This window comes from Miniopterus schreibersii (assembly GCF_964146895.1).
Source record: "Miniopterus schreibersii genome assembly, chromosome: 2".
Taxonomy (NCBI): domain Eukaryota; kingdom Metazoa; phylum Chordata; class Mammalia; order Chiroptera; family Miniopteridae; genus Miniopterus; species Miniopterus schreibersii.
The window spans coordinates 124,055,943-124,128,031 of NC_138102.1; the positions used below are offsets into that span (position 1 = coordinate 124,055,943).

The 72,089-nt window shown below is 40.0% G+C and overlaps 2 protein-coding genes across 2 annotated transcripts; one reads left to right on the forward strand and one right to left on the reverse strand.

The window, feature by feature from the left end:
* Window positions 1-23,526: 23,526 nt before the first annotated feature.
* Window positions 23,527-35,474, forward strand: KRR1 (KRR1 small subunit processome component homolog; the record flags this gene model as incomplete). The annotated part of the gene is made up of 8 exons (XM_081127766.1): window positions 23,527-23,612; window positions 23,660-23,853; window positions 26,759-26,886; window positions 28,710-28,844; window positions 31,358-31,458; window positions 31,693-31,863; window positions 33,813-33,889; window positions 34,737-35,474. 5 exons carry the CDS (start codon window positions 23,527-23,529, stop codon window positions 31,436-31,438), a joined length of 624 nt encoding a protein of 207 aa, XP_080983892.1. The 3' UTR covers window positions 31,439-31,458; window positions 31,693-31,863; window positions 33,813-33,889; window positions 34,737-35,474.
* A 359-nt stretch (window positions 35,475-35,833) lies between these two features.
* GLIPR1 (GLI pathogenesis related 1) lies at window positions 35,834-52,485 on the reverse strand. Its single transcript, XM_081128770.1, is given in 7 exon segments — window positions 35,834-35,943; window positions 35,946-36,071; window positions 36,174-36,200; window positions 40,390-40,475; window positions 43,935-44,044; window positions 50,598-50,843; window positions 52,240-52,485. Coding segments are annotated over 7 exon segments (795 nt in total). The 5' UTR covers window positions 52,414-52,485; the 3' UTR covers window positions 35,834-35,917.
* Window positions 52,486-72,089: the final 19,604 nt, after the last annotated feature.

Genomic DNA, 72,089 nt, shown 5'->3' on the forward strand with positions numbered 1-72,089 from the left:
TAAAGTGGCATTCCTGTCCCTACACAGCTCACAGGATTGTGACAATTAAGCAAACATGTGAATGAAGCACTTTAAATTCCCCACAAAGGAATGCTGTCAATGAAATAGAAGTACTAAAAATAATTCTGGTGACAACAATAATCCTCACACAGTGTCCTCAACCAAGGTCCCTCTGAGGTGGCTGTGACTGTGTACTCTAGAATGCTCAGACTCAAAATGCCTAGTACTTTTCTAAGAGATATGGAGAAGACAGTAAATAAATGGACATTCAATCTGGCTGGATATATGGTATTATGACATTGTTTATTTACACTGTGTCATAGTTTAAATTGCCTGCATTCATTTGTTCATTCTTCAAACATTTATTGAACATACTTTATTATGTACCAGGCATCATTCTAGGTGCTGGGAAAGAGGAATCAATAAGAATCTATTCTCAAGAAACTCATAGAATGTACACTGAAGATTGATATAGATATAAAAATAAAACAACTAGCCTGGCGGGGCGGGGCTCAGCGGTTGAGCATCAACCTAGGATCTGGGAGATCGCGGTTCGATTCCCAATCAGGGCACAGGCCCAGGTTGTGGGCTCCATCCCTAGTCGGGGGCATGCGGGAGGCAGCCGATCAATGATGTTTCTATCTCTCCCTCTTCCTTCCTCTCTCTGAAATCAATAAAGGCATTTTTAAAAAAAGCAAAAACCAAAAAACAACTAGAAGATCATGTGCCAATGTTAAAACAAAGTCATAAACCAAGTATTAGTGGAATACACAGAAAGAAACTATCTAAAGTGGGTGGAGGAGAGAATGAGGGCTTCTCTGAGGCAGTAACATTAGGTTGCCAGGGATTAATTTTGTGATGTTAAGAAAAGATAAAATCAATATAGAGTGAATTTTTAAGATTGGAAAATAAATCCAAAATTTGAAAATAATCTCATACTGATGATGCTATATACATATGGGCATTATTTTTTATTGTTTTTTTTTCAATTACAGTTTACATTTAATATTATTTTGTATTCGTTTCAGATGTATAGCATAGTGGTTAGACAATCATATACTTTACAAAATGTTTCCCCCAATATTTCCAGTACCCACCTGGCACCATATTATTACAATATTGACTATATTTCCTATGCTGTACTTTACATCCCCATCACTATTTCCTAACTGCCAATCTGTACTTCTCAATCTCTTCACCTTTTTCACCCAGCCTTCTAATTCCTTTCCCTTCTAGCAAATATCAGTCTGTTCTCTATATGTGAGTCTGTTTCCATTTTGCTTATTCAGTTATATTGTTCTTTAGATTACACATATAAGTGAAACCATATAGTATTTGTCTTTCTCTTAGTGACTTATTTCACTTAGTGTAATAAGTCTATATCCCCTAGGTCTATATCCATGCTGTTGCAAATGGTAAGATTTTATTCTCTTTATAATCAAGTAATATTCCATTGTATATATGTACCACAGCTCTCTTATCCACTCATCTATTGATGGGCACTTGGGTTGCTTCCATAGCTTGGCTATTGTAAATAACACTGCAATGAACATAGTGGTGCATATATTCTTTGGAATTAGTGTTTTGGGTTTCTTTGGATATATTCCCAGAAGTGGAACTGCTGGGTAATTAGGCAGTTCCATTTTTAATTTTTTGAGGTAACTCCATACTACTTTCCACAGTGGTTGCACCAATCTGATTCCCACCAACAGTACACAAGGGTTCCCTTTTCTCCACATCCTAGCCAACATTTGTTGTTTGTTGATTTATCAATAAGAGCCATTCTGACAGGTGTGAGGTGCTATATCGTTGTAATTTTAATTTGCATTTTTGTGATGATTAGTGACATTGAGCATCTTTTCATCTATCTATTGGCCATCTGTTTTTCCTGTTTGGAGAAGTGTGTATTCAGATATTTGCCTATTTTTAATTGGATTGATTGTTTCTTTTTTTGGTGTTGAATTGCATTAGTTCTTTATAAATTTTGGATATTAACCATTATCAGACATATCATGGAGAATATCTTCTCTCATGTAGTGGGGTGTCTTTTCATTTTGTTGATAGTTTCCTTTGATGTGCAAAAACTTTTTAGAGTGATATGGTTCCATTTGTTTAATTTTCCTTTATTTCCCTTGCCCAAGGAGATATACCAGAAAAAAACATTGCTATAAGAAGTGTCCAAGATTTGATGGCCTATGTTTTCTTCTAGGAGTTTTATGATTCTGGGTCTTATATTAAGTTTTTAATCCATTTTGAGTTTATTTTTTAAAATATGTTTTTATTGATTTCAGAGAGAGGATGGGAGAGGGAGAGAAAGACATCAATGATGAGAGAGAGTCATCAATCAGCTGCCTCCGGCAAACCCCACACTGGGGATCAACCCCGAAACATGGGCATGTACCCTGACTGGGAATGAAACTGTGACCCCCCTGTTTCATGGATCGATGCTCAACCACTGAGCAACACCAGGAGGCTTTGAGTTTATTCTTGCATATGGTGTAAGAAGGTAGTCTAGTTTCATTTTTTTGCATGTATCTGTCCAGTTTTGTTTTGTTTTTTGTTTGTTTGTTTTAAATATATCTTCATCGATTTCAGAGAGAGGAAAGGAGAGGGGGAGAGAGAGAGAGAAACATCAATGATGAGAGAGTCATTGATCGAGCCCACAACCGGGGCATGTGCCCTGACCGGGAATCGAACCCCGATCGCCTGGATCCTAGGTCGACACTCAACCGCTGAGCCATGCCCAGCTGGGCTGTATCTGTCCAATTTTGGATAGATAGTCTTTACCTCATTGTATGTTCTTGCCTCCTTTGTCAAATATTAATTGACTATATAAGCATGAGTTTATTTCTCCTGGGCTCAGGGTGAGTGGCTTCAAACAAGATTTTGTGTGTTGGCCCTTTAAGAGGGTGCCTGGATTTCTAGCGGACTCTCGTCTCTCCCTGATAGACAGAATCCAACTAATTTTCACTGTCAGAAGTTACGTGGGTTCCTCTTCCTGGCTCTGGTGCTATGGACTGGGGAGCCTGGCATGGGGTTGAGACCCCACATTCCTCATGAGGGACCTTTGCAGCTGAGGTATCCCTCCAGATTCTCAGCTGCTGTTTGTGGGTACTGGGCCAGTCCTTGTCATGTCTCTGCCCGTCTTACCAGTCTCAGTGTGGCTTCTTCTATAAATCCTTGATTATTAGACTTCTGTTCAGCTAGCTTTCAGTTGGTTGTTCTGGTTGATTGTTCTATATTTTAGTGGTAATTCCAGTTTGGTTTTGAGAGGAGGGGAGTTTAATTTCCACCTACTCTGCCGCCATCATTGATCCTTCAGCACTATTTTTTGTTATTACCAAATTGTTTTTGTTTTCTAAAAAGCCATTCTGGATTTATTGTGTGTTTCTTCATAATTTGATACTGAGTTGTTGTGTGACTTTGGCAATTCATCCAAATATCAATAAATATTTCGAGTTTCTTAAGCTTCTGAGCCTCAGATCCTTCTCAAAATGAGAAATTTAGCCCTGGCCAGTGTTGCTCAGTGGTTAGAGTGTCAGCCTGTGCACCTTAGGGTCGTGGGTTTGCTCCCCACCCCAGTCCGTGGAGTGCTGGGGGCAACCAGTAGATGTGTCTCTCTCACATTGACGTGAGCTGGAGACCCTATGCACTGTGGGCACAGGCACATTTCCCAGTTTTGGGGTGAATGATGTAGGCAAGCCAATTGAGCTTGCAGCTCCTCTCTTTGGGATTTTGGGCTTGACCTCTTTGGGCTTTATGAGGGCCTTGATAACCTCGGCACATGTACTCATGGCCTTGACGTTGTTGACCTAAGTCTTCTTCAGGCCCTTATTGTACTTCTTGGCAAAGCGCGTGTTCCACAGGAATTTTGGGTCCACACCCTTAAGACATTTGTATTTTTGTGCTTGGGGTTTCTGAATATCATTTCTGTGCCATTTTTGGGATTGGTTGTATGTAGTGTGATTCTTCAACTTGGCCATATCTGCACTGAAGCCCATGGCTCTGGAAATACCTGGGACCAGAACAGTGATTTTTTTTCAGCTTGTATATAGGTTCTGAAGGTAACTCAATGAGGTGACATTTTAGAAAGTACAATGGCTTCCTGGTTAGCCTGAAGATTTAGTATCTCAAGATGACTTCTTTCAGGCATTACCAATTTAAAAACAACCATACTACCAATACTTATAAAGTGTGCTTTATACATGATTTCTAAAAATGACCAATGATGAAGATAAGTATTGTAATTCATTTTTACAAAGGAGGGAGCTGGTCCAAAAAGAGCCAATGACCAATTTTATGGACTTTAGCCATTTTAAAAGTGCTTTGTGTAGCCCTGGCTGGTGTGGCTCCATTGGTCAATCATTGTCCCATGCACTGAATGGTTGTAGGTTCGATTCCTAGTGAGGGCACATGCCCACATTGAGGGTTCAATCCCTGGTGGTCAGGGTACGTGCAGGAGGCAGCCGATTGATGTTTCCTTTTCACATTGATTTTTTTTCTCTCTCCCTCCCCCTTTACCTCTCTAAAAAAAAAATTAATAAAAAATATTTTAAAAAATAAATAAAAGTGCTTTGCATAAATCATCTTATTTGAGCCTAATAACAACACTGTGAGGTATCTGTTAATTTTATTCTTAGTTTACAGATAAGGAAATTGAGGATTATCTGTAAAATGATACTGGGCCAGTTGTTAATCTTCTTGTGCCTTCAATTAGTCACAGGGAAGGGTTTCCAGTCCCCTAAATCCTGAATCTGAAGTCCTCCCATGCTCACACACATATTTAGAGTACTAGACATCTTCATTTCACTGATGAATTTATTAAAGCTATGTCAAGCTTGTCTGGGTGTCTGTGACTTTCTGAACAGCCGAGTCTTCTCGTCCCCTCTAAATGCCAGTGATCAGGATTCATGGCATGTTTTAATGCACTGGGAAGGGGCTGTTCCCCATTGTAAGTTTTCACCCGTTGGCCATGCGGCATGTTGACTGGTGGACCCTTTTTGAGAGTGTAGGGCATGGCTACAGACAGGCATTTAAGACTTGCTTGTTCCCAACCTCTTCCTTCAGTTGTGCTAAGCTCTGGTCTTGGAACAAGGCACCTGGAGTTAGTGCTCACACGCAGGCTAACCAAGTTGATGAGGCAGGGTTTCTAATGAACTCCTGCCTCTAACGGGCCCCTGCTGCAATTCAGCCCCCTCTGGTGTGCTAGCGTCACCAAAAACTCTCTTGTCTTCCTTTCTGCTCTCATTCACTTCCTCCTTTTGTCACACACTCTAAGTGTCCACAGATGTCAAGTGTAGAAAAAGACATGTGGTGTTAATGCTTTAGTGCTGGCACAAAGGCACTTCCTGAGGAAGATACGGCCCCTCCCAGAGTTGTTTTGTAGGCTGCCCATCTATATTTATCGCTGCCCAGTGCTGATTCTTGATTCAAATAGCCTGACAACTTTGGAGCTGGCATGATGCCACCCAGGATATCAGTCAACGGGCCATCTATCCATATCAAGTGTGGCTGTTAAGGACAGGAATCCTGGCCAGGAATTTCTTAACTGTTGTCTGTGAAGAGGTTCTATGCATTTTGGCTGGGGAAAACTTCCAAAAATAAAAACTAGATACCATGGCCATTTGTTTGGACTTTGTGGAAGAGTTATTAGTCATGAGGGGGGAAGGGACAGGATGGCAGAGAACACAGCATGAAATTGCATCTAATTAATCACTGTGACAGGCAGACAAGAGCTGAGCCCATTCTTCCCAGAACAATCATTGGGAATCTAGGAAATGGGGGGAAAAACACAAACATTTAGCTGTACCAAATTGTCTTATTTGCTGGGAAATTGGAAAGCACAGATGAAAATAAGTGCATGGAAAGTAAACAATGTAGCAATATGAGGAGTGTGCTCACCCTTTCTTAGAATTTAGATGGAAGGGGGTCAGAGTGAAGTTTGTTTCAGTCTTTGTAATTTACTTACTCCACATGATGTGTGCTAATTTAGACCTTCCAGATCTGGGAGCAAATTCACAGCTCTTTTAAATTGGAGCTGTGAGTGGCTTTGAGGGTTGTAACCCTTTGAAAGGTGTAAAGTCACTCACTAGGGTGTGAGGGGGGTGGTATATACTTTTTTGAGAGCAGGGGCATTTGAGTGAAACAAAACTGGAGTCAATTTCTGCATTCCTATGGGAAAAGTTGTTTCCTTTTTCTATGCCTGTTTTGCCATCTGTTTAAAAGTGATAATAGTAATACAATTTCATAAGACTGTTGTGAAGAATAAATAAGAAATTAGACATAAAGAGCTGCCTGGCAGCTTTGGCCAATGTGGCTCAGTTGGTTGAGTGTTGTCCCAGGCACCAAAAGGACACTGGTTCTATTCCCCGTCAGGGCACATGCCCAGGTTGCGGGCTCGATCCCCAGTAGGGGGCGTGCAGAAGCAACTGATCGGTGTTTCTCTCTCTTCCTTCCCCTCTCTCTAAAATCAATAGAAACTTTCTTTCCCCCCAAAAAAAGAGCTGCCTGGCAGTTAGTAAGTTCTCAGTAAGTATTAATGAATATCTAATGATCCCCTATACTGGTGATTTTCAAGCTTTTTCATCTCATGGCACACATAAACTAATTACTAAAATTCTGCAGCACACCAAAAATACATATTTTTGCTGATCTGACAAAAAAAATAGGTATAATTTTGATTCACTCACACTAGACAGTTATTGTTGTGTTGGCTGTTGTTGTTTTCTTATTTGACAATAAGGGAAAAGAGGTCAGTGCCCCGGACTAAATAGTCAGGTACTGCATGTTTTAAAAATTCTTGCAGCACAGTGGTTGAAAATCACTGCCCTATACACATGACTCACACAGGCTAGGCGTTTTTGTCTTTGTCTAGCTAAATATTCTTGTGGACTTTTATGCCTGTTTTCTTTTTTCCTGGTCTTGCAGTGGTGTACTGAAGCCAACTTATACCGGCTCACAAGAGCCAATTGCTAAAGTTTTAGGAATTTTGAGATCTGCCAATATTAAATAATAGATGGAAAGAAACATATGATTAAATAATTCATATTTAAAACAAAGTTGATAAATACTCAACACTCATCACTTGCTAATTATTTTACTGCACTTTACTATTATCTGTACACTTAAGACTATTTATGTCTATTTTATCTGTATGGTAAAAATCCTATGTAAAGGTGAGCTACTGTGTGTCTCTTCTTTGCTTGTGTTCAATGACATCCTCCAGTGGTTTGAAACTGGCCAAGCAGCTAGAAAACAGACATCCCTCTAGTGGCTTTTGTAAGCCATTGGCCTACAAAAATAGGCAAATACTACAGTTCAAAACTTTTTCCCCAAATAGCCAATTAGTAAACATTTAACAGTATATAACTGTCTGTGACTGTCTAACTATACAAACCAGTTTAAACAAAAAGAATTAACCATTGATTTCAATGGTTACTTTGAAATTTAGTTACTTTGAAAATGAGATATTTTTCTAGTACAACCTAAATTGAACCACCTCCTATTGTCTTATATCAAGTCTGTTTCATTTACTTATGTTACTTGTCTAAGGCCTATATTAATTTGAGGTTTTGATATTTTTGAGAGCTCTCTGTGAAACCATCTACAAATTCTTAAAACCTATTTTTTCCTCGGAGCTCAGCATCATAGCTATCTTTTACATATAGGCATTTCATAAATATTTGTTGAAAGAATAAAATATATTACCAGTGTAATTTTATCTTTATTAATTCTTTTTCTTATTGATTTTAGAGAGAGGGGATGGGAGAGAGATAGAGAGATAGAAACATCGATGAGAGAGGACCATCAATCAGCTGCCTCCTGCTTGCTCCTCACTGGGGATTGAACCTGAATCCCAGGCATGTGCCCCGACGGGAAATCGAACAGGTGACCTCTTGGTTCATGGGTCGATGCTTAACCACTGAGCCACACCAGCAGGGCTATTACTTCTTCACATTAAAAATTTGGATTAAATTTAAGTAAGGTCATATGAAAACTTATTCTGAAAAACTTTTTATGTTCTGTAGGATCCAACTCTTAAGAGTGAGTCAAGCATACAACATATCTCAGCATAATTTTTTCATGCAGCAAAAAATATAAGTATGCCAAGCAACAAAATTTTTACTTAAAAAATTTTTTTCTTTGATTGATTTCAAAGAGAGGAAGGGAGAGGGAAAAAGAGATAGAAAGATCAATGATGAGAGAGTCATTGATCAGCTGCCTCCTGCATACCCCCCCACTGGGGATCGATCTGGAAACCTGGGCAGGTGCCCTGACTGGGAATTGAACCCTGACCTCCTGGTTCATAGGTCAATAGTCAACCACTGAGCCATGACAGCTGGGCAAAATTTCCATTTTTAGTGAAAATGTATTTTCTATAAAATGTGACAATAAACTTTTAAATGGGTATTTATCAAACATTTGAGTTCTTTCTGGTTATTTTTTAAGTTCTGACACGTTTGTTTATTCTTGGTTTTGGTGAATAACTACAAATCCTAAAATTATTATTATGTTTCTCCAACTATGTGGAGATGAGTTTTTAAATAAAAATATTAATATGTAAGTGTGCATCAATGCTGATTTGTTTTTTAAATAAATATTCAACCTAGTGCCTGGCACAGACTGTGAATGGAATGAAATAAGGGAAAGAGAATAAGCTTAACCAGCGTGGCTCATTGGTTGACATTGGTTGAGTGCTGACCCTCGCACCAAGAGGTCACTGGTTTGACTTCCAGTCCGGACATGAAACTTGAATATTTAAACTTCTAAACAAAGAAGCATGCTCTCTCTCTCTCTCTCTTTCTCTCTCTCTCCCTCTCTCTCTCTCCTGCGCCCGCCTCCTGTGACTCCTGCAGCAGGGGCACATTCCCCTGCGCCCATGTGGCTCATGGCCCTGCGGGCCACCCACCCTAGGCCAGTGGACTTTCATTAGCTTGGAGGCTGAACTACACCCGGCTGCAACATGGAGCAGAAGCCCTGGACCCGGGCCTTCCCTCTGGCTTTGCTGAACTCCCAGGGCCCCTCCTTCAGGACCAGCTTGGGGAAGATGGGACACTGCAACCTAAGAAATATAACTTCACGCAAATAAAGCCTTTTCTTCACATCTCATTCTCCCGCATGACTCTTAGAAAATTCATTTTCGAAAGATTATCACAAGAACCTCGCTCCCATGAGCGACAGGAAAGTTTGATTCTCTGGTAACAAAAGTAAGTGAAGCAAGATATGTTCCCTACTAGTGAGTAAGAGCTACTTTTTACTTATCCAAATCTAAGGCCCAAATTGATAAGTCAATCTGTAATTTAATATCTATTGACTTTTTTTTATAAATAACTGGATATATATTTAATTTACTCAGAAAGTTTTTGAAAATGAGGCAAGACTCAAATTTGGATGAATAAATTTAAATCTAGTAAACAGAAAAATTTAAATTTCATATTTTTTCTACTTAGACTAAATTACAGAACACTAAGGTAGAATTGAGAGAGTTAATTGATGTTCATAAATTTATATTTGATTACATTTATTATCTTCCTTTTGACTTGACTTATTTTTCAGGCCCCATGGATTCTGTTTAATTTAGGCTACTGGAATTCTTTCCTCTTTCAGCCCATACCATCACCCCCAATTTAGAGAAAGCCAGAGAAACACAGATAATTTGCAAGCCATTAAGATAATCCTTACAGAAGTGTTATGAGTACCCTTTTTAAAATATGGTTTGTGTTTTCTAAAACGATGCACTTAAAATATAAATACAATAACTAAAGTAGGCACAAATTCATGCAGATCCAAGTTGGGTTAAAAAAAATAAACATGCAAAGAGACAGGAAAGAAAAGATCTTTAATGCAGTATCACACCAACGTAATAACAGGGTATATACATAGCCTTATGATTCAGCCACATCCCTCTTTGCTACATGTACTAAGGTTTGCTTAAAAATTCATGAATCAAAATGTGTCACATTTGTAAAACTTATCTAAGATTGAAAAACAGTTTGTGGGAGAGTGCAGGAAATGTGGAATTTGGTGTAATTAAAATTCAACTGGTTCCCAACAGGTAAATTTTGTATAGCAGATTGAAAAGGCATCTTTAATTGATAACCCCCCTGGTATTTATGGAATTAGAGCAAAGATAATCTTTGCAGATTTTAAGTATTTTGTCCTTATTTGATCAGAAAATCATGAGCATGTCCTTTTATAAACATGAGGATTACATAGCAGTCAGTAAGTAGTCTTAACGGGGATGTCCAATGAAATATAACAATGTGAAGAATTCTGTTGTCATTTCTGCCTGTTAAGTTGCCATCACAAAATCCCATATTCGTATTTTTTCCTTTGCACTAAAAATAAAGTCTAGTTGTTTCAAACAAGTCAGTGATTCTAAGCATGTAAATGAAATAACAAAGGCATCCCACTGTTACAAGTTCTCCCTCTGTCTCATTCCCCTTAATTTTGTTTTTCCACTTTCATCTTTAAAAAAAAAAAATCATATGCTTTTCTCTTTATAAATTGCTCTGGCTTCATTCTTATTTCCTGCCAAACTGCATCTATTTTAAAATGAAATTTCTGGCCTAGTTAGAAGTAAATCTGGCTTCCTATTTCTATGCCTGCCATGTAAATTTAGTACAGAAATTCAAATAGAGGCGCTCAACGTTTTAGAAGAAAATGAGAACAGGAAGAACTTCATCTAGAGCCCCTTCATTTGACTTGTAAATAGAAAATGAAGCAAATCCCTTTCCTCGTCTTTCAAATAAAGACTGGTAAAGAGACAGATCCTTGGCTACAAATTTAATCAGAGTTTTGCAACTGACCACCTCAAAACATGAGCTGGGTGTTTGTGCAGGTAAAAGAGCAGCCATAAGAAATCTGTGATTCAGACTCAGGTTTGGTTTCCAGTCTCCTGCTTCTGGCTTACTCCTTTAATCTTCTCTGTAATATCAGAGTCGGTTTCATTTTGTTTAAAAAGGGATTGTTCAACATGAGGCATTCTCAAAGATAGGCCACATGTTAGGACACAAAATAAGTCTCTACAAGTTCGAGAAGATTGAAATCCTATCAACCATCTTCTCAAACATTTACATCACGGAATACTATGCAGCTGTAAAAAATGAAGGATTCCTTACCCTATGAGACAGCATAGTGGGACCTAGAGAGTATTATGCTAAGTGAAATAAGCCAGTCAGAGAAAGACAAGTACCACACGATCTCACTCATATGTGGAATCTGATGAACAAAATAAACTGATGAACAAAATAGATTCAGTGACATGGAAGCATGGATCAGATTGAAAAATCTCAGAGGGAAGGTGGAGGTGGGTGGGTGGGTGGATGGGGAGAGATTAACCAAAGAATTTATATACATATGTGCATAACCCAAGGACACAGACAATAGTGTGGGGAAGGTCTGGGGAGGGGGGTGGAAGGGGTGGAACGGGTCAATGGTGAGAAAAAGGGACATCTGTAATATTTTGAACAATATGTATATGTATATATATATATATATATATATATATATATATGAAAATAATTTTTAGTAATTTTTGGTGTCTTTTTTTTATAATTCAATAAATGCTTCAAGTAAAAAAAATTAACTTATAAGACATCTGGGAAAACAATAAGGGATTATGTTGACCTCTGATATCTAGCTGAATCCCATAAATAATAGTTTCTATAGAGTGAACCTGGAGATATTTTTAGAAAGGAGCAGACCAAATGAATTCTGAACCATTGAAAATCAGAAGCATGTCCCATTTATGGGTACTTTTGATCAACTCCACTTTTTCTTGCTGTCACTCCTGACAGATAGCAAGACCACGAACGCTTCTTATTTTATATATATTTTTAACCTATTTTATATCTTTTTCTTGAAGAAAACATTTTCCCATCCCTTATTAAGTCATGCTAATCCAATATGTTCCACTCCACATGAGTGTATGTCACAGGCCAATGTTGCCGTCACCAGACGAGCTCTGAGCAGCAGGCTCTCCTATGGGCCCCTTTCAAATGAGTCATCAGCTTCCTCTCAATGGGTCATAAATTTGCTAAATTTCTTGTTGTCATGTGTGTCATTGGTTTAAGTGACTTCAGTTCATTTCTTTGAATTCCTGTCCTACTTTTCTGTTTTTCACTAACTAGAATAGAAGACACTGGCAACTTAGTAAACAATACAAGACAAATAAGTCAACGAACAAACAAAAGCTGCGGTTGGGCCCTGACTCAGTGTTGTTTTCATTCATAAACAAGGTTGCTATGATCTGATCTTATGAAACACCATAAATATTGCATCAAATTCATCCTTGTATACACTCTGTAGCTCCCCTCAATCCCTCTTCCTGTTATGTTTGCCCTAGTTTTTTTTTAATGTAGTCTAAGATGTTCTTATCGTTTTAAATGAATTGATTAGGACATTTGTAGAAATGTTTGAGCCTTACAGAAGATGTAGACACTTTGAGGTCAAAGGAATTTTTTTCCTAATTTTAAGAAACAAAAATTCTTTAGACAATGAACTATCAAATCAGAGTATGGTTCTGTTAAAAACCATTCATATTAAAAAACTTCTTTACCAGTTACTACATCTCACACGGGTGCTAATAAAGCATACCTTGCCTAATGAACAGCTGTTATTATTGGTTAAGCTGATTGAAATGAGAGAATTATGGCCAGCTGCAAAACACATTCATGAGTGGCGAGAGAAACTAGCAGCTGGTGTTCCGCTTGCTATAAATATTTTTAATTAAAATTTGCCTCCTGGTTTTCAATTTGCGTAATAGCAGGGATTTTTAGTTAGTTACTTTAAGGGTAAAGGGATGTCTTTCTATTTAAGAATAGCTTTTTAACTCTTCCGTCCATAATAACTATTAACAATAATGGTGGCATCCTGCTGGCTAAGACAATGAGCTACATGATGAAACGCTCATTCTTTTCTAGATCTGCACCCAGGAATTTCAAAGTTTTATTCATTTTTAAAACTTGTATTTCCAGGTAGAGTCCCTGCTGTCCATCAGGAGTTCTTATAAAAAGCAAAGTTAGTGAACAGATGTATCTTAGAAGCACCTAAATAGGACCTGCATTAGACATATAACACACACACACACACACACACACTTTCTTACTGAAATTCTTTCTTTTTGGCTTATAGGATTCTCATCCCACTCTTTTATCATTTTAAGTTCTCTTTCATCACATCATCGATTTGCTCTCAAACATCGATGCTTTCTAGGATCTAGTTCCCCTGGTCACCTCTGCTCTGCATGCTCTCAGATATACTGAGCTTCTTTGTGGTATTACCCATGATCTATATATTAATGATGCCCAAGTCTCATTCCCTAACCTACCTTCTCTCCTGAGCACTAAGGCATGCCTGGATTTCCCTAAACACTTAAAGCTCATTAGTTTCCCCACATCTGCCTCTCTCTCTGTCTTCTAATCTCAGTTAATGGCACCAGTACCCACTACATCACTGAAGCCACAAGCCAGGGAGTCACTTGAGACTTCTCTTTTCCTTTCACATTCTGGACTACATCTTACCAGTCTCCAAGCTGTTATAATTTTACTTCTTAAATATTTCTCACTTTGCTCCACCTTCATCTTCATTGTTATAGCTCTTTATCTGGACTGGGAATGTTCTTGCCTAGGTTAAAATAGCCTCCTAACTGGTCTCCTTATTTTTAGATCTGGACCTTCCAATGAATCATCTACCTACAATGAAATCTGACCACATCATCCCCCTGCCCAACATTTTACAATAGCTTTCTACCGTTTCCAGGATAAAGTTTGAAGTTTTTAGCATGGAATTCAAGTTCCTCAATGACATCTCCCTAGCCTACCTTTTTACCACTCCCCACTTCATACTCCAGGCTAAATGATACTGAACTGTTCTAGTCTCTCACTGATCAGTCTCAAAAAATATAGCTTAAACAGAACATTCTGGTGAAGTCTTTCACAGAATCACCCTCTTCCTCTACGATCCCTTGACTCTTGACCATGTAACTCTAGTGTAACATCTATCAAAACAGATTATAATCACTTATTTATGTGTTTGTATCTATGATTGGGTCATTCTTTGATCAAGAGCAATGTCATTTATTCTAGTGTTCTGGCAGAGATTGGCACATGGACACAAATGTTTTATGATATAGAAAGAAAGGATTTTAAATAAGATTCTATCAGTATTCTTAGGAGTCTTTACATTAAAAAGACACAATTGTGAAAATCAGAATTTTAAAAACACCCATTACTTTTATTTTAATAAGGCAGACATGTTATTAGTGAAAACAGGGGAAGATCTTGTCTGTCTCTTACTTACAAATGTCATTCAGCCAAAACCATTTATTCTCCTGAAAAATAATGACATGTTGGAAGCACTCCTTATTGGTTTATTTAATTTACCTTACCTAAGACTTATGTTTAAAATGTCTTCATAATACCCGGCCTTGCGTCGCTCAGCTGTTGAGCCTCGACCTAGGATCCAGGAGATTGCGGTCAGTTCGAATCCCGGTCAGGGCACATGCCTGGGTTGCGGGCTCCGTCCCCAGTTGGGGGCGTGCAGGAGGCAGCCAATCAGTGACTCTCTCATCATTGATGTTTCTGTCTCTCTCCCTCTCCCTTCCTCTCTCTGAAATCAATAAAAATATATTTTTAAAAAAAGTCTTCGTAAGATGAATAGTTATTATAATTTATGATAAATCTGTTGCTACAATATAAATAACCTTTTAAAACATTTATCTTTTAAAGAAACTTCATTTGATCTTTCTTAGCTGAGAACAGGATTTAGAGATGAATCTATGGTTCTAGCCAGTCATTAATTAATAAGCACATGGTTGAGAACCTGCTTGCTTGTGTAAATTTTCTTAGCACTATGGGAGAAATACAAAAAGTTACACAAAAAATATGAGTCCTCTGTGTTCAAGAAGAATCTAACCTCCTACTTCTGTGAACAATGCAGACCAACCTGGTATAGAGTTCTTCCTATTAAAAAGAGATGGAAATGCTAGACAAAATACAACACAACCTGCAGATAATTCTGTGCACACACACAAATAAATAGCAGGTTTTTTTTAAATTGAAAGAGAAGTCTTAAGTCATCAGAAAGGAAGAGAAAATTTACAGCCAGTGCGACAATCTTTTAATTTGATACCGCAGAAACTCTTAGTTTGCAGTTGGAATTGTTAATGTCCATGTTGGGAGAGCAAATTTGATCTTTGGTTGTTAACGGAAATATTGTAACCAAGATGCCTTTACATATACATGGAACATTGAAAAGGCTGCTAAATGAGTGACAAGAAGGTTTGTCTTGATCTAAAGCTGAGTGGGAAGAAAAGCCTTATTGGAAAAACAAGGAGCCTGTGTCATACATAGATATGGAATATATACCACTAGCTTTGCATAGGATTCTTTAATTGAAAAATAACAATGATGTGATTCTGGACCAATGAACATCTTCAGGTAACCAGCAGAAACAAATATAAGATTGCTTTGTACCAATGATTGAAAAACACAGAATGCTCAGGACTCCCAGAGTGGAAAAGAATCCTCAACTGGAAATGAGCTCATAATAGGAAAAATAACCAGCTGTACAAGTAACATTTGTTATGAGGGAAAGTTAGTACACGCATTCATTAAGAGAATTAACACTTTATAAGAGTGTGAGCTAATAGAAAAATCTGAAGAAGACTATAAAATAAGTGTTTAAGGTATTCAAGAGATAAAAGGACAAGAAATTAAGAACGAGAAATTAAGAACAAGAATGGGATACTGAAAAGATACAAGATAAATATGAAAAAAAACAACTAAATAAACTTATAGAAATGATACAACTAAAAAGGGATATAGGGAATTGGAAGACACTTCTAAGCAAATGGCTTAGAATGGAGACTAGAGACATACAGAGATACCAAATATCAGAGTGGTTTAGAGAAATACAGCACAAAATGAGAGCAACAAAACTCTAAAGGGAGTTTCAAAAAGACAGAAAAGAAACAGATAATATTTGGGAAAGAGATCATATTTAAGTAGAATATAGACAATAGCCCTAGCCGGCATTGCTCAGTGGTTAGAGCATCAGCCTACGCACCGAAGGGTTGCAGGTTCAATTCCTGGTCAAGGGCATGTAACTGGGTTGCAGGTTCAATCCCCAGCCTCTGTTGGGGCTCCTACCGGAGGCAACCAGCCAATGTGTCTCTCTCACATCGACGTTTCTCTCTCTCTCTCCCCCAACCTCTCACCTCTTCCACTCTCTAAAAAATCAATGGAAAAAATATCCTTGGGTTAGGATTAAAAAGAAAAAGAATATAGACAAAGGTGTTCAATGTTAATGAAAACATGAGTTTACAGATTGAAAACACATAGGTTTTCAAAACGAAATCCACGTAAAGATACATTGTAGTGAAACTGAAAACTTCCAAGGACAAAGAAAAGTTCAAAAACAAGAGGAAAAGCACAGATTATCTACAGAGGGGAATTATTAGACTAATAGCTATATTGCTATCAGCAACAATAAAGACAGAAAGACAACTGAATAATATCCGTAAAATGACGAACCTAGAATTCTATACCCAAGGGAATTTCTTCAGGAGAGAGGAAAAAACAGACATTATTTAGACTAGGGGAGTTGGCGCTCACACGCCCATAATGAAAGAATTACTCAAGGATACATTTATTTCAGAGAGAAGTCTGAAACCATAGACTGAGAGTGGGAATAGGGAACAAACAAGTGAGTAAACATATAATTAGATCTAAATAGATATTTAAAGTAAATATATCTAAACAGATATTTAAAGTAAACAAATATATAGGTATGCATAATTGTGTTATATTTGATTAACTGGCAAATATTTTTAAATAATGTGTGACATTTCTATTCAACATTGTATTGTATGTCCAAGCCAGCATGGTAAGAAAAATAAATAGTAGGTTAAGGATTGGAAAGAAAGAAACAAAACTATCATTATATCAACACTACATTATTGATTATATAAAAATTCCAAAACAATCTACAAATATATATAATTAATAAGGGTGTCCTGAATGCTTGTTACATAGAATATTAATACATAAACGTTCATCACATTCATAATGACCTACAATGAAGAAAATGTAATTTTAAAAGATATTATTTACAATGAGAATACAATTGTTACATACCTAGGAATATCTCTTGAAATATACAGAAATGTATGAAATGCTATGGAAAGATATTAAAGAAGACCTAAATAAGTGGGAAAATTATATCAAGCTTATATTAAAAAAATCAGTATCATTAAAATGTCAACTTCTGCCAAATTGATTTAACATTTATTACAATCACAATAAAACTGAAAAGCTATTTCCTAGAAGTGAAAGATGCTCTCTTGCTGCTTCCATAATACCCAGGGCCCTGGCTTGTGGAAACCCCACCGTGAACGCCTTCCCTAATGCTGCAAACGTTCATTGAAACCCCATCCTCGAAATCACTGGCCATTTTCCAAGAGGGCCCCCTAAGGGAATACTTGGCACCCTAGGTCAGGCCAACGCAGGCCATGCGACCTGTGTGAGCCCTTCCTGAGGAGCTCCTGGAGAATCCCCTTTATGGCCAGGGAGGGGAACATGAAGAGAGGGAGACATGAAGAGAGGGATCAGAGAGCAAGATCTGGTTGCTGAGCGATGCATAACCTGTGATTGGTCCTGTCTGATCACATCCCTGGACAGGGTTTACAAAGAGGAAGGAGGGATTGCGGATGGGCTTCTTATCTGTGCTAACGCATTTGTGAGGCCCTGAACCTGTCAAGTCCCTTTCCTGTTTGGTGAATTGTGTGTGTGCTTTTATGTGAGCTTGTGTGTGTATCTTCAATTTCGGAGGGCAAGACCTGTTTCGCACCTTGCGTTGTGGATGACTCAGCAATCACAACAGTGCCAGGACCATGAGCATGGTGACAGTAGATTGACAAAAGAACGTCAGACACAGTGGGCTCTTAAAGGGGATCAGAGGTATACATTTGTACCTAGAGAAGATAACCACATATCAAAACAATCGGGGAGGCCAGAGTAAGCAAGAGAATGCAAAGCAGAATGGTGATTCTGGGAAAACCCTGAAACCAGGTCTGTCCTGACTTGAGGTGCACTGGGAAGGACAATGTAAAGATCATGGCATTTCCACAGTCTTAGGACTGGCCCACTTGCTACTCAAAGATTCATATCACAAAGAGGGTGCCACATGATGGACGATTACCTCTAATAGTTTACGCAGAGGGTCAATTTTATTTTTCCTAGTTTTACATATGACCAAAGGAATGGAGAAGAAAACAGAGGTGAACAAAGACAGGGGTTTGACACATTATTTTACAAGTCTGTTTTTGTTGGAAGGGATATTTTCCTTTCAGTGACTCAGCCTATATTTGGTACTAGCAGTGGATTTGCACTAGCTTCCAAATAAAATTGATGAAGAAAAGCAAGTAAATGTTCCTTCAAGAAATCCTCCGAATGGACAGATAAGGTCAGAAAACATATCCTGAAGAGGGTTAGCTAGTATTGTACAAGAATCTTGGAGTCCGAGCAGTGTCACTGTTCCAAGCAGACACACACTGACCCCTGGTGGCCTCGTGAAAAATAACACAAGTGCTGCAGGGCTCATGGTTCTGCCAGCAATAGAAGCCAGTCTTGACTGCAACATCTTTTCAAGTTTGCCTTTAGACTGCATTATGTTCTGTAAGATTCAATGTTTATTGAACTGGGTGCATTCCAGTGCAAGTCATTGTCTTGACATTTCTCACTGTAAAAAACAGAGGTCAGTTCCCAAGTGTAGTAATTCAGGAAGTATTTATTGGGCACCTCAGTCACGCCCAGGGTCCCACTACAGCAAACAGAGAAAGAAAGGGTTTGAAATAACTTGTCCACCTCTCTGCACGATGTATTGCTTTAAAGTATATATTATTATAAAAGCCAAAGCATATTTATGAAATCCTCTCAACAATATAAGCAAGAAAATATTTTTTAAAATTAAAATATTACAAAGGGATTCGAAGATGGTGGCAGATTGAGTAGAAGCTACAATGACACCCTCCCAGGTCCAAACTGGAATTACAACTAAAATATAGAAAAAACATCCTGAATAATCAACTGAAGACTAGCTGGAGAGCACCCTCAGAACCAAGCACATAAAGTGGAGACCACATAGAGACTGGCTGGAAGTACAGATGCCAGAGGGCTGGCTGGGCTCCCACAGGCAGCAGCTGAAGGTCTGGAGGGCTACCTCAGTTATGGGGGGTTTCCACTGAGAACTCTAGGGTCTAAACCCCAAGCTGGGCTTCCCAGCTCAGAGCCCCAGACTGAAAAAGGTGCCCACATAACATCTGGCTGTGAAAAGCAAGGGGTTTCTGTCTGCCAGGGAGAGATGGCTGGAAAATCAAGGTACCCTCTTAAAGGGCCAACATACAAAGTTTCGTGTGCAGCCACTCACCTTGGGCTCCAGTGGAGGGAGGGCAGAGTGGACTAGAGCTGTGTGAGGAGAATCCAAGGGTGCTGGCAGGGGAATAGAGCTCAGAGGACAGCCATCTGGATCCTTGTGCTGAGTCATTCCCCCATAGGGCAGAGGACATCTTTCTCAGGCAGACATTTACTTTCCAAGCAGCTTTTGCCTGAGGGGAAGCAATTGCCCCACCTTGCTGGAAAACGTCTGACCCCACACTGTGGAGTTTCTACAGCCTGAGGTTCATTAAGAGGCTGAATAACAGCCTCTGGGTGTTTTGAGGCTTTGCCTGATCTGCTTCTGGACCCAGGGCTTGAAAACGCAGACGCTGGTGTGCATCTTGGTCCCGTCCAAACACACCCAGCCCCAGCAGAGGGAACCAGAAACTGTGTAGTGCAAAAAACTTTAAACAGGGTACTCAAGGCCAGTCACAAACAGTAGCTGACATTGGCCTGCACCAGAGACCCTCCAAGAAGACTGAGAGTCCTAGAAGATCTACCTAACACATGGAAACAAACCCAAACAGGCAGCCAAAATGGGGAGACAAAAAACAAGCCCCAAATGAAAGAACAAAAGAATTCTCCAGAAGAAGAGCTAAATGAAATGGAGATAAACAATCATTCAAGCAGTACTGAGTGTCTCTAGACCCCAAGAATCCACTGCATATACAAGTCCCATTGTTTGTTTGGGTGATGAGACAACAAAATTCCAGAATGACAGGGTCAGAGCGGAGGGAAATTGAGCAGGATTGTCCGCTGAGGAGCCCGGGATAATAATGAACATCATCCAGATACTCTGGCTTTTGATTACAGGCAAGTTCTGCCCTAAGTAAGAAAAAAGAGTGGAAAATAACTGCTTTCGTGGCATTCCTGGTTAGAAGTGAAGCACTTACCCTTTGAAGTAGAATCACAGAAATTAAGAACAGCTGTAGACCCAAGGTTCTCAATCTTGGCACTATCAACACTTTTGAGTTGGATAATTCTTTTTTGTCAGGGCTGCAAATTCTCGGACCCTACTATAGACCCACTGAACTATAAAGTGAGAGTGGAGCCACCACTCCACATGATTCTGAGGTTGACTAAAGTTTGTGAAATAATAATCTAACTCAACTCCCCCATTTTACAATTTAAGAACCAGAGAGGCTGGTTAAGTAGTGTCTACCCGAGATCCAACAGCTGGCTCGCAGCCAAAGCAGTACACCAGGCTCCCCCTCCAGAGCGTTTGCTAGGAGTGACCCTGCAGGAAGAGGTGGATATCTTGCAGGGATAGTTTATCCCAGCACCAGCCATGGTAACGACACCTGAAACATCCTGTTGCAAAGCAGAAAACAGTCCAGGACTGGCTGAATACGTTTCTCAAATTTAGTCCCCTAGATTCCCACACTTCCTAGGCTCTTGTGTAGAACACTTCACTTTTATTGACAATATTTTTCTAAATACATGAGGCTGCTTTGTCGTGTTTCCTCTCCTTTTTTAAATCTTCACTCGAGGATACTTTTTCCATTGCTTTTTCTTTTTTTTCTCCAGAGTGGAAGGGATAGAGAGAGAAACGTTGATGTGAGAGAGACACATCGATTGGCCGCCTCCCGCACGCGCCCTGACTGGGGCCAAGATCCAGTCTGCAACTGGGGAATTTGCCCTTGATCAGGAATCGAATCTGCAACCCTTTGGTCCAAGGGCCGATGCTCTAACCACTAAGCAAAGCTGGCCAGGACATGTTCCTTCTTCTTGACTGTTATCACTAGATCCTGATTTTATTATGCAATCATTTAGAGTTAGAAAGGGCCTTATTTTTACAACCATAATCATTATTACTGTTATTGAATTTGATAGATATACGTTGATTTAAGATTTTAAACCTTTCTGTGAGGTTGACTGGAATAGAAACCTTTCTGTTACATTAGAAAATAAAAAATGTTCAACTCTATGTATTTGAGAAACTTCTCTTGATTGCTTATTTAAAAAAAAAAAAGAGATTCTTGTGCAAAAATCATTTTTATCCTGGTAAATGAATCTAGAAATATCAAATAAAAAATGAACTCCGCTTATTTGTCCAGTGTTTCTGCTCTTTTTAATAAAAGATAAATGCACCCGCACCCCTGCCCTACCGACATTGTTAAGCTACATCCTGACTTTTCTGCCCATACCCTCTGGGTTAATTTTGTGGGAACTGAGGTCTCTAAGTCCATGGTTGGACTTAGTTAATATATATGGAGTTAAATCTTATGAATGGTTGCATAATATCACATGGTTATGAAGGTAACATCAATTTACTTATCTCTAATTTATAGTCAAGATGCTTTTATTTTTTTGCCACTGTAACTAAATAATAGCTAACATCTATCAAGTGTGTTCCATATGAAAAGCACTTTTTTTTAAACACTTTACATGTATAAAGTCACTGAGTTAAGGTTACTCTCTCCATTGAAGGAAACTGAACAGGGGTAGGCAAAAAATTTGCCCAAGCCTACATAGCCGGTAGACACTAAAATAGTCAGTGTGGCTTCAAAGTACCTTTCACTGAACTACTTCTATACAAGACAGTAATCTACACAATTATACATATGTCCTATTGGAATGGTACTTTATTTCTAGTTGATTGTTTCCCAGAAACAAAATTATTGTGGAAGAATATGTATATGTTTTACACTCCTAGATTGCTTTGTAAAAAGGCAGTAACAGTTTACATTTCCAGCAACCTGTATGATAGTGCTCTTTCCTCTAACAGATTTATCATTAAAAAATATTTTTATTATTTCTTTTTTGCCAGTCTGGTGGGATATTGTTATATCTATATGCTTTTCTGACAGTAATGAAGTTGAGTGTAATATGTCTATCAGCCATTTGGATTTGCTCTACTGTAAATTGCTGTATTAGTCAGGGTTCTCCAGAGAAACAATATATAGAGAGTATATTCACATGATTATGGGGGCCTGGAAAGTCCAAAATCTTCAAGGTGGGGCAGAAGGCTGGGGACCCAAAGAACAGTGGCTATTGCAGCTCAAGTCCAAAAGCTATGAGACCGAAAACCCAGCTCTTCTTGCAGCAGAGCTACTAATGGTCAGACTGCCTGGGCTTGAAGTCTAACTCACCACTTACTAGTGACTGAGTTTCTTAAATAAGGATAATAAAAACCTGCTTCCTAGGTTTTCTGGGAACATTGAAGGAATTGCTTCTCACTTTATAACTTTCACCTGTTATTCTACTAGAGGGCTTTGTATTTTTTTATTTTTAGCAAATTGTAAGAATATTGGGATGAAATCACTGCCTATAAGACACACCGGATAAAGGAAAAATCTTAACATAATCATGTGTCTTAGGATCTTCTATCTCTTAACAATCTGTTTTCCACATGTACCTCATAAGAATCTTTTATAGAAGTACAAAGGGGTGGGTTTCAGATCATTGTTTCCCGTTTCACTGATACAAGGAATTTATGAAAGATTTTTCTATTTGTGCTGTAGAAAACATTTTAAATGGCAAGCAATAAGGCCAATCATCAAAGGAAGTGTTATCTCTAGCGAGCCTAAGAACTTTGAGATGCCTAGAGGTGCAGAGCTTTGTAGTAGTGATGAACCTCACATCTTGAAGTCAGCCATATGCAGTGCTGGGGTAGCCTGGAGTTAGTCATTTTGGGGAATCTTAGGCTAGGTGAATTCTTCAGAAGTGCTGCTTAATTACTGTCCCGCTGACTTAGAGAAATACCAAGACCCTAGACAATTACCATCAAAAACGAGGACTTTTGAAAACTCACCTTCAAAAATTAAAAAAAAATTCTCAGTCTCATTTTGTTTTAACTTTAGTTTTCTCACTTCATAACTTTGGTTTTAAGGATTAGATGTAATGCACATAAAGCACCTTGCACAAAGTAATGGTAACTATTACTGCCACTTCTTGCCATTGAGAACCATGTATTCTCATATTAGCACCTCCTCCCAACGCCCAACACATCTTTGACTCTCATATAAATATTTACTGAATGAGTGACAGTCCCGATACTCCATGCGGCCAAATCCTAGAGTGGGTCGTCCGGCATTAGACTCTGAGGCCAGAGGAAAATGAGTCAAAACCCGTCTCCAACTTGCTCACAATGCTGGACTACAATTCCCAGCGTGCAGTCAAACTCCACGGTTGCAGTGCATCCTGGGGAAAAGCCTCTGGCTCCCCATTGGCCACGTAAGAGAAGCGCTGTAGTTTTGACAAATCCGCGGGTTCTGGCGTAGGCACGCTCGGAGACGGCGCAGGGGTCCTCGTCAAAGTTACACGGAACTCGAGTACCGGGACTTTAGCCGGAAAAATTTAAGAGCCGTTCCACTTCCGGACACAAGGAAGATGGCGCCCTCCAAACAGAACGGGCCGGCCACGGCGGCTGGGAAAAGTGCATTTCGTTACCAGAAGCCGAAGCTCGAAAATCGAGGTAATGAGAACCGAAGCCTGGGTTTGGATGTTGACTTGCGATGGCTTCCTTCGCTTGCTGAGAACGTGTAACGCCGCCTAGAGTCTGTTCTCTAAAGTTGAGTGCCTGTCATAGCTGGTTTTTAGGGTTGCCGGCCGGGCCTGCGGATACGGTGTCGGTCGCGTGTTTCTAACCAATCGCTTTTGCTGAAGGCCCCGGGCCAGGTGGAGGTGTTGCGGGATTCGTCTCCGGTAGAATGACGAGGATTACGGGGTTGCGGAGGGCGGGCCTTAGGCCGGCGGCGGTGGCTGGAAGCCTTTGGCCAGAGGAAGGGTGCCCGGGAGCGGGAGGCGGTGGTGTGTGTGAGCACAGGCTGCGGAGGGGGGAGGCCGACGGTGGTGAGGGGAGGCGCGAGGGCCGCTCTGAACGCCAGCTTGTCGGTTCGTGAAGAACTTATGGAAGCTATGTAGTTATTTCCGTTAGATTGCTAAAACGTGAGACAGCAACGGCTCCTCCTCTTCAGACTGTCCTGCTTTTACGTTACTGTCTCGTTTGCTTTTGTTCTGGTTTTATCCGTTTTCTTCAGTGTGAGTGACAGGAAGAGAGACTAGAGAAATAGCCCAGGGCCTCGGCAGCCATTATTGGAAGTGTTACCCACCTTGAACGCTCATTCTAAAGGCACTAGGAAGTTATTAAAGGTGTTTTGGTTTTGTTGTTAATTATGAACGCACAGAGCGGGGTGCAGTATATGTATGTACAGCTTGCTTAATAAAACCAACACGCGGGAAAGGCGCGCTCAGACCCCAAAAGCCCCCGACAAGCACCTCTCAATATCATATTCTTCTTTCTGAGACATGAAGTAACCGTCCTAAAACATGTCGATCATTCTGTTCTTTTTCTTCATAATCTATCTATGCACAAAGCAGTTTAATTTGCCTGTTTTCGAATTTTATGTGAATGAGAGAGGACTGTAGGCGTGGTTCTGTGCCTTCTTAGACTTAACTTTGTTTTTGTTATTTAATGAGGGCAACACTTGAAGCTGTAGTTTACTATTTTCGCTGCTATATGGTGTTCACTTGTATTATATGCTGATTTATATTTCCATTCTAACATTGGTGAACATTCGCATTGTTTCCATTGTTTGCTATTATAAACAATGCTGCTATTAACATCTTTGTACATAACTGTTGGTTTACGTGGCCAAGAGTTTCTCTAGGTTATGTACTTGACGTGTAGGGTATGTGCGGGTGGTGCTAATTCTTTTCCAAAGGGTTTGTGCCAGTTTTATACTCCCATTAGTAGGGGATAAGAGTTCTCATTGCTCTACATCCATAGTAACGCTTGATATTATCTGAATTTCTGTCACTTTGATAAGTATGAAATGGTATCTAGTTAGGGCCTTAATTTGAACTTTTTTGTATTACTAATGAGGTTGCACAATTTTCACATGTGTTGGGGGCTATTTGTACTTCCTCTGTTGTGAAACTCCTATATATTTTTTGCCAGTTTTTTAATGCATAGCCATTAAAATGTTTAAATTGGGTAAGGACTTGGTCAGATGTGCATTTTAAGTAATGACAGTTGTAGATTTTGAGGGCTTTTTTTTAGGGCATTGAGAAGTGAATGATATATGAAGACTAGCTAATTCTCTGTGATTTGAACCAGAAATAGCAAAGTGAATGTCAGTATAAGAAACAGAAAGCAGGTTTACCTGACTGGGGTGGGTAACATGGACTATGAAGACCAACTTCTCAAACTTGAGTGTGCATAAGAATCTCCTGAGGAGATTGTTAAAACAGAGATTCTTGCCGTAGCCAGGTAGGTTCAGTGGTTCGAGTGTTCGCCTGTGGACTAAAGGGTTCCGGCCGAGGGCACGTGCCTCGGTTGCAGGCTTGATCCACCGCTCGTGCTGGGTCTGGGTGAGTGTGGGAGGCAACCAATTGATGTGTTTCTCTCACACTGATGTTTCTCTTTCCCTCTCCCCCTTCCACTCTCACTAAAAAACAATGGAAAAAGTGTCTTTAGGTGAGGATTAAAAAAACAAAAAACCCAGAGATTCTTAGGCCTCATTCCAGAGATCCAGATTCAGTAGGTCTGGGGTGGAGGCCAAGAATTGCATTTCTAACACACTTGCAGTGTATGCTCATGCTGCAGACCTATGGATCATACCTTTGAGTGATACTGACTAAAGATACAGCTATTGGATTTAAGAGGTACCTAATATCCAGGAACAGGAGTTTTAATAAATGATGTGGGAGATAATTTACAGCCGTTCAGAGACACTTTGTTTCAGTGAAAGACCTTTATGTCCCCTTAGGCAAGTCACAAATCTTTTTGGACTGAATGTCTTTTATAAAATGGGAAAAATAAAACTGGTTCTTCCTACCTCTCATAGTTGTCATGATGGATATACAGACATAAGGCGCATGAAAACTTTTTGGAAAACGTAAGACCCTATACCAGTGATTATTAACTGAAGGTGTACACCAGAGTATCAGCTTTTAAAAGTTTTATGCACATGCACATACACACAAATATAGTACATGCATATATACATGCACATACTCAGGCTTCGCTTCAGTAAAATTTGAAAGATTATTTATACAGTATTTAAAATAGTCTTGTAAACAAAATGGTATTTGAATCTTTAATTCAACACTGTGTAGTCCAGTGGAAGTTACTTATTACCCACTATCTGTCAGGCATATGCTAATTAGTGTGGATCCAAGGAGGGCCCCTGCCCTTTTTGTTTTATGAGAGACAGAAATGTACAAATAATTTTAATACAGTGTGTTGATAATGATAGAGGCCTGTTCTTTGTTGAATAATCTAAAAAGCTCAGAAAGAGGAAATACAAGGAGAATATTAGAAGCTTGTCAATGTCCAAAAGTAGGTTAAAATCTGATGTATAATTTTTTTCCTGTAGATGAAGCAGAACCCTTCACTGTTCCTGATGGTTGGAAGGAACAAGGTTTTTCCAAAGAGGACAATCGCAGAAGACTTCGAGGAGAGCAGTTTTGCAACTGTGTTCCCGAAATACAGAGGTTGGCAGAAGTAGGTTTATAGTAGATCATATGAAAAAAGACATGCAAGTTATGATTATTACAATAGCTTTATTAACTCAAGAATGTCACGATGCAACTGTAAACTACCCTGTATAGAGAGGCTTCCTTGAGTGCTGGCTGTTGGTACAGAAAGCCTTGAGTGACCATGTATACATATTTTATGTATTTCTTTGAGGTTTTGCTCCTGCTCATACCTTCACTTTTTTTTTGTTATTTTTGTTGTTGTTGTTAACCCTCACCGGAGGATATTTTTTTGCATTGCTTTTCAGAGAGAATAGAAAGAAGGGAGGGAGGGGGAGAGAGACAGAGGAGAGAGAGTAAAAAAACATCGACGTGAGAGAGACACATCAATTGGTTGCCTCCCATGTGCACCTGGACTAGGGCTGGGGATCAAGCGTGCAACCCAAGTACACGCCCTTGACCGGGAATCAAACCCTCCACCCTTTGATGTGTGGGCTGATGCTCCAACTGCTGAGCCACACTGGCCAGGGCATACCTTTACTTTTAAGTGTGTGTATCCTGGTGGATTTTTTTTAAGGTGCCAGTATAATTGGTTAATTTGTTTCTTTTGGCATTTTAAACAGCCTAGATAAGCTTTATTCTTGTAATCCATTTGTTTTTAATTTTGTGAGTAGTAGAGTACTTTAAAAAATTCACATGCCTTTAAAATTGTAGGGGTTTCATAGACTGTCTGAAACTCATCTGTGAACTGCAAGTTTCAGAATGCCTGCTCTGTGCTACGATGGTTGCCGTGTACCTGTATAGTTTGAGTCAAGGCATGTTCCTGTCTAATTGCTTAATTTTCATTTTAAATGAAAGGTGTGGATGTGCCAACTTCCCCGCTTGATGCTACTGCCATGCCCCTAGAGGGTGTATTTGTTTTTGTTTTCAAACTGGGTTGAAATCCATTAGTGGATCCAGAAATCAATTTTGTGGTTATAATGAGTCTTTAAAAAATGAATGTATCACATGTGGTAAGGATCATTTTATGAAGCTTTTGGTTCATTTATATGTGTATATATGTATATGTGTACTAGGTTGTGACATAAAATTTCTCAAGCTGAGGGACTGTTCTGGAGTCTTTTGTGCCCATTGGGTATGAGGATGGCTCGGCAAACTGCAAGCAGTGTTTTACAGCTGTCTACATCTGGGACTCTCTCTCACCCATAAACTCATAGAGACCCAGCCTAATGTTGAATAGTTCATCACTCATTATATTGAAATATTATTCAGAATATGCTCACATATCAAAAAATAGGATTTTTATTTGCTTTGTTGAAATGTGGTTCTTTCTACTGAAAGTTGATGCGTAATTTTCCAATTACTGCTTCTTTCCGAACTTATGATAATTTGTTTTTACTTTGTTTATATTTAGCTAATACAAACCAGCTTGAAGAAAGTTGGAAAGAGAAGTCCATTCTTACCCTAAGGAGCAGATAGTGGAGTAGAGTCAGGTCCAGGATAGGGAAGCTATATAGCTTTGCATTTTTACCTTAGGTGTTAAGTATAGCCTGATTTGGATTGATACATATTTTTAAACTAGAGATTATCTTTATTCCAGCAACTACAAAGTTTTCGAAAGCCAAGTAAATATAATGATTTCAATTGCCCAACTTTCTGTATTCTTTGAAGTATGAAAGTAACCAAGCATTTTTCATATTAACTATCTAGCTTCTTCGTGGAGGGAGTTGATAGAATTTTAGAGAGAAATTAATTCACAGTAATTAATAATTAGATTAGGATAGGTTTTATAAGTATCTAAAATTGAATTAATTTTTGGACAGCTGCTTGTTTGCTCTTTCCTTTCTGTAGCACATTAATACAGCCCTGCACCTGATCGAGAACAGCATAACTATTTGTACAACAAAGAAGACTTTTGATTCCTATATCATCATTAGGACCAGAGACCTAATAAAACTGTTAGCAAGGAGTGTTTCATTCAAACAGGTAAATTTACAATTACAGAGATTTTGCTTTATTTGTGCCATTAGAGATAACATACAGCACTGCATCCATCCATCCCTGCCTCCCCTCCTCCCTCCCTCTCTGCATAGAGTTTTCATTATTCTGCTTAGATATCAGTGTGGGATTTGAAAAGAAATGTATTTGTAAAGAATATTGGTGGAATATTTATTTTTCCAAAAGGCAGTACGAATTCTTCAGGATGATGTTGCATGCAACATCATAAAAATAGATTCTTTAGTAAGAAGTAACGAAAGATTTGTAAAAAGAAGACTGCGGCTTATTGGTCCCAAAGGATCTACATTGAAATTACTTTTTATCTGTAGAAAACTTGAGGATCTTCTCTGTCATTAGTTTTTCATTGTATTTCAACTGAATTTCAACTTACTGTTCTTTTGATATAGGCATTGGAACTCTTAACAAACTTATATTAAGGTTCAGGGAAACATGGTATCAGCTACTGTATCTTTTAGTGGCTTGAAAGAGGTGAGAACTACTTACTATCTTTAGTTAATTTTCAGCAGAGAATAAATTAAACAATTTAGCCATAATGTTTTATGATTATTATATTTTTTTAGAATGTGCTTTGTTTGATTTCCCATTAGTAAATACTTTGTACTTCATGGAATTTGATGGAGTCATCACTCCTGGACCCTAACATGTTATGGCCAAGCTTTTAATAATTATAGACACCCATTTCTCAATGAAAAGGTCTGCATACCATCACTGCATCACTCCTTCCACTACAAATGTTAAAAGGGTATTTAAGCTCTTAGTCTCTAGCACATATGAGAAACATGATGCAGTTACATGTGCTCAAACATTAGGGAACTGAACAGATGTTATTTGCAGGAACCAGATATAGACAGTAGAGGTCAAACTCTGAAAACTTTTCCTTTAAGAAACATTTTCTTTTGTTTGAATTTATTATAATGTTTATTTAATGTTTTCATGAACATATTTTTTAATTTGTTATGAGGACGTCTGTCGACAAGATACTGTCTCAGTTAACTCCCTTGAATGCTGTTTTCTGGATGTGGCTGGGAGGTCCTGCTTCTTCCTTTCCAGGGCCTTTAGTAGAGCTCTGTTGAACTTCATTCTTGTAAATGATCTGCTCTTTTCTAGTGGGGCAATAATACCTTAAATGCATTGAATTTAAATGCATTGAATTAAATGCATTGAATTTATAGTTCTAGAAAGTCTATATTATTCAGCTCTTACAACAGACCCTTGAGGTATTTTCGTTTCCACAGTACAAATAAGAAAGCTGGAACAGGAAAATTAAGTGGCTTTCCCATATAAAGTAGCAGTCCTATTATTTGAGCCCACATTTTCTGACTCTGACTCCAGCTCTCTTCTCCCAAAATGCAGTTCCAGAGTGTTACACTAGTTCCATGTGTCACATTTTAGCCTTACAATTGAGTAACATCATTGTATCCAGGGTTGACTCTTATGGAAGATCTAGCAGCCACTAAGAGCAGTCAAAAGAACTGTTTATTCAATTAGGCAGCCTTTGCCTGGTTTGTAGGATATTTTGCAATACAGTAATCCCCTTCTGCCTTCTACCTGGTTCATTAAAATCTTTGTAAGTGACTAATTCACTTTTCTTTGCAAATTTCAGGTTCCAAAAGTAGTCCTAGATACAATGAAGAATATTCATCCAATTTATAATGTTAAAATGAGTGTCAATTATATATTGCTATAACAGTGGTTGTCAGACTTCTTATAGCTACAGAAACCTTTCTTGAAATTAAATTTTTTATGAAAGTCTAATAGACCAAAAAGATAAAGCAGAGCTGTTTGGTGTAAATTAGAGGTAGAGTTCAGTCCACTCAACTCTACCCAGTCCTGTAGTTTCTTCCTTGGAAGCTTAGGTCTACTGAAGAGCCCACTATTGACAGGGACACTGGTAATGTATTAAATAGTTCTAATACAAAGAAAAGCTTCACAGGATTTGTTGTAGATGGTATCAATCCTGTTTTAGATTGTGAGCCCATGTACTATATTTAAAGATGTGATTTTTCAGAATTCTGCCTTTTTCTATTAAATAAAGCCTGGAATATTTCAGATTGCATTATAACCTTTTTTTAAAATTTAACACTCAAATTGTTTAGTTTACCCAAAATAGCTCTGCTTTATCTGTTTTGTATATTAGCCTTTTGAGAGAGATCTGTTACATCCCTGTGTGCACAAAGTTCGTGACTGTTCTTGGAAGTGTAACCATGGTATAATGAGCTGTTTTATGATGGGTATTTGTTTAACAGTCCACTTAAATTTGATGAAGTAAAGTTTAAATGAATGTGTTAGATTGGGGTAGGAGAACAATTTTGAGTTACATTGGGACATTAAAGATAAAGAGAGAGTCGTGCACCTGATGCCTGATTTGCATCTTCATGTTCCAGTGTCTATAAAATTCAGATGGAGGGGAGGAAATGTGAGAATATTTGTTTTGTCTGATCATGAGAAAGTTTGCTTTTTTTCCCCCTCTGATATTTCAGGTGCTACTGAAAGCTTCCCGCTTGCAGGGAATATTATTAAGAACTCTCCCTGCTTTTAAGTTGAATTTGAAGGATTTATGAAGTAATGGTTAAAAAGCTGAGTGAGTCTCATTTTCATCTCTATTTTAATAATTATAAATTAATCTAAGTTTCTAATGGTTTTCTGATGCTTGGTTAAAAATCGAAGTTACATATTCTTGTCTTTAAGGAATTGCTTTACTCCTACTGAAGAGACTAAGAGCTATTTATAAGAATAATATTTATGTCTTAGTTGGACAAATATATGACTTTTGAAATTAACATTTTTACATCATTTGTATATTGCATGACTAAAGACCTTAATGATTAAATGAGAGTTGGCAAAAGATTCTGAATTAAGATCACAAAATTGGGGAAGATTTTTGTCATAGTTCAAGCACAAAAATGTGAACAAATGCAAGGAACCAAAGAAAAAAACTGTCAAGAAAGAGTATACGCCACTCCCACCACCACAGCCAGAAAGTCAGGTCAGTATTAAATGTTGAGTTTCATTACTTGAGGGGGAAACTGTTATAATCAATTTTGTCTAAAACTTTATTGAGGGTATTTTAAGTGGAATTGCTGTGTGTGTGTGTAGCAATATAAGAAACTGAAGGTAACTGTAAATAAGCTTATTTTGAGCAAAGTGCATGGGGGTGGGAGGACTTCACACTGTGCGTGTAAATTATGTTAAGGTGGTTGGTGTCGCTTATATTCCTGCAGCCACTGTAAATGTTCCATGGATAAAAATTCAGTGATTTAGCTCAAAATGCTCTCTACTTTGCTTTAGCATCGTTCCTATGACCATGAGCTACATGACTGCTCCAGTTTTGAAATCTTAAATTCTAAAACCTATCCTTTCTCTAAGTTACGAATGCCTCTCATTTCGTCAACTGTTTTCTGGTTTCATTTCCTTTCCAAAATGTCCTTTTCCATCTTGCCCATCATTTTCTTTCATGCTCCCTTTTCCTTCCATCACACCTGCCCAGCAAAACTCTTAAACTTGGATTAGTCCTAAAACTTGACTTTTTTGCTGTAATGTGGCTACCACACATAGGTAGAGAAGGTCATGCCTTTGGATTATATTTATGATCAATTTATGTTACCAATCTCAGATAGGTCCTCAGTATTGTCTGGCAGTTCTTAATTTTCCAGGCACCCTCCCACTCTTAGCAGATGACACTGAACTTTATTTTACTGAAATATTTGAGACCATCAGGCAAAAACTCTTTCAACTTCCTCCTCTTACCTGAATTTTCCCATCTGTGTCACTCCTTCCTTTACCTGCTCCTTTAGTTCCGTCTTCACCTGTCTCCTGCGGGTTCTGGCTCATTATTCCCTCTCTTGGAGACTCTTCCCTTCCTGCTCGTTCTTTGTGCTCAGCATGTAACCCCTCCCTTTCGGGATGCTGTCTGTCTTCACCAGCCCTGTGTATGACGATTTGGGGGGGAAGGTTTGATGAAAGGTCAAAGGGAAAAAGAAATGGTGGCCATCGTGGTGGAAAAAACAGGGGAAGAGTTGGGTCATGAGGTTTCCTCTGGAAAGGGGAGAAGGTGAAGCCAGAAAGAAACTGGTAGTTGGGGGAAGTGATGGATCCAGGGACTGACGCGTGTTCCGTGCACCTGCTGTACCTCTCGTGGCCTGTCCTATCGTTAGCAGTCGTCTCACCTTTTTCCCCTAAACTGTAAGCTTCTTGAAACAGTGATTCTCAGTTGATTTATTCTGCCACCTGTTTGCTAATCACTTATTAAACCATGCATGCCTCAGTTTCCCCATATATAAAATGGGGATAGTGACACCATTCTCAAGGAATTGTTAACAAGGATTAAATGAATTAGTAATTGTAAGGAACTTACAGCTGTGAAGAGTTTAGAACAAGAACATTGCCTTAGATATAATGCTGTGTACGTACAAGATAGTCAGTTACCAATGTCGACTGTATAGTGAGTGAATGAGCTGGAGCTTTCTCTAGTGTTTCATTAGTCACCAAATCCTGACGATTCTTGGTTTTCATGTTGCATGCCACTGCCTTAGTTCCAGGCTTTTATCTCTTCTCCGTTCCTCTTACCTTTGCTGCTTTGTTCTCTTCACTCTTCTCAGAAACTTCAGTCATTTCTAAATCATGTCCCACATTCTTCTTCTGACATTCAAGCTTCCTCAAAACTATCTTTCCAGTTTCCTCTCCTACTGTATTTCTGAATCGCTGGCCTTCCCCCCTACTTAAAGCAGTCTGTTGTGACACATCACCTCCTGTCCTACCTCCATGCTTTTGTGCTCATATCCCCTTCAGCTTAGAGCTCCTTCTGTTTTTCCTCACTCCTTTTATGAACGAATAGATTTTTGACACCACTGTCTTTACCTCATGGACATTCCTTTCTTAGAAAATGACTCTTATCTACATTATTTCTGATGTAATTGTAAATACTGATTTCAACAGATTGATTAATAGCTGGCTCGTGGTGAATACTTTCTGAAGGAAAGTCATAAAAGCGACAGAAAATGGAAGCAATAAAGGTAAGACTATGTCTAGCTCACAACATTAATAGCAAAATTCATAGAAACTTGATTTCAGAGAGAGGAAGGGAGAGGGAGAAAGAGATAGAAACATTAATGATGAGAGTCATTGATCAGCTGCCTCCTGCACACCCCCTACTGGGGACCGAGCCTGAATCCTGGGCATGTGCCCTGACCTGGGAATCTAAGTGTGACTTCCTGGCTCATAGGTCAACCCTCAACCACTGAGCCACACTGCTGGGCTACATGTAATACTCTTCTTGAAATGTAATTTTGCCCTGGCCGAGTAGATCAGTTGGTTAGACCGCTGTCCTAATAGGCCAAGGTCCTGGGTTCGATCCCCAGTCAGGGCACATAGAAGAATCAACCAATGAATGCATAAATAAGTGGAACAACAAATAGATTTTTTTTTCTCTCTATCTCTCAAATCAATAAATAAAAACTTTAAAAATGTAATTTCAAATTATTTTAATGTGCAAGATGGAAAATTGGCATATTAATGAGTAACCTAAAGTCCCAAAATATGGGAAAAAAACTGTAAGTAAAAATAATCTAATTTCAATTAGGATTTAAGGGGGAGAAATGTAGTTCAATCTAGTAATTGGTTCAGATAGCTAAAGTATAGTGCCATTTTTATGTATACTTTTACTAATGTATTTTTAAAGTATTTTTTTTCTCCTAAAGAAATTTCTGACTTTCCTTTAGGCTAATAGCAGGGGTTTTATATTTTATAACATGGCCTTCCAATTATAACAGTGTTCTGAAATTATTGTTCTAAACATATATTCTTTATGTTTATTTGGTAAAATCTAAACAATTGCACATACTGTGTTTTTTATTTGTCTAGTTTTTACTGAAATGAAAATTGATGTGGCTGCCATCAAGGAAAAGGTTAAGAAAGCAAAGAACAAGAAACTGGGAGCTCTTACAGCTGAAGAAGTTAAGCTTAAAATGGAAGCAGATGAAAAGAAAAAAGGAGAAAAAAAAGTAATACATACAAAAAAGGCCTGAACTAGAACTTACTAAGCTATCTCCTTTTGTAAAGGACTTTGAGATACTAGGACATTAGTTGCCTTATGTGGAAGAAGTAATACTTTCTCTCCCTTCCACTCTGAAAAGCAATGGAAAAAAGTCCTCCAGTGAGGATGAAAAAAGAAAAAGATAATACTCTGATTTCGTTTTGTTCTTTATAAGAGTGTTTATTTTATACGGCTGTTCTTTATAAATATAAATTATATTCTCCATGTGTTTTTTGAAAAATTTTGTACTAGAAGTGGTATATATGTCTTCGTACACATTTCACCTAATCTGTTCCAGGCAGACTTGGTCTAGCATGATACTAGAAATAATTCTTTAGGTTGATGTAAAGATTTTTGAAATGTGGCTGTTGTAATTAGCCAACAAATCAAATGTCTGATGCCATTGGTTCGTCTTTAAGTACAACTATGTCCTAGCATTTGGTTTTGAGAAAATAAATGCAGGTTTTTCAGTGCTCTGTCTACTGATAACAAATACTTAGGTTTATTCCTTTTTGTAATCTTACATTTTGTTCCAAGATTAAACAACCCATAAGCAAAAAAACCCCACAAGGCCTCCTTAAGTCAAATTCCTTAATTACTATTCTATTCTGAGTCCAGGGAAGTGATAAACCGGAAAGACCTCTAATTGCACGTGGGTAAAACCAGATTATTTAGAATTGAATCAGCGCACAAGTTATGTAGAAATGTTTATACTAAAGAAGGCCAGTGGAGTTATTTAGAAGCACCTAAGTCTAGCTCACTCATTTAAGGTTACTTACTGAAAGTCACAACGTGGCAGCCTTGAAACAGTGCTTATTCATAGAACATGGGAAGTAAAGTGAGTTTATCCTGTAGAGTGAGGACGTTAAACAGTTTCTTCTTTTGGTTATGGCTTTCTTGCAGCAATGTGGGGTTTTTTCTGGAATGTTTTAAAATTAGAAACACACCCAATTGTTATTTTTAAAAAGTCATATATAGGTGAGTTTGTAAACTTTTTTTCTGGATTGTATTAGTCCAAAAGAATTAAATGAGGTATTTGTACTTGACCAAGATGGTAATAGTAGCACTCAGGATTAGTATTGGTGGACTAACAGCTAAAAAAAGAGATAGGTGTTTATTCCGTGAATATATCGGCCAGTCTGGATACACAATAGAGTAGTAACCTGTGAAACAAACATACAGTATCCTCTTAAACGTTGTTTCTCGTAATGCAGTAATATAATTCACAAAGATCTTAATGAAACAATTAAGATTAGTATACATACGTGTGAGTTTGTCTCGCTGTGGGTTAGCTGTAAAGTCAGAGAAGAAAAAATTAAAAAGAGTAGGTACTGGTGAGACTTTTGTTTTAAAAAGCCAAGTTTCTAATTGTAATCGTTAACTGTTGCTTTGGCTTTATTATAGTGATTTTTCAAAGGTTACTTTTTCAAGATTTTATTTTACTAACTGTACTCGATGTTTTTAAAGCAACTTTTTATATAAACTTTGAACTTTTTATATACCACTACTGTAAATGGAAAATCACTTTATATACCATATTTAGCAAATGAATACAATTAAATTAAAAATTAAAACAATTTTAAAATAATTAAATATTAGTAATAGTGTGAGCAATTTTAAAGTAGTTTTCCTGAAAATAAATCCTTCTCTTAGAAGAATGATATTATTGATGATCAGTCAGTAAAAGAGATAGTGGCCTCTCTCATCCATTCCAGTATGTCGGTAAATTACAAATAGGGTATCTGGCAATCATAGTCATAATTACTACCCCCCCTCCCTCATACTGAGCTTTATTCAGAATTTGACATTAGACCCCTAGGAAGAAAACTCTGCCTCTGCCTTAGCCTTCTTGATACTTTTTATTAGACACCTTTTGACACCAGATCTGCTCCAGCTGTTGTTGGACTCCTGTGATGGAACCCAAAAAAGGAGCTGGCCCTGTGGGTGCTGGTGAGCATCCCGATCATCACACCTGTCACTGGGCATTTTCTATGGCCAGTTACTATGAAGCTGCTGCTCCTTTAACTTTTCTTGGCAATTATATCTGTGAAATCAAGAATGGAATGTGCTACTTATATTTTTTCTTACGTATGTATTCTTTAAATGTTAAATATTCGACTTCAATATTGAGACAAATGTACCCATGCACTGAAATCTTGTGTACCATCCAGTATGCCCAGCACATTTTGCAAAGTCATCCTGATTTGGCCCCGATGGGTATTTATTGAAACTACCAACAGTATCTAGAAGACCACAAAGGAATTTTTTCCTTCAGTATTTGCCATAATTTGTCAAGGAAGGAATCTGTTGAATAAAATATTTTATTCTAACCCTTACCCCCCATGCAAGTTAGCATGTGTTTTCCCTTTATCTCTCTTAAGAGCCCAGAGTCTCTTTCTTTATTGGTAACTACAGCCTCAGCTTTCTGAATTTTATTCCCCAAGATTGGACACCATCTTCAGCTGGATCTCCTATATCAAAAGTTAAACTCTAGCAGTTTTCTTCTTGTTAGCATTGTGTTGTTACTAATTAGCTAGGTTTTTTTAAAGGAAGGTGGGGGTTTTTTTTGTTTGTTTTTAGGAAACATGCACTCTGTTAATGCTTATTTGCCAGTCAGAATAGGCACTGGCTCAGTTTGAATCACTGATTTTAAACAGAATTGTTCATGGGCATAAAAACGTCACCTAAAAATGTGGACATTAAAAAACACCAAGAGTAAACTCTAGATTTGGAATTATAGGGAGGATGCTTTGGGAGATAATAGGAAATACTGAGTGCTGCTGTATGCCAGGCCCATGTTCTAAGAGTGTGTGTGTGTGTGTATTTTGTTTGTTTGTTCTTTTGAATTGCTTCGCTCAACCTGTGAAGAGATCTATTATCTACATTTTATTATTGAGGAAATAGGCCCAGACAACTTTCATTTTGGACATGCTTCTGTCTCAGGCTGCCTCCCTGTGTTTGTTTCTGTGTCAGCTAGAGCTGCTACTTCTCCCAGTGGTAGGGTGGCCTTATGTAGTAGATGTCCTGTGAAGCCCGGTGGTTCACTCTCCCTGGTACCTGAGTTGGGTGGTCTGGTGCCTGGTGAGTCTGCCCTTTGAGTGCGTCATTTGTGGGGTGGTACTCTAGTGTGGTCTGAAGCTGGCTACCAGGTGTGTTGGCTTTAGAGCCTCTTGGGAGGTGCAGGCCAAGATCTGCTGCTTCCTGTGCCCTGCCCGGGGCCACCTGGTTTGAGGTACAAAATGATCTGCAGTTGTTTTCCAGCTGTGCTGGGCTTGGAGGCGCCTGGGAGAGGGTAAACTGTGAACCAACTCTAGCTGCTGCTAGTGCTGGGCCTAAGGCCACTTAGCAAGAGGTAAGGGGCACCCAAGGTCAGATACTGCTTGTTTGGGGTTTGTGAACCTTTGAGAGATTTTAGAAACGTCAGCAGCATGAGAGAAGACAGGCCTCTTGTATGGAAAAGTCACTGTAAATGACTTGGGTGGGGTGGGGTGAACAGCGTTAGCCAGGTTGATGGAGACTCAGATGTGGTGCCTATGTGGGCCTGCAAAAGGAGGTCTCAGTAAAGAAACAATGGCTTCTGCCAGAACTTTTGTCTGGGAGAAAGCTGCCCCTCCAGCGCTTGCCCTGAAGCCAGATAATTCATTTCCTCTCTGTATGTCTTTGGTGTCTTTTGAGCTTCCTCCCCAGGCCTGGATGGATGTCGGAGGGAGTAAGTCCATGTGGGCCCTTTCAGAGGAACATGCCTGGGACTCCAGCAGCCCTCCGGCTCCCTCAGCCACAATCCCCACTGGTTTCCACAGCCAGAAGTTACGGTGACCTCACTTCCTAGCACTGGAACCCAGGGCTGGGGAGCCTGGTGTGGGGATGAGACCCCAGCTCCTCAGGGGGGCCTCTGCAGCCAAAATATCCCATCCAACTTTTAACCCCCACACATGGGTGTAGGACCAGCCAGTTCTGAGTCTCCTTCCCTCCTACCAGTCTCGATGTGGTGTCTTCATCTTCTGTATATCCTTAGATATACAGAAAAAATTTCAGTTATATATAGAAGTGTCCTGTTCAGCTAGACTTCACACTGTTTTCGATGATGGCTGTTCTGTAGTTGTAATTTTGATGTAGTTGTGGGAGGAGGTGAGTACTGTGTTTACCTACTCTGCCATCTTGACTGGAAGCCTCGGCATATTGTTTCTAAAATCTATGGTTTTAACTCCTGGTATAAAGACTAACTTGTAAAAAAAAATGTGTTGTAGCAACAAGAAGGGAAAATTCAGCTAATATATTCATACTCTGAGATTTGTTGCACTTAAACTACACCTTACCAAGTTCTCGTAACAAAACTGATATGAGTGAAATAAGGTTGAACTGGGGAGAAATGACTGGCTCAGGAAGCTGGTCAATGAAGTGTTGTTGCCCTGGCTGGTTTTCTCAGTGGTTAGAGCGTCGGCCTGCGGACTGAAGGGTCCCGGGTTTGATTATGGCCAAGGGCAGGTACCTCTGTTGCAGGCTCGATCCCCAGCCCTGGTTGTGGTGGGTGGGGGAGGGAACCAACTGATGTGTCTCTCTCACACTGATGTCTCTCTCTCTCTCTCTCTGAAAAGCAATGGAAAAAATATCCTCAGGTGAAGATTAAAAATAAAGTGTTGCTGTTCTTGGAGTAAAGATGAGAGTTAAGTGTTTACATCAGGAGAAAGGGAATGAGCCGTCTAAAAGAATTTTATAATTTATGCAGTTAAACTCGGTCCACTCTATCCTGCCTCTGCTCTAAGAACCCCACCCGGGCCCTGGAGCTCTGGGAGTTCAGTTGGTTACAGATCTGGACACAAAAGTACTACAGGATTTGCACAACTCTAATAGCTTAGTTGAGGTTTCCTTTCTTCACATCATGGGAAAAAATTTAAAAACATACTGGGATGAAAAGGAATGTGTCTGGAAGAGGAACCATAAATAAACTCGTGGTCAATTATGGATGATTATTTCAAAATTACAAAGCAGAATTTTTCTAAGACATTTGGTAAAACATCCTTGAAGTTGCCTTCATTGGCTTTCTACATCGTTTCTCACTAGATGCTGTTTTGCTAATTTAAAAAATGCCCCATTACAGCTTATTTCATTTATTCTACAGACAAAAATGCAGCCTTGAGTGCCTTGGACAAGTATCACAAAATTCAGAATCCTGTTCATCTGGATAGCTTTGTTACACAAGTGTTTTATCTTGCTGAAGTTAGCATATCTTTGGTCTGTAGTTTCCAATACCATAGTGTCGTATGGATTAGAACTAAATAAAAAGGGTATTATGTGCTTCCTTAAATTTATCTTAAACATATATTCATTCCTGGGAAAAGAAGCCATTGGTTTGCTTGCTACCTGATGCAATCTTCCTGAATATAGCTATGAGGCTAAAGCAAAGATTTGCATTCTTAACTGTAGAACGTTAAAATAGCTCCAAACACACTGTATTATCAGTAGATTGTTTCTTTTACTCACCACACAGATTGTCCAAACAATTGTCATTTTGGGGGCAAGCACTGCAAGTGGGTCCTTTTTTATATGGCCAGGTGGGGTAATTTCCTCTATAAAGTAGAAGAAAACTGTATCAGGAGAGATTGTTTTGTTTTTCAATTGTAATTTATTGTGAACCCTGGACTAAATCCATAGGGTGGAGGTCCACAGATTCAGAGGGTTGGTGAGAGAAGTGGAGAGAGGCAAGCAGAAATGGAAGCCTGTTAATAATGAGTCTGTTCTGTGTGCCTATGTCTGTGAGCCTATATCTTAATTTACATCATCTCATTTAATCCTTAAGACAACTCTGGCAGGAAGATATTTTTATTTCTATTAGGAAACTAAAACTCTAGAGATTAAGTAATTTGCTCCAAATCACAATACGTATCACAGTATATATTGGAGTCAGAATGAAACCCACATTGGTCTGGCTCCAGGGCAGTGCTCCCTCTAACTGCCTGGTTCCATGTGGTTGTTGCCGTCCAGCTGCCCATCTTAGAAAAGGTGAGTGCCCTAGCCAGTTTGGCGCTGGTTAGAGTGTGGCCTGCACGGGCCGGAGGCAGCCAAATGATGTGCCTCTTTCACATTGATGTTTCTCTTTCTCTTTCCCTCCCCTCTGGAAGGCGACGGAAAAAATATCCTCGGGTGAAGAGTAATTAAAAAAAAAAAAAGGGTGTTGCCACCTACATTGACTCTCCTCAGTCCACAGCCTCCATGGCTTTTATTGGACAGGAGCCATTGGGCTGGAAAAACACCTAACGAAAGAAAATAAGATATGGGGGGATTTCTAAAGTGCAATTTGCTTTCACATAAAAGATGTGATATGAATAACATAATAATTACTGAATACTGATGCTAGACACTGTTCTAATGAATTAATCTCATCCCTGCGAGGAAGATACAGTTATTTATCCCCATTATAAAGCTAGAGATTGATGCACAGAGTATAAATAATTGACCAAGGTCACAGACTAGAGAGTAAAATAATATCCAAACATTTTATATCCCCATGAATATCTTGAGAGTGAAATGAGGAGCTGTGCCTTTATTTCGGTGAACTTGCAGTTGCACTAACCTTCTTGGAACTCTGCTTTGGGAAAGGAGCTCCTTTTATGCCACGGTACCTTTGGTAGCCTGGTGGGGCCTATGGACTCTTCCTGAAAATAGTTTGTTTTTAGTGAAGAACAGAAAGTTCTTAGGATTATAATGGAAACTAAATTGAAAGTTGTCAAAATGGTAAAAATATTTGTGGTATAGTAATCTGTGTTTATTAAATATTAGATAAGATCAAGCAGGGAGTCTACATTAATTTCAAAGTGATGAATAAAAACTAATTTGAGATGATCTGCAGTAACTGGGATGTGATATGAAAATACCTGTGATATTTACAAAGATATAATAGTGCCAATACAAACTCACAGGTGTTGCTGACGAGACTGGAGTGTTCCCTTCATTCATAATGAAATGTTACTTTCAGTAGAGGGAGTGAAAATACGGTGTTACTTTTTTCTAATCCAAGTTCAGGGACTCCCCTCCCCTAATACTATACATTTACCTCCAAAGTTAACTCTCCCCCTTTAGAAACATTATATTAACATCTAATTTCCAACCCGAAAATATATTTCCTAATATATTTAAAATAAAAATATATATCCAAATATATGTTTGGCTCCAAATTAAGTTAGTTTCAGAAATTAGATTTACCCTCATGCTTACTGTACACCATGGAAAATAATCATACCAAGGGAATGTAGTGGAGATTCTGGTAACAATTATAAAAGATTTCCAAAATGACCAGCCGGTGTGGCTCAGCGGTTGAGCATCTACCTATGATCCAGGAGATGGAGGCTTGATTCCCGGTGAGGCACATGCCCGGGTTTCGGGCTCGATCCCCAGCAGGGGGCGTGCAGGAGGCAGCAGATCAATGACTCATCATTGATGTTTCTCTCTCTCTCTCCCTCTCCCTTTCTCTCTGTGAAATCAATAAAAACATTAAAAAAAAAAAAAGTCCATAATGTACATTAATCATCAGAATATCTTTCATTGTCAAAAAGCACGGGTTAAGTTCTAGAATGTTTTTAATAAAATCATTTATGCTACTTCATTCTTTGTCTAATTGTGTATTCCAAACTATAAAGAAGAGGGGGAAATGGCTACTTCAAAAACAAGCTAAAAACGGGCAGTTGTGAGTTCTAGGGAAATGGCAGAACTCATCTTGGGAGAAACATGCTCCTGGGAAGGCCTGGATTTGTCCAGGTGGGACAGATTAAGACAGAGGGCCCTAAAGTATCCTGCCCAATAAAGAAACAGGAAATTTTTGTGTTTCCCTTGGTAACCTGAGAGAGTTAGGGCCTGGGGATCTAGAAAAGAAAAAGACCTTTTAAAAAAAGATTAACTAAGGGTTCCGAAGGCAGTGGTGACCAAGGTACACTAAGCACTGCGCTATTTGATAGTCAACATTGCCGTTCCCTCCTCTGTGTTACAATCCTCTCTTCCACTGGTGCAGAGTGAAGGCCTGTTACACAGCGTAGCCTTGCTCATTAGGCCCCGGGGAATGGAGGAGAGAATTGTACCTGTGCTTGGGACAGTACAGATCAGAGAGACCTGGAGCTGCCAGGAGGAGAGGGGTCAGACTGTCCTGAGCAATGGAAACAAGCTGGGAGTGGGACTCCAGAGCCGGAGGACGGGTGTGACCCTGAGGAGCACCGACTCCGGAGCCAACAGCCCAGGGCAGAGTCTGGCTCTGACACTTGCTGACTGAGGGACCTCGGCAGCCTGTCCACTCTCTCGGTTCCTTCCCTTTCTTATCTGCAAAGCAGGCTAGTAACAGAGCTGCCTCAGACTTTGTGAAGACTAAAGTTACTGCATACGAAGCACTCGGAGCAGTTCTTAGCGCGTGAGCAGCAGTGTACAGAAGCATAACGACGCGGAAAGCGCTCATGGTATAACTTCCAGTAAAAAACAAACATGTATTTCCCCTGTGATCTCCGTTTTCTAAATAGGTGTGTGACGTATAAGCACAGGTACGTCAGTTTAAAGGAAGGTGGGGGAGAGAGAGGTCATATGTCTTCCCCATTTTCCAAAGGAGACAAATTGTATCCATTTGAAAGCAAAACTGTCAAAAGTAAATGAAGTAAGTTATATAAATAGAGAAATTCAACTCAGAGTTATTTTTGTTTTGACAATTGTGCAAAAATTGCCAAGTTTTTAATAAACCAGTAAGTATAAACTAATACCAATCCTCTTATTTTGTGGTATTATTACCATATCCAATTAATCTGTGTCCCTGAAAACATTTTAGTCTTGCTACTGTTAAAAATGTACATATGTATTTATGTAGTATTTATAAAGGGTGCATATCACCCCACAAACACAGAAATATATCAGAATGTTAATGAAGTAGATTTCTAGGCAGAGGAATTAAGGCTAATATTAATTTTGTTTTTTACACTTTAGATTTTCTGTAATGAAGATAAATACTTGTAAAATAGAATTGGAAATTTTTTTTAGAGGTTGATTTGGGCACTTACGCTGGTCCATAGTTGCATATAAAATGTGCAGCATTGGGAAAAGTTAAGCCTTCAACTGTAGGACAAAAGTGCACCGCACAGCCAACTTTGTAACTATCCGCCCAAACAACCTGGAAGAAAATAAGAGAGAGATATAAAATGAACATTTGTTTATGATTAGACCTTCATAAGCATGGGGAGGTATGTTCACTCTAGTGAGGTAGAACACATACCACCAAGGGAAGTTTTAGGTGCTCAGAATTCAGGTGGAAACAAAACTTGTAAATTATTAGTGTGTGTGTGTGTGTGTGTGTGTGGAATAAATATATAAAGAATAACTAAGATAATTTTTGACAGTTGGTGCAATGAAGAAATAAAACAGAGGATAGGGAGTGACTGATGGGGAGGAGGGGGCTGCTTTACCTTGGGTGTTCAGGGAAACCGTCTCTGGGGAGATGGCATTTAAGCCAAGACCTGAAGGTGGGGGGCAGCACTCAGTGACTGTGCAGGAGGGCTGTGTGACAGGAAGAGCACTCACTCCATGCAGAAGGGGCAGGCAGGCGGCGAGGGCCCGAGGAGGGAGGCAGCGGGCAGAACAGAGCTGGGGCTGAATGAGGGAGCGAGATCCCGAGGCAGTGAGGTCAGAGGCACAGGAGCGGTCACAGGGAGCCTGGTACGCATTTGAGTGACAGGCTCTTTTCCATGTCTTAGATCCCTTTGGTTGCTATGAAGTAAATGGACCGAGAAGAGCAAGGGAAAAGAGGGAGGGAATTTGGGAGGCTGTCTCGGTGGTACCAGAAAGAGAAGATCACACTTGGGTGATGGCAGTAGAGCTCCTGAGAACTGATCAGGTTCATGATTCAGCTCAGACGTCAAGCTGAAAGGATTTCCTTTAGTTTGAGTGTGGGGTTAAGGGGAAAAGATAAAAATCAACTTAATGTTTTAGGCCCGAGCAACAATCACTGAGATGGGGGACATCACGGGAGGAGGAGGATGGGTGGGAGCATGGACCCGGACTCTGTCCAAGCCATGTGACTTTGGAGATACCCATCAGATGTTGGAGTGCACATGATTCGGCCGCTGGATAGAACCATCTGCAGCTCCAAGATGTGAATCTGGAAGACATGTGACTGGGTCAGGCCACATAGGCAAAGAGAGCAGAAAAACAAGTGAGAGCAGGGGATCAAGAACCACCACCAGCAAAGGAGCTCAAAGGAGTGGTCAGTGACACGGGGGAAACCAAGGACAGAGCCAGCTTCGGGGAGAGGGAGGGACCCTGTGATGAGAAGGGCTGTACACCTGGTTTGATTCAATGCTATCGCACATTTTAGCACCTTTAGTGGCACTTTTCCCTTTATGTTTGAACAAGGGGCCATTTTCATTTTGCACTGGGCCCCACAAATTACATAGCTCATTTTACCATAGTGTTTGGTGTCACAGAACCTAAAGGAAAAAGTATTCAAAGAGCTAGTATCTGGAGCTAAGAGCCAGCCATTAAAAGTATTTTTTTACAGTAATACCAAATTGCATTTTAAATTATTTTTACCCAAACTTTTTCATAACTGTGACAAGAACTGTGCTGAATATGGGAGATATAAAGGTGAATGAGCTGGAGCCAGTGGGTGCCTTCACAAAATGCAGAGAAAAGCTGTCATGAAGCCATTACATAAGGTTTTGACACTGTGCAGGGGAAGCAGAGGGAGCTAAGGGAGTACCAAGCATTGGGCCCTGCCCCAGTGCGCGAGGTGGAGCTGAAGCTGGAGGGAGCTGGCCAGAGCCTGCAGAAGGCTTCCAGCAGAGGGCAACATCCCTGTGAACCCAAGGTGAGAAAGACGAGGCCGGTGGGGCTGCGGAAAAAGACCAAGTTTACTTGAAAAACTCAATAATAAAAACCAGTCCCTGGGGAGAGTACAGCGTGAGGGGAGAGGGAAGCTGAGAATGGGGTCTGAGCTTCTCCAAGGCTTCATGGTGGTGCAGGAGGCGGGGGAGGGCTAGGAGGTGGTTGGCAGAGACTAGGGAGGCAGCTGCCCTGTTCCGCCTGTCCTCATCTCTGGTTTCACAACTGGGGAGCATCTGGGAAGGTAGCTATTGTCTCCCACAGAGGAGCAGCGCTCTCCTTTGGCAAGGACTGCCCCCTCCCTGCTCTCTGATCCAAGAGGGGTGTTTTCCCTTCACATCTCAAGGCCCAGGAGCCTCCTACAGATTCCTGTTGTATATTTTTTAATTTCTTTGAATATGATAACATAACTATAAAAAAAATAAGAGCTACTCATTGAGAATTTCCCCAGTGCCAGGGTAATGTCAGTCACTTTGCATGCAACATCCTGTGTAACCTCATAACAAGTCAATAAATGGGCAGTGCCCTGATTTTTACAGAAGAGCGTTGAAACCTAATTCTACTTGACCAGGAAGTACTGTGAGGACAGTCCATGCCCTAAACAAAATACCTTCAGTGTACTTTCCCTTTTAGCAGAACCAGGAACGGCTCTCTATACCTTTCTCACAGAAACGCTGCATTTGGGGAACTCAGTGGGGGCTGGCATGTCTCTCCTTTAACAACTCCTTCCCACCATCTTCCCCTTTCAATTCTCAGTATTCGTCTATCTGGCTCATTATCAGGAGTATAGTTACCTTGCAACATATAAAAAGCCAGCTAGAAAAACTGTGAAATGTATCACACTTCCTTTGTTTCTGGGAAAGTGTAAAAAAACAAAAATTTCAAGAGGGGTGGGGTGGGGTAGGGTGACTATAGAAACAAAAATGAGGCCAACAGCGCCATCTAGTGGGCATCCTCAACCCTACCAAACCTAAGCGGCTGCCCCGCCCAGGTGCTAAAACAAAACTATTCCCAAACTTTACAAAGCTGAACTGTCAGCAACAAAATATGTAATTTAAATACTTACTCTCTCATATTAATATACCAAAATTCTTCCACGATACAAATCATCTCTCATGAAGACGGCTAAAGTGTTAACATTTTAAGAAGTATCATACCTTTGGGAGGTAGTGATGAGTCTGAACCTATTGTCTTTACACAACCACCTCTCACAGGCCAAAATCTGAAAATAGCTTGCTTTTTATTAATAGAAGATGACAATCAGTGGGAGGTTATAATACCCACGTGAGGTGGTATCCAGCATGAATTTACAGTGGCTACTGCATAGTCTTGAATCTCCCAGCACAGTTTCGCTCAAGCAGAGCCCTCTTCCAATAACCAGCTCATGGAAGAAATATAATCTTTGTTTAGTGCATACTAAGTACTAGCTAATTTACAGGCATTGTATTATTTAATGTTTACAACATCCCTGGTCTCTGAATCCCAGCTCTTCTTACTGACTAATTGACACTGGGAAACAACTTCTTAACCTTTCTGAGGCTGTGTGTTCATAGATGGAGACAGTGCCTGTCTTACAGGTTTGTGGTGAGAACTGAATGAGATATTAAACATAGAGAGCCAAGCACCACACGCACTTAAAAAGTAATTGCTGGTGGTGCATCTGCCCTGACCCAGGGGTGACTGGACATGCTCCCCAGAATGAGGGTCCCTCCTCTGAAAGGGGGCAGAATGTCTCCTAAATAGAACAGGTTAGGATCACTTAGCTCTGACACCTGTATGCAATGAAGTGGATTTTAGGATATGAGCTTTCTCATGTCCAAAATATTAGCCCTCCTTTCCCCTCAGATGTAAGGGGAAAATTTACAAGGAAGCTCAGTTAATACACCTTGCTGACCGATCTTGAGATAACTCGTGTCTGCACTTACATTAATTTAAGTAATTTTAAACACCTTGCTGACCAGTCACGGGCGAGTTCTGGCTCAAAATGCCAGTCAGCAAGGTGTCAATCTTGGGAGGGCCATGTCTAAAACCTCAGGCCTCTGTGACATCAAATCAAGTTTTGGTCCCCTGGAATGACAGACATGGAGTGTCTTAACTTGCATTGTTTAAGATTCTTTTGTCCATTTATCAGGCTTCTGATCTCTACATATTTGATGTGCTAAGCTACTGGCCATTCTTCTGAAACACCAGGCTCATGTGTGCACATTGTTCACTTTCTACACCTTGTTAGTTTTGCCTGGTGTGCTCTTCCCTTTCCTTTTCATCTGACAAATTCTCACTCAGTATTTAAGAACCAACTCATATGTTTCCTGCTGTGTGACTAACTCCTATGTCTCCATATCTCCCCTTTTCTGACATGGCACCCTGTCACCTTCTCCAAATGGCACTAACCGTGCGCTGTTAAATGTCGATTTACACATGTCTCCCCAAAGAAGGTCAACTCCTAAGGGTTAGGGTCATTCCCACCTGTGTCCCTCATTCCCTGGCTCACTCCTCAGTTCTCCTCACTCCCTACTTCTCCCCAGTAAAGTGTTAGCGCATAAGCTATTGTCTCAGGTTCTGTTTTTGAGGAATCTAGACTAAGACATAAGACCAGTGCCTTACACAGTGCCTGGTGTAGGGTAGATGTTTAACATCTGTCCTGTCCTCAAACTGACAATTATTTCTGGAGATTTAAACACCATACTGCACCCTGGCTGGTATGGTTCAGTGGTTAGAGTGTTGGCGCATACACCAAAGGGTCACGGGTTTGAGTCCTGGTCAAGGGCATGTACCTGGGTTGCAGGCTCGATACCTGGCCCTGGTCGGGGTGCATGCAGGAGACAACCAATTGGTGTCTCTCTCACATCGAAGTTTCTCTTTCTCTTTCTGTTTCCTTCCCTCCATCCCCCTCCCTCCCTTCCACTCTCTCTCTAAAAATCAATGGAAAAAATATCCTCTGGTGAGGATTAACAAGAAAGAAAGAAAGAAAGAAAGAAAAAGAAAGAAAGAAAGAAAGAAAGAAAGAAAGAAAGAAAGAAAGAAAGAAAGAAAGAAAGAAGGAAGGAAGGAAGGAAGGAAGGAAGGAAGGAAGGAAGGAAGGAAGGAAGGAAGGAAGAAAGAAAGAAAGAAAGAAAGAAAGAAAGAAAGAAAGAAAGAAAGAAAGAAAGAAAGAAAGAAAGAAAGAAAGAAAGAAAGAAAGAAAGAAAGAGGAAGGCAGGGAGGGAGGGAGGAAGGAAGAAAGGAAGAGGAAGGAAGGGAGGGAGGGAGGGAGGGAGGGAGGGAGGGAGGGAGGGAGGGAGGGAGGGAGGGAGGGAGGGAGACTATAAGGCATAATGTTACCAGGTACCTCTTGTAGGCAATCTGGATTTAGCTTTCTTGTCCTCTAGGACTTGTGGAAACCCAACAAAATTTATTTTCTGGTTAATTTCACTCATAAACATAAACCAAAATTGATGGTTTATGGAATAGCTTTAGGAGAACCTTATTTATATTTCCAAGGAATGGACTGATGCTACTGATGACTTCATAGCCCCTCCTCGCTTACAATAATCGTGAGATGAAAATTTCACTGAAATCCGTCCTGTCCTTTTCATCATCTTAATCTCCTTATAACTTTGCCAAACTTGTTTTACCTGTAACAATACCAGTGAGGTCAAAGGCTTTATAAGGCTGAACTATACTAAGGGTTTTATCTAATAACATTTGCTCTTTAAAAACACCTAATATTCCAAGGGATCGACCTTGTTAGCAATGTGTTTGCCACCATGCCTCCTTTCAACATATTCTTGCTCATTCAAACCTGTCAAATATAGACTAAGTACCTTTAGTTCTTGGTTTAACAAGGACTGCGAGTAAACAAAAGTAAGTAAACAAAACCTGCCCAGCAGGCAGACAGCTCTGGTGGGGGCTGGGGTTGGGGGTTGGGAGTGTGGAGGGATTGAGCATAAAAGAAAAAAAAAGACAGAGAGCGGACTCATGGACATGGACAAGTGTGGTGATGGGGGGGGTGGAAGAGGCATAGAGGGGTAAGTGCTGATGGGAAAAAATTAAATTTAAGTTAAGTTAAATTTTAAAAAAGAAACAAACCACACACACACACACACACACACACACGTCCAGTCGTCCAGTCGTCCAGTCGTCCAGTCTGGAAGGCAGCCTGTCAAGAAGATGCTACCTAGGGACTTTCCATAAAGTTGCCAACTTGAGTTAGGGTTAGGAAGCTAAAACCAGTTCAATAAAAATAAAATAGAATAAAATAAAATCTCAGTGGGAGGCTCTGAATGTGGCTTTGGGACTGATACTATCGACTTTGCGGGGAGAGCACCACAGCATGGTTTAACAAGTTTACATGTTGGCCTCTCCATAGGGACTGTGCCTGCTGTTCTTTTTTTCTCCTTCTGTGGCCCTTGATAGGTTCTCGATCCGTGTTTGAAAGAATCAGAGGATATAAAAGTATCAATTCTTATTGATACTTCTGTCTGAGAGGCTTATTTCTCCCAATTTTGTACTTCCAAAACAACGGCCTCACATTTTATAGAGCACTCGTACTTGAAATGCACTCATAAGGTCCTTTGATTGCTGACAAGTGGAATAAAGCCCCGCGGGAAAATAGCTCTTCTCAAAATTATTCAAAGCCTCGGTGGGCCTCGCATTTCACCCATGTCCACTTAACTAAACTTTTCAACCACTGCCTCCTCTGGTATTGGAGTCTGTTCCATTTAGTATTTATTTTTAAGAGTAAACCTGTCACCCTGTCTAGTATTTACAGATGTACTAGCTTCTTGTATATTTTCTTAACACTAGGTTCCAGTTTTGTGCTCACTCATGAGAAAATAGTTTCAAGAGAATATAGGGCAGACCCTTACCTGAGTGTAATGGCCGCAGACCTTATTGCATTTCCGAGTCTTGAAGTCATAGTACTGAACTTCACTGTACCAGTTTGTGATGGCTGAAGACACAGAAAAGATGGACAGAGACCCAGACCAGAGGTTTTCTCCCAGTGAAGTGAAATTTTGGTGCAGCCTGTGGGGTGGCTTCAGCTGTGTATTATGTGAAAACTGACATTTTCTTGCCCATGCTCTTGCAATTTGGGCTAGTGCTGGGTCCCACGTCTGTAAAAACAAATATTAAACAACCAGAGGGTCAAGAATGGAACCTGTTACCCAACAACGCAACGGGAGTGAGCCGAGTGGGAACTGAAATGGGGAATGAGGTGTGATGACAAGAACAGAGAAGGAACCACTGCACAGGCGTCCACTATGTAAGTACGGTCTTCAAGTAATAACCAGGGCTAGTCGGAAACAGGATCGCCTAGTTTCATGGAATTTGGAACCTGAATGACTGTGCCACTGAAGACCTACTACAGGTTTCCCTCGCTATCCGAAAGCAGAGCAGACCTATGTCTGAAAACTGTAGTAAGCCAAAATGGTGTAAAGCGAAAAAGCAGTTACCTTAGGACACATCCTGCCAACATGTGCCCAGCACAGATGGAAATAAAGCACAGATGCTTACAGACACCGGTCCCACGCAGGGCTTGCTGCTGAGACCGTGGGGTTCCCGGGCTCGGCCGCCGCTCTCGCTGCTCAGGGCGCGCTGACTCTGTCCCGGCTGTGCAACGAGCACTGAACGCTCTTTTTGCTTTTCACCTTTTTTTTATAAAAGCAAAATCCTCTTCAGGTTTCTTTCCGTTGAGAAAACAGCTAGGAATGTAAGTCTTTTTTTTTTTTTTTCAATCCTCACCCGAGGATATTTTTTCCATTGCTTTGCAGAGAGAGTGGAAAGGAAGGAGAGAGAGAGAGACACCAAACTGAGACATTCCGACTGTGGGGGGGATCGAGCCTGCAACTGAGGTGCCTGCCTTTGGTTAGAATCGAACCCGGGACCCTTCAGTCCGCAGGCCTGCGCTCTAACCACTGGACAAACCGGCTAGGCAGAATGTAGGTCTTTTGTAAAAGCAAAGTGGTGCAAAGAGAACTTTCAAAAAGTGAGGGATACCTGTATATGCAAAATACTGAGTGCTGTTTTACATATTTTATAAAATTTAGTAACCACAATACCTTATATCTTAAGAAGCTCAGAAAGGTTAAAAAGCCAGATCAAAGCCACAGAACTAGGATTCAAACCCAAACCTGAGTGAATCAAAATCCTGTTTTCCCCACACTCCATGGTTCAGTACTGGGTAGGTCACAACAAAAAATACACTTAGAGGCAAAACAAACAAAACCCCTAACAAAATTAAAAGGGAAGAAAAAGACAAAAAGAGAAGTGCAATCTACTTATGCCCAGAGGTAAGGAAGTGTCCAAAAAGAGAAGTGAAATATATTTGCTGAGCTGTTGACAGACAGAGCTATGCTGGGTTTGTTTTGATCACAGATTGTAAATTTACTGAGCACCTTAATCACAATTAAAAAAAAAAAATCACTTACGGTTACCGAGGATTCCCCTCCAAAATCAGTACACATTAGTTGTTTTTGACTGACTTATGCCACAAACAGATATTTTCCTTACCATGTACAGCATATCACTGGCTGCCGGCTTCACCTCTGATCTGAGCTTGTTATGAACGTGAACACAGTCTTTGATAAACGTTTCATTGTTGATATCTGGCAAGCTATTTACTGAATATGAATAACTGGAGACCACAGAAAGCATCCAGGCTGTCATAGCAAGGATGACTCGCATGCTCGCTCTGTCTGGTGCGGAGCCCTGGGAGGCTGGAATCCGGAGCCACTGCAGGTTCTGAGAGTGAGTGTGTCTCTGTTTTACAAAGCACAGCCTACTTCAACTTTAAGAGATCAGAAAGTAGAACCCGTGACAAGTTTGACGATATGGGTTTCGCCATATATGGTTTGCTGCTTTTAACCCTATTTTCAGTGGTTTTCAGTGACACAGCACCTATTACAACATAGATTTTTATGAGGCTGAGTCAGACTTTTGTTGGAGTTGGGGGTTACTTCCAAAGGAAACTCTGGAATCTCCAGAAATAACAGTTTCAATTTTTACAGAGGTTCTGGCAGTTAAATAAAAACATCTCTCTTACTTGTAGAAATGTCTTGCAAAATGCTTTTTTAAAATTTTTTTTGGGGGGGGCCTGTCCTGTGTGGCTCAGTAGGTTGAGCACCATCTCCTGCACCAAGAAAGAGGACTCCGGTTCAGTTCTTGGTAGGGGCACATGCTGGGTTTCATGTTCCATCCGCAGTAGGGGGAGTGCAGGAGACAGCTGATCTTTCTCTCTGATGTTGATTTTTCTTTCTCTCCCCTCCCTTCCTCTCTCTGAAATCAATAAAGACATATTTAAAATAAATAAATAAATGAATAAATAAATAAATAAATACATGATGAGCAGCCCTAGCGTCCATCAGTAGATGAGTGGATAAAACAGCTATGGTACATTTACATAATGGAATACTACTTGGCAGTTAAAAAGTAAAAAAAAAAACTTACCCTTTTCACAACATGGATGGACCTGGAGAACATTACGCTACATGAAATAAGCCAGTCAGAGAGAGACAAATACCATATGATGTGGAATCTAATGAACAAACTGAATTAACAAGCAAAATAGAGACAGACTCAGAGAGCAAGCAGACAGCTTTGGTGGGGGTGGGGGTAAACTGGGGTCGTGTAGGGACTGAGCAAAAAGGAAAAGAAAAAAAAGAGAAAAAACTCATGGACACAGACAACAATGTGGTAATTGTGGGGGGAGGGTATGGTGATAGAAAAAATTAAATTAAATTTTTAAAAAACACCTTTTTTGGGGCTCATATCAGCACACAGTGGTTGGAATGTTTAGTTAACATCATAAATTGACCTAGATATGTCTTTTTTTTTTTTTTTTGTGAGGATTAATGAGATAATGTCAGTTTGTTTGTTTTTAAATTTATCTTTATTGTTGAGAGTATTACAGGTATCCCATTTTTCCCCCCAACTGATCCACTCCACTTCGCTCCCACCCCCTTCCCAGGCCTTCACCCCGTTATTGACTGTGTCCATGGGTTATGCATATAACTTCTTTGGTTAATCTCTTCCCACCCTCTACCCCCCTCCCCTCTTCCCTCTGAAATATGATCATCTGTTGCCTGCGTCAATGTCTCTGGATCTATTTAGTTCGTCAGATTCTTTTGTTCATTAGCTTCTTCTTAAAGAAAATCCTTCAGCTTTTCCTGTAGTGCTGGTCTGGTGGTGATGAACTCCTTTAGCTTTTTCTTCTCTGTGAAGCTCTTTATCTGACCTTCAATTCTAAATGATAGCCTTGCTGGGTAGAGCAATCTTGGTTGTAGTTCCATGTTTTTCATCACTTTGAATATTTCTTGCCACTCCCTTCTGGCCTGCAAGGTTTCTTTTGAGGAATCAGCTGACAGTCATATGGGTGCCCCCTTGTAGGTAACTAATTGCTTTTCTCTTGCTGCTTTTAAGATTCTCTCTTTGTCTTTAACCTTTGGCATTTTAATGATGATGTGTCTTGCTGTGGGCCTCTTTGGGTTCCTCTTGTTTGGGACCCTCTGCGCTTCCTGGACTTGTAAGTCGATTTCTTTCCCCAGGTAGGGAAAGTTTTCTGTAATTGTTTTTTCATATAGGTTTTCAATTCTTTGGTCTCTTTCTGCCTCTTCTGGCACCCCAATAATATGAATGTTGGGCCTCGTGAAGTTGTCCCAGAGGCTCCTTATACTATTTTCATATTTGTGGATTCTTTTTTCTTTTTGCTCTTCTGGTTGGGTGTTTTTTGTTTCCTCATGTTCCAAATTGCTGATTTGATTCTCAGCATCTTCTACTCTACTGTTGATTCCCTGTAAATTATTCTTCATTTCAATTTGTGTAGTCTTCATTTCAAATTGGTACTTTATTATGTTATCGATTTTCTCAGTTATTTCCCTAATAGTCTGCTTAAACATCCTTATAACCAAAATTCTGAACTCTCTATCTGTTAGCTTGCTTGGATCTATTTCATTCAGTTCCTCTTCTAGAGATTTCTTCTGTTCTTTCCTTTGTGACATGTTTCTTTGCTTCCACATTCTGGCTGCTTCCAGGTGTTTGTTTCTATGTATTAGGTAGAGCTGCTATGTCTCCTGGAATTTGTAGAGTGGCTTTGTGGAATAGGTGTCCTGTAGGGTCCAGTGGCTCAGCCTCCCCAGTCACCTGAGCTGGGCCTTCTGGGTGCTCCCCTGTGTGGGCTGTGTGCACTGTCCTGTTGTAGTTGAGACTTGGTTGCTGTTGGCATCACTGGGAGGAATTGACCCCCAGACCAATCAGCTGTGAGGACCAGCTGCAACTACAGCCAAAGAGCTGCTGTGCGGAGCTTTGGTGTTCACCAAGTGCGCCCCCTGAGTGTGTCACTCGTGGCTGTGGTAGGGTTGTAATCCAGCGTGGTCGAGTCTGACCACCAGGTGCACTGTCTCTGAGGCCTCCCGGGAGGTGCAAAGTCAGCCTGTGCCAGTGCCTTGCCCAGGGCCACCCAGCATGAGCTACTCAGCAAACCGTAGTTGGCTGCTATTTGTACTGGGCTTGGAGGTGTCCAGGAGAGGCCAAGCTATGAGCCAATGCAGCTGCCGCTAGTGCAAGGCCTGGGGCCACTTATCAAGCCATATGGGGCCTGCTGCTGCTTGTTTGAGAAATTTTAGGAAAGTCCTAAGTCGAGAGGCCACTTGCACAGAAAAGCCCCTGGAAATGGCCTGGATGAGCTGCAGGTGGGGAGGGGCGGGGCCTCTGGGAATCACGGGGCGGGGCCAAAGGTGAGAGTCAGGTGCTGGCCATTCAAACATGGCGCCTGCCTGCCGGCTGTGTGTGGGGAGGACTCGCCAAAGGAGCCATGGCCTCTGCCAGCCCTTCTGCCCGGGAGGAAGCCGCCCCTCCAGCTCTCGCCCGGACTTCAGGCAGGTTAGTTCCTCCCCGAGTGTCCCAGGTCCTTTCAGGCTGCTGCCCGGCGCTGGGCTCAGAGGGAGCGTCCGAGTGAGTCCGTGCCGGGTCCTTTAGAGGAGCTGCTGGGGCTCCCGCAGCCTCTGCGACCCTCAGGGACAGTCCCCGCTGGTTTCACAGCCCGGAGTTGTGGGGATGTCTCTTCCCGGCCCTGGAGCCCTGGGCTGGGCCTGCTGTGGGGCTGGGACCCCTCACTCCTCCAGGAAACCCCCACCGCCGAGATTCCCTCCCGGGTTTTAACCGCGGCACCGGGTGTGGGCCTGCAGCACATCTCCCGATTCAGCCCCGCTCCGCCCGCGTCTCCGCCCCCCCTCCTGGTCTCGATGCTCCTTCAGCTCCCTGGTTGTGGGGCTTCTGTTCCGCCAGATCTCAGGAGGCTCTGAGTGACGGCGGTTCTGTATTTTAGTTGTCATTTTGATGTGGTTGCGGGAGGCGGCGGGTGCAGTTGTTACCTACGCGCCACCTTGTTTCTCCCCTGGATATGCCCTTTTAAAGACATAATGAGCTTTCTTATTTCTTGGAGAGAAATTATGTATAATTCTTTACATCCCTATATATCCCTCTCTGATTATATTTTATAAATATTTAGGCTCCAAAAGGCTTTTGTCACCCATTATATTGAGAATGAGTATGGGTGGGTGGGAATGGACAAAGATAAAGAATCCAGAAAGGGAGAAAGACTATAATATTTACCAACCAAATACAAACTGTCTGTGTGATAATACTTTATACCATAATAACTTGAAATAAGCCAGTTTTATGTATGCCAGTGTGTACAGTTAACTCTATCTAATTCATATCCTATGAACAACCAGAAATCTACACTCCAAAGGCAGTTTAAGCACTTCAGGATGGTTATGGAAATAGACACCAGAGAGTTTGTTCATTATATTAGGAAATGTTCAAGAATAATTTCCTCTGGCAAAATGAGTAGTATTCAAGATGATGGCTTGTAGGAAGATGGAACATGCCCTCCTGCCATTGCATAAATGGGGTAAAGAAGAAGCCAAGCCCTGCTCTTGAGAGACCTGTCACAGAGGCCCCTGCCCCTGCCTGGACTCAGACCTGGCTTGAGACCTGGCCAGTCCTGGCTTCACAATGTATTTCAAATGAGCCTGTCATACAATTGTATGGCTGGAGTGTTGAAGGACAGAAAAAGACTGTGTTTCTAACGGTTTGCTAGTGAATGTTTAGACACTTAGCAGCACTTATCCAAGACTTCCTTTCGTAGTTGCATACCATCAAACGTTGAGGTTGAGGGGGGAGGGCGGATAGCCTTTGACTAACCAACTCCACTGCATGAAGCTACCTGTTTTATGAAAAGAACCTGACTCTGGAGGCTGTGTTATTCAGGTCAGTTGGCAGCAACGATGACAAGCACTGCGCTGGGATTTTTCCATATTCATTATCTCACTATGCTCTCACAGTAACTGTGTGAGATATACATTATTATCTCTATAGATAACAATACTGAGACAAAAGGAGGTTAAATAATTGGGCCAAGAGCATGACAATAGTAAGACGTTAACATAGGGTCTGTCTGATTGCAAATACTGTTTTCAGTGTTAAGAGCATAGTTTTTAAGTTGTTCGGGTTCAAATCAAGTCCTGTGTACTGGCTGTAAGACTTTGGGCTTCTTACTTCTCTGGGCCTTTGCTTCCATATCTGTAAAATTGGGATAATAAATATACCTCATTGGATGGATAAGAAATTATTTGTAAAAAAAATCTTAGAAAGTGCCCTGATGCACAGTAAGTGAAACTGGACACAAAGGGATCTGAGGCTGCCTGTCACTACTTTAGCCAAATTAAGCAAAGACAGGGTTGAATCATATGAGAGCGTTTATTCCATTATTGTGGGCAAAAATGGGAGAGCAGCCAGTCACCCTGGAAATTCTGCTCTGACTCCCGCTTGCCAGTTGGCTGATTATACACCAGTGAGGGAGAAGATAGCTACATGCAGCTTCGAGCTACAAGTGCAACAGAGAAAAGGGAGGGGAGGGTCTGCAGTCCCGCCTCAGGAGCTCAAAGTCCAATAACCAGGTGGCTAATCTTCTGTGATGTTACAAACAGGTCAGCCCTTTCTTGGGACCAAAGAGTGGTCAGCGTTCCTGAGGCAAACTCCTGGAGGGGTAAGGTCTGGGCATAGCAACTAATTCAAAGTATGTTCTGTCCTTGGTCTGTTCTTTTCTATGTAATGGACCCATGGAGGCATCTTATCTTTTTGCAGCCTTGTCTCATCCTCCAGTTTCCCAGGGTCTGTAAGAAAATTTCTTATCTATAGTTAGTAAGGTGAATGATTATTAAACATCTGTGGCTCTATTCTTAATACATGCCCTTCTCCACTATCATAAGTACTATACATATTAACTGATATTATTGCTTCCCTTCAATTACCCTAATTATAAATATGCAGTTCACAGGTACAACTGAGACTACATTTAACAGAACATTTTCATATATCATGGCATTGCATTCAGATAAGCTCATTGTTAGAAAAATATAGATCTTGACACCATACAAATTATTGCTCTAGATTCACAATGGATTATGATGCAAATTATATCACACATGCAGAGTTTGTTTGCTAAATGAGGCCACAGTTTTATGAATCCTGCTTTTTTTTCTCTACTTAGCATCATTTCATAAGTATGTTTTTGGTTACTATGACACATCATAAACATTTTTGAGGGTTCCACAATGCTTCCTCAAATGAATGCATCATAATTTACATAAATTATGGTTGGATATTCAGATTTCTTTCAATTTTCTTTATTATAAATAATGTACTGTGGATACCTCTATACATAAAGCATAGTCCATATTTAATAGGATTGATTCCTAGAAAGATAATTACTGGGTAATAAAGAATGAGTGTTTTAAAGATTTCAAATATAGTGTCCAATTACCATCTTATAACTTGAACTAATTTCTACTTCTGCCATCATCATATGAGCATTGAGACCATATATTATTTCAAACATCAGAACTATGTATGTATCATGTTGTGCATATTATCAGAGAACCAAAGGCAAACATTAGTTAAGGCAGTAAAGATGGATTTTATTCAGAAACTACTGCAGGAGGGAAAAAGAGACCTCAGCATAAATTGTGGTCAATTCCAAATACAATAAAGACAGCTGGGGATTTATAGCCAAGGAATAAATCCTTGAGGGGCATGAGTGGATGGAAAATTACTAAGAGCAGGCCAGAGAGATCAGCTGTCAAGGGTGGGGACTGAGGAATTTGGTTACTTATTGAGAGTGATCAGCTCTCAAGGGTGGGAGAGATTCTTTCTAAACTGACTTGGCAGGATTCTTGCTAACACTGGTCTATGCAGGTCTGGCAAGGATCAGGAAGGGGCAAGATTGAAGCCTAGTCCAGTACAGGGTTTAGAGAAATCGCACTAAAGTTTGGTAAAAGAGAGTGTGTTGTCCATATACACATTTAAGTACTTCCTCTTTTCTCTCCCCTTGCATTCTAGATTTAGTTTATAATTTCTTAACTTTAGCTGACCTCAAGGCATAGTTTTTCCAAAGAAGAAGCCACAGTGGAACTCCTAAATGTTGCCTTTGATTTGCTTTATGGTTTCACAAGAGAAACAGCACCCAAACAAAAGTTATAAATACTGGGATCAATTCTGCTTATCCTTAAACAAAGTAGTTACTTATTAAAATATGAATTCAAAGATAATGTTGCAATGAGAACTGAGTAACATACATTCCTAAACTCTTAAACATTGCTATACTTCTTCTACAACTTTCTTTTGCATAGATATGTTTCAGAGAAAAATATTTATTGAAGGTTCACATGCTCTTAGTTGCATTTCTTAATTTTATAGCAGTTCAAATATGAGTTAGCTCAGTTTCAGCATAAAATCTGCCTTTTCTGTTTCTCTATGGAGTAATGCTGTTCTGATTTGAGTAAGGCAAAAGAAAAGTTCTTACTATGCTCTCTATCAAATTCCTTTCAGGGCCTCTCTGCTGGAGTGATTCAGAGAATGACTCACAGGCTTCAGCAGTTATACTACCAGCCACTCCACAGCTAAGAAAAGATCTTTGTACAAACTGCAAATTGTGTGCAGGAAAATCAGCTCTTGTGTGGAGAGACAGAGAGAGCTGGTGTGCAGTTGCCAATAGCAACATGCCTTCACCTTCTGCCCTTTAGCTTCTACCCTGCCCAAGACTGGGGAAGTCGAATAGTTGTATGTTGGACTATTCCAATTTAGTCAGAGGGCAGTTATCTTCTGCCAGTTCCCACAATGACGATTCATTTAACTTCATGATATAGCATGGCCCATATTCTCAGTTAATGTTTACTTCACTATGATCCTAGAGAGTATGTATTATATGGCTGCATTATTTTAAAAATATGTTTTTATTGAATTTTAGAGAGAAGGGGAGAGGGAGAGATAGAAACATTGATGAGAGATAAACATCAACATCGATTGCTGCTTCCGGCACACCCCATACTGGGTATTGAGCTTGAAACCCAGGCTTGTGCCCTGACCAGGAATCGGACCAGTGACCTCTCAGTTCATGGATCAATGCTCAGCCACTGAAATATGGTTGCATTTTTGATGAGGAAACTGAGGGCCAGCATTAAGTAATTTTTTTCAAGATCACATGATTAGTAAAGGGAAGAAGTGAATTAAACTCAGTTATCTCTCTTCTTTATACTAATGACTCACACATCTTGTTGTGCATTAGAATATCCATCCTATAACAAACTATCAGTGCTTTTTTTTTTTAATTTATCTTTCTTTGGTTAATATCTTCCCACTCCTCCCACCCCCCTTCCCTGTTCCCTTTGAGATACGACCATCTGTTGCATGCTTCAGTGTCTCTGGGTCTATTTTGTTTGTCAGATTCTTTTGTTCATTAGCTTCTTAAAGAAAACCCTTCAACATTTCATGTAATACTGGTTTGGTGGTGATGAACTCCTTTAGCTTTTTCTTATCTGTGAAGCTCTTTATCTGACCTTCAGTTCTAAATGATAGCTTTGCTGGGTAGAGTAATCTTGGTTGTAGGTTCTTGCTTTTCATCACTTTGAATATTTCTTGCCACTCCCTTCTGGCCTGCAAGGTTTCTGTTGAGAAATCAGCTGACAGTCGTATGGGTGCTCCCTTGTAGGTAACTAATTGCTTTTCTCTTGCTGCTTCTAAGGTTCTCTCTTTGTCTTTAACCTTTGGCATTTTAATTATGATGTGTCTTGCTGTGGGCCTCTTTGGGTTCCTCTTGTTTGGGACCCTCTGTGCTTCCTGGACTTGTAAGTCTATTTCTTTCACCAGGTAGAGGAAGTTTTCTGTCATTACTTTTTCAAATACGTTTTTAATTTCTTGCTCTCTTTCCTCTCCTTCTGGCACCCCCATAATACAAATGTTGGGCTTCGTGAAGTTGTCCCAGAGGCTCCTTATACTATCTTCACATTTCTGGATTCTTTTTTCTTTTTGCTCTTCTGGTTGGGTGTTTTTTGTTTCCTCATGTTCCAAATTGCTGATTTGATTCTCAGTGTCCTATACTCTACTGTTAATTCTCTGTAAATTATTCTTCATTTCAGTTCGTGAAGACTTCATCTCTGATTGTTACTTTATTATGCCATTGATGATCTCACTAGTTTCCTTAATAGTCTTATTAAGATCCTTGAGCATCCTTATAACCATTATTCTAAACTCTGTATCTATTAGCTTGCTTGGCTCCATTTCATTTAGTTCTTTTTCTGGAGGTTTCTTCTGTTCTTTCCTTTGTGACATGTTTCTTTGCCTCCACATTTTGGCTGCTTTCTGTTGTTTGCTTCTATGTATTAGGAAGAGGTGCTATGTTTCCTAGAATTTGTAGAGTAGCTTTGTGTAGTAGATGCCCTACAGGGTCCAGTGGCTCAACCTCGCCAGCCACCTGAGCTGGGCCCTCTAGGTGCTCCCCTGTGTGGGTTGTGTGCACAGTCTTGTTGTGGTTGAGCCTTGGTTGCTATTGGCATCACTGGGAAGAATTGACCCCCAGGCCACTCAGCTGTGAGGACCAGCTGCAGCTACAGCCAAAGAGCTGCTGTGCTGGAGACACCCTTATGGAGCAGGATTTACTTCAGTGGAGCTTTGGTGTTCACCAAGTGCGCCCCTTGAGTGTCACTCATGGATGTGGTAAGGTTGTAATCCAATGTGGTTGAAGCCGACCACACAGTGCACTGTCTCTGGGGCCTCTTAGGAAGTGCAAAGTCAGCCTCTGTCTGTGCATTGCACAGGGCCACCCAGCATGAGCTACACAGCAATCCGTAGATGGCTGCTACTTCTGCTGGGCTTTGCAGTGTCCAGGAGAGGCCAAGCTATGAACAAATGCAGGCTGCTGCTAGTGCCAGGCCTGGGGCCACTTATTGAGAGGTATGGGGCATGCTGAGGCCATCTGTTGCTTGTTTGAAAGATTTTAGAAAAGTCCTAAGCATGAGGCTAGAGAGGCCACTTGCATAGAAAACACACTGGAAATGGCTTAGATTAGCTTGTAGGGAAGGGCAAGGTCTCCAGGAATCACCAGAGCAGGGCAAAAGGTATGAGTCAGGTTGATGGAGATTCAGAAAAGGTGCCTGCCTGTGGGCTCTGTGAGAGGAGGGCTTGTCAAAGGAGCAATGGCCTCTGCCAGCCCTTCTGTCTGGGAGAATGCTGCCTCTCCAGCTCTCGCCCCTATTCCAAGCAAGTTAGTTCCTCCCTGAATGTCCCAGGTTCCTTTCAAGCTTCTGTCCAGGACTGGAGCTCAGAGGGAGCATGTCTAAGTAAGTCCAGGCACTGGCCCTTTAAGAGATGCTGCCTGGGACTCCCACAGCCTCCATGTGACTCAGTCACAGTCCCCGCTGGTTTTTACAGCCTGAAGTTGTGGGGACTTCTCTTCCCAGGACGGGAACCCTGGGCTGGGGGACCTGATGTGTGGCTGGGTTGGTTGCTATTGGTGTCACTGGGAGGAACTGACCCTTCCTCCTCTAAGAAACCTCTACCCCCAAAATCTCTCTCCGGGTGTGGGACCCTGGCCGTGTCTCTGCCATTCAGCCCAGAATCCGCTCCACATCTCTGCCTCTCCTACTGACCTCTATTCTTCTTCAGTTCCCTAGTTGTAGGACTTCTGTTCAGCTAGATTTCAGGAAGTTCTGAATGGTGGTGGTTCTGTGTTTTAGTTGTAATCTTTTGATGTGGTTGTGGGAGGCAGTGCTGTTACCTAAGCCATCATCTTCTTGGCCCCCATCAGTGCTTTTAAGCAGCCCTGCACAGTGTTTCTTGGATGGGGCCAAAGTTTTGAGGACCACCGTTTTGAACCGTGATGATTCTCTTTGCCCTGATGGTATCTGACCCATGGCTAAGTGCTTAGGCTGAAGGCACTCATTCACTGTCATTTACTGTATCTTAGGATGTTGGGACCAGAATCCTCCCAGCTTTGTGCTGCTGCTTCCAGATCATCACTACAGTGTGGTTCTTGGAGGTGTATGATATTAATTTATACCAAATTCTACTCTTATCATTATCATCCTTAGACCTCCCCTACAACCCTTAAGGACTAGTTTTGTCTCCGTTTGAATTTTTTAACAGTTTTCCCACAAACTCCTTTAACCAATTCTAACAAAGCATTGATTTGAACAAATCATTCACATAGACATATCCTGGGCCTTACCAGGTGGGGTCTGTCTACTTCCAAACTCCACCAGGAAGTTCTCTACCTCCAAATTCCTACTCTTTGGCCATAGTTTTCTCTCTCCTACCTCTCAAGCACTGACACTATCACTGCTACTCAATTGCCTCTCCTTATTCTTGGTGACCCACCGGCCTCTCATCTGCTTATTCTCTCAGTCCATCATCCCCCACTCCAACCTGTTTTCATTTCCTTCATTATCTTGCCTAGGCACCAATAATCACAAAGCACAAGCACAAAATCACACCAGTCTATTCAATACTCTCACTCTTGAGATTTCCCTGTGAGCTAGTTCAGCCAATCCTTAATCAAAAAAGATTTGTTGTGCCCATCTGGTGTGGCCCAGTGGTTGAGCATCGACCCATGGACCAAGAGGTCACTGGTTCGATTCTTGGTCAGGGCCCATGCCCAGGTTGTGGGCTTAATCCCCAATAGGTGACGTGCAGGAGAAAGTTGATCAATGTTTCTCTCTCATCGATGCTTTTATCTTTCTATCCCTCTCCCTCTCTTTCTCTAAAATTAAAAAAAAAACATTTAGAAAAAAAGAAACACAATAAATTGTCTACATTTTATTTTAAAAAATGGTTTGTTTTTCTAGTTTTTGTTAACTAGAACTGCAGAAAATAGAAAAACTATGTTGATAGGCATCACAATCTGTTGTTGCTCAGCAATATTTTAAATCAAATCCACTTTTAATTTTGAACAGTGGTTTATCCAAATCTTTTGCAATTTTCAAGCCACCTACCCACCCTGAGTTTCTAAGCAGGCATCAAATGCAAGTTTTTCTGCAACTTAGTGTTTTTGTTCATTTTGACCCATTTTCTCACTTCTTTCTCTGTCAAACTCCTACTTATCATGTAAGGTCCAACTCAAATTGCCTTTTCTATGTTGCATTTTCTGACTTCCCTAGCATCTCCCTTACTCTGTGCTCTCATGTTTCCTTTACATATTTGCCTTCCTTTTCTACTAAACTATGAGGCAGAAGCAGTTTGTTTTCACTGTTTTACGTCTGTCTTTCCTTCTTCTTAGTCAGCTCAGGCTGCTATAACAACATATCATAGACGTGATTTAAACAGGACTTCATTTCCCAGTTTCTAGAGACAAGGATGTCCCTCCTTCTGGGTGCTAGTGCCTGGATTCGTGGTGATGCCCTCTTCCCTACTTGCTGAGGGGCCATCTTCTTTCCTTGTCATCACCCGGTAAAGAGACAACTCTGGTCTCTTCCTCTTCTTATGAGACTAATCCTATCATGAGGGCTCCACTTTCATGACATCCTGTAAAGCTAATTACTTCCCAAAGGCCCCATGTCCTAATACCATCACACTGGGTGTTACAACCTCAACACAAGAATTTGGAAGGGACACAAACATCCAGTCAATATACCATCTAAATCAGAAATCCCACCTCAAATCATATTAAGTAAACATAAGCTTACTTGGATAAGATGTGCTGTAGAGCTGAGGCACTTATACGACCTCAGTCTTTAAACCTGTGCTGTCTAGTGTCATAACCACTAGCTACATGGGGCTACTGAGCACTTGAAATGTGGTTGGTCTAAACTGGAATGTGTTCTAAGTGTAAAATATACTCTGGATTTTAGGCTTGATATGAAACATATGAAACGAAGGATGTAAAATATCTCCTCAATACTTTTAATATTGATTACATGTTGAAATGATAATATTTTGGATATGTTGGATTAAATAAGATCTGTTATAAAGTTTAATATCACCTGCTTCTTTTTACTTTTATAATGTAGCTACAACAAAATTTAAAATAACATGTGTGGCTTTCACATATTTCTATTAGACAGTAATTTTTAAATAAATAATTAATGATGTATAGTATGAATATAGTGACTAATAAAAGTATGGACTGATAGAGTTTAGGAATATTTTCAACTAGGAACTTTGTGTATAAACATGTACTGAAAAGAATATTTTGTTTTTTATAATTCTCCAAACAGTATAGTAAATTTAAGCTTCTTAATATGCTATTAGAATTAGAAAGAAGTTGTTGACAATGCTATCCTCATTATTAGAAGATTCTATAGATTCTGTCCTAACATATTCTTGCATAATAATTAAAATATAGGTATCTTTATTATCCAAGTATTCGTATTCAAGTCACCACATTACAAGGTGGCATGGGGCAGCTAAAGCAGTCATAACACAAAAACAAAAACATTTTCTAATAAATGTATATGAAATTATTTCCAATTCAGACATTCCTATTCCCTTATCACTGACAGCTAATCCTTGCAGGAAAAGTCAGCATCTTTGTAGCTCTCTGGCTAATTTCACAATACTGTCAACATCTTATAATACAAGTCCAATGCAATAGAATACATCGATTGCCATGGGAGACTGCAATTCTTGCAAAAGATTTAGGATTTTAGAAATTTATTAAAAAGCTGTTGACAAATAAAATGCTGACTAGAATTAAATTGGTTAATATTTGAAGGAGAACAAATAAACAAAATAATGACTCCATTAGTCCTTACAAAAAGAATGATTTAAATGTCTAAGTATTGCTCAGCTGGTGTGGCTCAGTGGTTGAGCATTGATTGACCCAGGAACCAAGAGGTCCCCGATTTGATTCCAGGTTGGGGCACATGCCCGGGTTTTCTATCTCTCTCTCTTTCTCCCTTCTTCTCTCCCTGAAAATCAATAAAAACATATTTTTTTTAAATGTCAAAAAGTATTATAAGAATTCTTGGGAAATTTGATAAAGAACTCTCAAAGTAAAAAACTCTCTTTACTTTGAAAGTCAAATGTGAAGTGAAATAGGCTGTTTTGTGTTACCACATAACTTTTTAAAAAATTAAGCCAATTCCTTCAATCAACACTCATTTTATTCTTTTCTCTTTCTAAGAATTAGTCCATAGTTGCACATCTCAGTTAAACATTTGTTACATATGAGGAAGAAATAACTCAATTTCCAAATTTTTACTTTGGGTTTTCAAAAGAAAATTCCATTTAAGTTATTTTTTTCACATTTTATTTTGAATTTTTGGTCCTCATTTAAAGTATTTGCTTTAAACAGTCCTTTTCTGATACCAATTGTCCTAAGAAAATTGTGATGGCTAACTTTTTTAAATTATTATAAATTTAAACAAGATACATGTACTTTCTAAATCAATAAAAATGCAAAAATGAATAGATATTAATAGGTTAGTACTTATGTTTATGAAGTGTTTACATCATATTGAATAATGCTGCTAGAGTTAGTCATTCACAAGTAAAACTTGTTAGGCATCTGAACATAACTCAAGTGTTTAAGGGTAGAAACACAAACACAAGGCATAAATGGGAAAAGAGATAATGTAGCCAATATAATCTCCCCGCATTGAGACTGACCCAATAAGTGTTTAGACTGTTCAGTTGGCTACAGATTTTTAGCATAGCTAAAGTCTCACTTCTAAGGACATTCTTTCCACTTGCTCAACCCAAAGGAAATTGTGGTTTTCAACAGAAACTTTTCTGTTTCCTTTAAACACTTCAGTTCTCAGCTTTTTTTCCTGTTGTCTTTTTGCAATTTCTTTGTTAAAGCATCTTCTAAAACACATTCTGTTACCTGTGGTTCTATAGTAGGCAGTTAGATAGGCATGAGCAGGGCAGGAAGGATGGGCCAGGTGCAGAGGGTCAACTGGGCAAAGAGCCCCAGTGCCTAGCAACTGGTAAAACTACAAGCCCTTGCAGGACCACTGGAGAAGACCTGTAGCATTAACCACTGGAGAAGACCTGTAGGCCTCAGCTGTATTTCAGTTCCAGGCCCAGAAAAGCAGCAGAACCATGCAGAGTTATGCTAAGAGTGGGAAGTTGTTTTGGTTGCAAAAAAACAAACTCATCTACAGTGAGTTAACTACAAGGGATGCAATTGTTCTGAAATAATAGGTAGTCCAAAGGTGGAAAGTCCAGGTCCTATGCATAGCAACGTGGTGTCAGTATTTCCAGCCCTTCCAACTTGCCTGCTCCATCATCTTGAGCATGTTGCTTCTATGGTCACAAAACAGGTGCTCCATCTATAGCTTCACGTCCATACTCCAAGAATGAAGAAGAAGGAGGGGAGAAGGGACAGTGCCTATGTTCAGACTGGGGGTACAATGAAGATAGTTAGCTTCTTTTTTGTGTAGGAAGCAGAAAATGAAAAGTTACCTTAGGAGACGTTATTCAGGGAGATCTCAGTATCCTTAGCCGAGGCACCTATGATGGATTGGTTGAATCCATGTGAAGACACAGAGACACAGAGAAAGAAGATCATGTAAAGAGGTAGGCAGAGATTGGAGTTACGCTGCCACAAGCCTTGAGCCATTGAACCTGGAAGAAGCAAGGAGACATCATCTCTTAGAGGCTTCAGTGGGATATGGCCCGCCCAACACCTCGAATTTGGGCTTCTAGTGTCCAGAAATGTGAGACAATATTTTTGTTTGTTTGCTTTAAGCCACCCAGTTTGTTGTACTATGTTACAATAGCCCAGAAAACTAATGCAGTATTTAACTCAGATTTGAGGGATGTTAATTCCTGAGTGCTAGAGCTGGAGAGGACAACAATAAAATAGAGTTGCTTAGAGGAAGGTTTTCTTGGGAAGGTCATCCTGGGAGGGTAACAAGATAAGCATTACTACAGCTCTATAAAGGAATCAGAAGTAAAAAACAGTAAAGAAATAATTAAACCCAAGTATTGAGTGTTTTAGTATAAGATAACACTTTTGAATCATTATGTTTATAAAAATACTATTTTTCTTCCTTTTAAGTTTTATAAACAGTTCAGTAGACTACATCATACTAAACCTGAATTGTTTTTAAAGTTTGATTTTTATTGTTGAATTACAGGTGTCCCCCATTTCACCCCTCTGGCCCTGCACCTGGGTCCAACCCCACCCTAGGCCTTCACCTCTGTGTCAATGGGCTATGGATGTACGCATATAAGTTCTTTGGTTGATCTCTTCCTGCTCCCCTTCCCCCCCTTCCCTCTGATATCTGTCATTCCGTTCCACATTCCCAGGTCTCTGGACTATTTTGTTCGTCAGTTTATTTTGTTCATTAGATTCCCCATATAAGTGAGATCTTGTGATACTTGTCTTTCTCTGACTGGCTTATTTCACTTAGCATAATAATCTCCAGGTCCATCCATGCTGTCTCAAAGGGTAAGAGATTCTTCTTTTTCACAGCTGCATAGTATTCCATTTAATCTTTTTTCTTTTCTTTTTAAAATATCTTTATTAATTTCAGAAAGAGGAAGAGAGAGGGAGAGAGAGAGACAGAAACATCAATGATGAGAGAGTCATCAATCGGCTGCCTCCTGCACATCCCTGACTGGGGATCGAGCCCACAACCTGGGCATGTGCCCTGAAAGGGAACTGAACCTCGATCTCCTGGATCCGAGGTCGATGCTCAACTACTGAGCCACACCCAGCCGGGCCATTTAATCTGTTTTTAAAGAACAGTAATTATTTAATAAAATTGATGTTCATAGTTTCATTTATTAGAATATAAATAAGTTTAGCATTAAAATTGGTACAGAGTAGCTTTTATGCAAAATTTCCTTTGACATTAAATAACTACTAATTGATACCATTAAAATTTAAGACCTAATAATTATGCACAAATTATATAACTGTTAAGCTGAAGTCAAATATATACATATGCTCACATTACCTGGTTGTGATACAGGAATGTATTATGACAGGGGGAGGAGAGGAAAGAGCAAGGAATGTAGGGAAGAAAGACTCAAAGAAGAAATTGAAAAAATAGTGGAAGAAAATAAGAAGCTGAGAGGCAGAGCAGAAAGCAGTGTCCTACAGAGGAAAACAACTGAGAAATAAATGACTATACGAATAAATTGAATAAATATGGAGCTAATTTCCTGAATTGGAAAATGGCATCAAAAAGTCAATTTTTATTAATTTAAAATTAGTGCCCCTAACTTCCTACCAAAGACTCAAGGAAATTACCAACCTAGGTGCTAGATCTAAGCACTCCCTAAGCACTTTACCTTCATAGACTTCTCTGCCATAAAAATATTAAAAATTATATTTTATAATTCTTGATATAATGATGAATATAATACAAGCTGAATGCATTATTACATGTTCATTATTATCATCATATCAATTTTTCTTCTGATTTTAAACTAAATTAAAATTAATCAAACTATATTCCCTAAAAGTGTAATAAGCCCTAGGCACTTGCCCACTGTGCCTGCTGGATGAGTCGGCACCGGATAAAAGCCCTGGCCCTGAGGAAAGAGCAGCACGAGTGACAACTCAGAGCAGAAGGGAGATGGAGGAAGGTCCTGAGGAGACCAAGGAGCAAAGTGCAAGGGACTCAGGACCAGCTGTCCTTGTGCTTTTCTTCTATCAAGTGACCACCAAAAACTTACAAAACTTACAAAATCTAGGATTTTGTTATCCCTTCTTTAAGGAACTTATGTGGACATGGGGCATAAAGGAAGAGCTGTCTCCCACGTCCCCATCAAGTTAGAACTAAATTCAAGTAGTGGGGAATCTCCTTTTGAGCAGGAGGATCAATAGCCGTCATTCATGTAATGCTTTAGAAAGAGCACAAACATCCAATAAAAGGAGGGAGATTATGTAGAGAGCATTCACACAGTAGACATTTTTGTAGCCATTTAAAAGGATTTATATTATATTATATTATATTATATTATATTATATTATATTATATTATATTATATTATATTATATTATATTATATTATTAATTAATTAATTAATTTTTATTGATTGATTTGAGAGAGAGAAACATTGATTTGCTGCTCTACCCACTCACGCACTCACTGGTTGATACATGTGCCCTGACCGGAGCTGGAACCTGCGGCCTTGGCATATTGGGACAATGCTCTAAACAATGGAGCTCCCTGGCCAGGGCCTAGATTATATTTTATTAATATGAGACAAGAACACCTGATATAATGAGACTTGGTTCCCAACAGAGGCATTATCAGCCAGTAAGCCTGATCCCACCAGTGGATAAACAAGATGGGCCTGAGAACCATTCACGGGGAAATATCTCAACACATTAGGTCCATGGATGGCCTCCCATGTCACTGTTGTCTCAAAGTGAGTCAGGATTTGGTCTCCCTTAAATTGTAACCCCATAATCTTTAGGCATCATCTAACTATGGACATTTGATGCAATAATTCCTAGTATTATCAATAGTTCTTCTGGACACCTACAAAGATTAGTTGTGTATAAGCCCATTGTCTCAAACATTCTAGGTTTAGATTGTCATGTTCACAAAGCTCCTGCATCTTTCACTCTTTGCCATGGCTCCCATTTCACTGCTATTATTATTATTATTATTATATCTCTGATTCATAAAAATCAGTTTTCTTTTTTATTCTGGCTCATCGCTCCTAAACTAATTATCATTGTGCCATCTACAAAAGCAATGTCATTTTGCTTATGCACAAAATATAGTCATTTATGTAAAGAAAACCCTTTTCAGATCCTTTCCATTGTATTTAGGAACTTGGTATAAATTGCAATTGATAGATTCCAAAGCATGCATTTCTGTTTTGCATTTCTGTTAATGGTCTGGCTGGCTGTTTTGTCAGGTAAAATTTTCTCTGGGTTCTTAGGGGAAAAACTCAGCACTTAATAAATAAACTATTAGTCCCACTTCTATTTCCAAATTACAACTATTCCATTAGACATTAGCCATACCCACAATGTTCATTCATTATTGCTCATACAGGATAGCCTCTTGTCCATGTCCATAGCAAGACTCAAAATAACTGGATCACGCTGGAGTCTTTTCTCAAGATCCTGCCTTAAAAGGTGCAGATGTAAGTAGTAAGAATGCTAAGGGCGCATTCTCTTGTTCTCTACTCTTCTTTAAAGTGCTATATAGCCCAGCCGGTGTGGCTCAGTGGTTGAGCATCGACTTATGAACCAGGAAGTCATGGTTTGATTCCTGCTAAGGGCACATGCCTGGGTTTTCGGGCTTGATCTCCAGTAGGGGGCGTGCAGGAGGCAGCCGGTCAATGACTCTCATCATTTCTATCTCTCCTTCTCCCTTCCTCTCTCTGAAATCAATAAAAACATATTTAAAAAAAAAAAAAAGTGCCATATTGAGTTTCCTGATTCTGACACCACTTATCTTTGTCTCCCTCTGCATCTTTCCTTTGCACTACCAGAGGAGACACCCTTGAGAAATATTCCAAATAGTGAGCAGCTCATGTGGCATGACTAAACTCTTACCTCTATTCATTCCAAGTTACGTCCAACCTACATTCTGTGATTTCCCTTCCCTGGCCATGGAGACTCTATAAGCGTCAGATCTGCCTTATTCATGAGAGGCAGGGTTGACCCAGCCCATCACTTATTGATGAAATTCGAGCAGTCACATTTGTATAACAAGTCGCAGATTACTGGAATTTTAATGTTCCTATCTTGGAGACATACAACTGAATCTCTTTTTTTAAAATAATGACTAGAATAAAAAATGTCTAAAAAATTACTTAGGTAATTATGATATGAATTGCATCTTTTATCTCTACCTCCTCATTGCCAACTCTGTCTTTTAGAAACAATTCAACTGGTGATCTACCATTAATCAACCTTCAATGTGAGTTGAAGCACATTCTTTTCATCTGAAACATTACTCCTTACTGTTCTATCACTCCCCTATTTTGTCTAGTAATTGCTTAAAGTGCCCGTTTTAATTTTCACTTATTCCTCTGCTTTGTGGTTGATAGGAATTGTTGAAAGTGTGGACAGAAAAGGGTTTCTACAGAAAGTAACCTCACAGGGTGAT